Below are 72089 nucleotides of genomic sequence, written 5' to 3'. Positions count from 1 at the left end.
GTCTTTCCTGACTGTCAAGTATAGCAATAGGTTCCTCAACATAGTTCAACTTACTATCCAGCTCAATATCATCAAGTGGCATATGGGCCTCCTCATCGGCTAAACATTTCCTCAGATGGGACACGTGGAACGTAGGATGAATCCCCGAGAGCTCATCGGGCAGCTCCAGTCTATACGCTACCTCACCAACACGGGACAAAATACGGAACGGACCTATGAACCTCGGACTAAGCTTCCCCCTCTTACGAAAACGAATAATACCCTTCCAAGGGGAAACGTTCAACATAACCCGATCCCCAGCCTCAAACACAATAGGCCTTCGCCTCTTATCCGCATAAGACTTTTGACGATCCTGAGCGGCCTTCATAAAAGCCCTTATCTTATCGAGCTTCTCGGTCGTAGCCTCGACCACCTCCAAACTACCCAACTGCTTCTGACCAACGGAACCCCAACAGACTGGAGTCCTACACCTCCTCCCATACAGCATCTCAAACGGTGGCATCCCAATCGGGTCGTGATAACTATTGTTATACGAGAACTCTACCAACGGTAAGTGACGATCTCAACTGCCACCAAAATCGATTACACAGGCCCGCAACATATCCTCAAGAGTCTGAATGGTCCTCTCGGACTGACCATCCATCTGTGGGTGATAGGCAGTACTGATGTGGAGTTTGGTACCCATCTCCTCGTGAAACTTTTTCCAAAACCTGGAGGTAAAACGCGTATCCCTATCCGAAACAATAGATACCAGCACCCCGTGCCTAGAAACGATCTCACGAATAAACACATCGGCTAGCTGTTCAGAATTAAAGGTCTCTCGAATCGGCAAGAAATGAGCACTCTTGGTCAATCTATCCACGATTACCCAAATGGTGTCATAATTACCCCTAGGGGTACGAGGCAGTTTAGTCACAAAATCCATCGTAAGATGTTCCCATTTCCACTCAGGTATTTCCAACGGCTGAAGTTTCCCAAACGGCTTCTGATGCTCGGCCTTAACTTGTAGACACGTCAAACACTTACTCACATACTGAGCCACCTCAAACTTCATCACAAGCCACCAATAATTCTTCTTCAGGTCTTGGTACATCTTGGTCGCGCCCGGATGAATGGAATAGCGCGACTTGTGCGCTTCATCTAAAATTTTATCTCTGAATCCCCCATACCTCGGTACCCATAAACACCCATCCTTTTACTTTACCCCATCGCCGACGTCTTCCAACAACTTTTCCTGACCCCAAATACGTTCTGACATAATCCATTCCACCTGTAACGCTTCATTCTGGACGTTGGCTATTTGTTTCAAAATGTCGGGTTTGAGAATAAGCTGATAGGATTTCACACGAATAGGTTTTGGTCTCTCCTTCCGGCTTAACGCGTCGGCTACCACATTAGCCTTACCCGGATGGTACATAATCTCTAGATCGTAGTCCTTAATCAACTCCAACCATCGACGCTGTAGCATATTCAGTTCCTTTTGCTCGAAGAAATACTTTAAGCTCTTATGATCAGTATAAATAACGCAAGGAACACCGTATAAATAATGTCTCCACAACTTAAGCACAAACACCACCGCCCGCCATCTCCAAATCGTGGGTAGGATAATTCGCCTCATGAGGCTTCAACTGCCGTGAGGCATAAGCGATGACTCGACCTCGCTGCATCAAAACACACCCAAGCCCCTGATAAGAGGCATCAAAATAAACCACCAAATCATCGGTGCCATCAGGTAGAGCTAAAAACAAGGCATGCGTCAACCTGTTCTTCAACTCGAGAAACGCCTCCTCCGGCTCAGTACCCCAAACAAACTTGTCAGAAGTTGAGTCCGATCAACTCGAGAAACGCCTCTTCAACTCGAGAAACGCCTCCTCTTGCTCAGTACGCCTCCTCCTGTTCTTCAACTCGAGAAACGCCTCCTCCTGCTCAGAAGTTGAGTCCGATCGGCTGCCCTAGGGTTAGGAGTTAGGGTTTTTTTTTAATATTATGATAAAATAAATTACACTCTAGTCCCTCCAGTATGAAGTGTGTAGCAACTTGGGTGGAAAGTTACATAATTTTAATGTACCGGGATGACCTAAAGGCTCCCGAGAAACGTCGGTTAAATCCCGAGAATAATATATACTTTACAAGCTTTACTCTTGGAACCGGAATTAACGGGCGTTACAACTTTATGTTGACAAACTATGTATTTTCCCGCATGGTGCAGGTAGCTATATTGGATGAAGAATCAAGGGATTAAAGAGTAGTTGGACCTTAGGATGCATGATGAACTTTATTTTTATTATATTTAGTTGTAATTTCTTTTGAAACAATATTTGTGCTTTACGTGTTTGAATAATATGAATTTAATAATTTAGATATTGACACGTGGATTCATTTTAGTGTCTTTTGAGCTATGATACAATTATGTCGCGCCCCGGCATATTCCGCCGTAGGTTGGGGTGTGAAAGATTGGTATCAGAGCCAAAGGCTATAAGATAGGTGGTTAGACGTAACGACCTAGTAGCATGTTTAGGGTCCCTATACGTGTTTCTATACGCGCACCCTATTTGTTTAAATTTTTGTACATAGCTTAATTTATTTAAATTGTTTATCATATACAATTGTACACGAAAGCACACACTTATTCCGAGGCTATGCCTCAAAATCATTTTTCAAAATTTTAGGACGATTTTTAAATCGGGAAATTCCTTAAGAATTCCCACCTTTTACCTCCCCTCTCCTTGAGGATGATTCGTGTAACGATACGTAGTAACTGTAAGGGGGACACACCTGTACACCGATCCCTTGACACCAAGGCTTGCGAGCCTAAGGAAGTGCAATGCGTATACATCTCGATCAACCGTGAGACCTGGTTGCCTTCCTGTAGGGTGAGGTGTGAGTGTGAAACTTGTTAGGCCAAAGCGTATCACACCAAACGTTCACGAATCTACTACCCTCATTGTATCAATCGTGGTCGTGTGACGATCACATCCTTAATTTATAACCGAATTCACGGTGATATGTGGCTAAACTCGGTTTTCCGTATTGTGTTTTAGTTGAATAGGTGGGTGAAGTACATAAACACGGGGTGGTTCCCGAAGTACTTCAACCATCTTTCTCAACACCCTTCACAACTCAATTTTAATCAATTTTATTGGTTTTCGATATTTTCATTTCGTTGGAAGGAACCATGGTGGTTCATGAAATCCTAACCAACAAATGAAACCCCATGTTTCAATTTTAAGTTATGTTATAACTATTTATTTATTTACTTACGTATTTATTTTATTTATTATCCATCATTACGTCAACACTTATAAAATCACGTCTCATAAACGACTCCATTCTCAACCTCAACCACAAAACTCAACCTCAAATTGTTAAATAGAATTCACAAGTATCGATTTACACAAACTCAACCCCAAATTGTTAAATAGAATTCACAAGTATCAACTTATACAAATTCATACATTTACAACATTTACCCCAGTCTCATAAATTTTACACATTTGATCCTTGCAGTATGTCTTCCCGTCTCATCAACCTTACCCGCCGCAACTCTGACCGTCGCATGTCATCTCTCATTATGAAGGGAATTGTGGAAGCCCTCCCTATGGTCATCTCTCAACTCCAAGACGTGAATGCCGCAACTATTCCCGCAAACCCTAATATTTTCACTATCAAGAAATTCACCAATGCTAACCCAACCGATTACTTTGGGACTGAGGGTGCTACAACCCTTCTCCAATGGTTCGAGCACATGGAAAGCGTGTTCCTCCACTCTACATGTCCGGATGACAAGAAGACCATGTATGCATCAAGTGTTTTCAAATCTAGTGCCCTTACTTGGTGGACTAGCAAAAAGAGAGACCTTGGGGTTGAGGCTGCCATGGCCTTGCCATGGGATGACCTCAAGAAGCTCATCTTAGACCAATTCAGCCCGAAATATGAACTCCGGAACTTAGAAGAAGAATTCTGGAATTTGAAGCAAGAGGGAGGTGATAATACCGCTTACAATAACCGATTCCACGAATTGAGCGTCCTTATCCCGCATATGGTTACTCCTTTGGAGCATGCCATTGATAAGTACATCTCGGGTTTGCCGATGCAAATCCAAGATTCTGTCCTTAGTCGTGACCCGAAGGAACTTCGTGATGCCATTGCTCTAGCCGGTACCCTCACGGAAAACAATGTTAAGGCTGGGACCTTGACGCGGAAAGGCTCCAAGAAGCCCAATGATAAGCCCGCACCAAGCCCACTAAAGAGTCCAAGCCCGAATCCTCCAAACACAACCACAACTCCTCTCATTACCGCAATAACAAACGAAAGCCCAATTCCCAAAACTATGTCATAGCCCAACCACAAGCCCAACAAGCCCCTCCAACCAAGAAACCATACACCGGCCCACACCCGTATTGCAACACTTGTCAACGTCACCATCCGGCTCAATCCACTTCCCGAGTGTGCACCAATTGCCACCGATTCGGCCACCTCACCCAATACTGCCGAGAAGCACCCCAAGTGCAAGCCTCTCCACCGCGGTTCGCACCGTTAAACCAACCCAACCGAGCCATCCCTCGTGCTCCAATCATTAACACCGTTAGGGCCTGCTATAACTGCGGTGATCCAAACCACCTCCGTAACGAGTGTCCTCGACTCGCTCAAGCCCATCAAGCCTATGTTGCCCCACAACCCTACTACACCTCCCAAGCCTACCAAGTTCAAACTTACCAACCTCAATTACCCCAACTCATGCCTCCTCCAAACCCTCAAGCTCAACCCATGCTCATGCAAGCCTACCAAGCTCCAAACCCTCAAGCTTTAACGTCTCAAACTTAAGAACCTCAAGGAACCCAAGGGCGAGCTTTCACCATCAATGCTAATCAAGCCCGAAACTCGAACGATGTGGTGAACGGTACGTTTTTAGTTAACAAGCATCATGCATCGGTATTATTTGATTCGGGAGCCGATAGGAGTTTCATTTTCGTTGATTTTGAGTACATACTTGATGTGCCCCGTAGTAAATTGTCTAAACCATTCACGCTAGAGATAGTTAACGGTAGTTCGATCGTTATTGACTCTGTCGTCCGTAATTGCACGCTCACCCTTAATGGGCAAAAGTTCTCCATTGATCTTATTCCGATGCAAATGGGTAGCTTCGACGTCATCATTGGTATGGATTGGCTTTCTCTTCACCGTGCCGAAATTCTATGTTTCGAGAAGATTATTCGTATCCCTATCGAAGGTGGCGTGATTCTAAACGTCGCCGGAGAAAGACCATTATCAAAGCTAAACCTCATGTCGTGCCTTGAAGCCCAACGTTATTTGCACAAGAAGTATGTCGCTTTCTTAGCCCATGTCACCACAAAGGCCCACGAAGAAAGACAACTTTCCGACATCCCGATTGTTCGCGAATTACCCGAAGTATTTCCTGAAGACGTTTCTGGACTCCCTCCCATACGTCAAGTGAGTTCCGTATTGATCTTGTACCCGGAGCAAACCCCGTAGCCAAAGAACCATACCGTCTTGCACCTTCCGAGATGCAAGAACTCTCAAACCAAATCCAAGAACTCATGGACAAAGGTTTCATTCGCCCGAGTTCGTCTCCACGGGGCGCACCCGTTTTGTTTGTCAAGAAGAAGGATGGTACTCTTCGTATGTGTATCGATTACCGAGAGCTCAATAAGCTTACTATCAAGAATCTTTATCCCCTTCCGCGCATCGATGACCTATTTGATCAACTTCAAGGATCCGCTTGTTTCTCCAAAATTGATCTCCGTTCGGGTTATCACCAACTTCGTGTCCACGAGGATGACATACCCAAGACCGCTTTCCGTACTCGTTATGGGCACTTTGAATTCCGAGTTATGCCTTTTGGGTTGACTAATGCTCCCGTCGTTTTCATGAATCTTATGAATCGCGTTTGTAAACCCTACCTCGACAAGTTCGTGATTGTTTTTATTGACAAAATCTTGATATATTTTAAATCCGAAGACGAGCACAAAGATCATTTGCGCGCCATTCTTGATTTGTTGCGAAAAGAACAACTTTATGCTAAATTCTCCAAATGCGGAATTTTGGCTAAAGCAAGTTCAATTCTTGGGCCACATCGTCAACGACAAGGGTATTCACGTTGACCCTGCTAAAATCGAGGCCGTTAAAAATTGGAAAACCTCGTCCTCTCCAACGGAGGTTCGCTCATTTCTTGGTTTAGCGGGATATTACCGTTGTTTCATCCGCAACTTTTCGAAGATTGTTTCACCCCTTACCGCACTAACCCACAAAGGGAAAGTATATGAATGGGGTCCCGAACAAGAAAAAGCGTTTCCAACCCTAAAGGACATGCTTTGCAATTCTCCTATCCTTGCTCTTCCCGAGGGCAACGATGATTTTGTTGTGTTTTGCGACGCTTCTATTCAAGGTCTCGGTTGGGTTCTTATGCAACGAGAAAAGGTCATTGCTTACGCCTCGCATCAACTCAAGGTTCATGAGAAAAATTACACGACGCACGATCTCGAACTTGATGCGGTCGTGTTTGCCTTAAAAATTTGGAGACACTATCTTTATGGCACGAAATGTGTGTTCTACACCGATCATAAAAGTTTGTAACACATATTCGATCAAAAGGATCTCAACATGAGACAAAGACAACGGGCCGAATTGTTAAGCAATTACGATTGCGAGATTCGCTACCTCCCCGGGAAAGCAAATGTCGTGGCCGATGCACTTAGTCGTAAGAGTCACATTAAATCCGTTTTGTTCAATTGTGTCACCATGCAATCCGACCTTCAATACCGCATCTTCGACGCCCAACACGTCTCCGTCACCGAATGAAGCTTATACGACGAGATGCCATGTGGTGCCGAACTCCAACTTGAAACCAAAAGCAACGGTTTGCTTTATTATTTGAACCGTTTATGGGTTACCGATCGTGACGGTATTCGCATGTTCATCCTTGATGAAGCTCATAAGTCACGATACTCGATTCATCCCGGTGCAGATAAGATGTATGCCGATCTTCGTCCCATGTTTTGGTGGCCGGGAATGAAGAAAGATATCGCGGTATATTTATCTAAATGCCTCACTTGTTCTAAGGTCAAGGCCAAGCATCAAAAGCCGTTTGGTTTGCTCGAGCAACCGCCGATCCCCGTTTGGAAATGGGAGGACATACCTATGGATTTTGTCACCAAACTCCCCACTACTCAAAGCCGCAATGATAGTATTTGGGTAATTATTGATCGGTTGACCAAGTTGGCTCATTTCATACCCATTCGAGAAAAGTTCTCCGTGAGTCAACTAGCACAACTCTATGTCAAGAATATCATTTGTCACCATGGAACACCATTGACCATTATCTCCGATCATGATGGTCAGTTTACCTCTCATTTTTGGAATTCGTTGCAAACCACCTTGGGCACCCGTATTGATCTAAGCACCGCTTATCACCCACAAACCGATGGTCAATCCGAGCGAACGATCCAAACGCTCGAAGATATGCTCCGCTCTTGTGTGCTAGATTTTGGTGGAAATTGGGATACTCACTTACCACTTGTTGAGTTTTCCAATAATAATAGTTTCCACACTAGTATTGGCATGGCACCCTTTGAAGCTCTCTATGGTCGAAAATGTCGCCCCCCGATTTGTTGGAGCAAGATTGGTGAATCGCAAATCACCGGTCATGAGCTTGTTCAAGAAACTTCCGACCGGATTGCTCTTATTCTTCAAATCTTCTTGCCGCTCGTAGCCGTCAAAAGAGCTACGCCGATAAGCGCCGTAAACCGCTCAAGTTCAATGTTGGTGATCGAGTTCTCCTTAAAGTATCTCCTTGGAAGGGAGTAGTTCGATTTGGTAAAAGAAACAAGTTATCTCCTCGTTTCGTTGGGCCGTTTGAAATTGTTGAAAAAGTTGGTAGAGTTGCGTATCGTCTCGATCTTCCCGAAGAGCTCTCCAATGTTCATCCGACTTTTCAAGATTCCAATCTTAAGAAGTGTTTAGCCGAGGGGAATCTCCACATACCCCTCGACGAAGAACAAGTTGATGAACTATGCGCGCGATCGAGAAACCCGTTGAAATCATGGATCGTATGGAGAAAGAAACAAAGCGTAGCCGCATTCCGCTTATCAAAGTTCGTTGGGAATCCAAACGTGGTCCCGAGTTCACTTGGGAACGGGAAGACCAAATGGAAGGCAAGTACCCGCACCTCTTCATTACAGCTTAATCTCTAATTTCGGGACGGAATTTTCAAAAGTAGGGAATGCTGTAACATTTCGGTTTTCTGTTTTCTTGCTTTTGTAAACGTTACCCGACCCGGTTCATTTTCGGGTGATTTTATCAATAAAATATCCCTTTTAGTTAATTTTCTTCTTTTTCTTTTTTTATATTTATTATTAAACTATCTAGAAAATGCAAAATTTGCCCTTAAACTTATTTCTAACCAACTTTGCATCTACAACCATAGCTCAAGGACTAAAATGCAAATACTATCTTTTTCCCTCCCTTCTTCCTTTCCTCACGCCGTATACCCCCCCCCCCCACCTTTCTTGAACCTTAATTTTCGGTAATAATAATCAAAATTGATCTTGCCAAATCAATGGATACCAACAACGCGTCACACCGACACTCTATATTAGGTAAATGATTAACTATTGACAGACCTAGGCTTTAAAACGCTATATAAACATGGCTATAATTCAATTAACCTCGCACACTCATTCACCTTAATCCCTCGAACACAAACCCTAACTTAATTGCAGTTTATAAAGCCGCCATGCACGAGTTTGATCTCCAACCGGGCCGCAAGGAATAATTCCACTTTCACCCTTAATCCGTCTTCAATCCTGGTAATTGAAACATGCTTGTTGTTCATTTTTAACCTAGAAACAAAAGCCCTAAATAAATTTTAACATTCCTGGATCGATTAGCGTACTTTAAATCCTAGGGTTTTATGGGTTGGGGATGAACATTAATCTGCTTATTTAATTGACTGGTTTTGATGTCTTAACAAGATTACACACCTGCCTGGATGGCAGGTGCGAATGCTAAAACCTCGGAACCGGCCTGGAGGCGCGGGTTCGAGTCCCTCCAGGCCCGGTTTTGCAATTTTTTTTCTATTTCATTTTTTAAACCTTTTATATTAATATATTATCCAATAAATCTTAATTTTATTAAAACCGAACTCCAAACTATTATTTTTCCGGACCTTTAAACTTTTTCGACAACACTATATACAAATACACACGTATATATACATATATACATACATATATATATATATGCATTGTTATATATTTATAAAATAGTTCGTTCTATTTTAAGGTGAAATGAACTATCTTAAGGGGTTCAAAATAATGTCCCTTTTAACATTTTCTTCGTTATTATATATATATATATATATATATATATATATATATATACATATACATATGATCAATAACTAATATTTAGTGAATATATATTGATAGATATTATATAAAATATAATTAGTATTGTTTATTTATTGATAATGATTGTTGATTTATAAATACATAGATAGATTTTATACACAATGTTCCTTCATCAATATAAACATATAGATACAATATGTAGCGTTTACTTACTCTATTTATCTAATAATATTAATGACAACAACAACGATTATAATAATATTATTAAATAATAAATAACAAATATAACAATGAATTTCAACCGATTAATAACCTTAATTCGTTAATCTCAACTTTGCTTAAAACCCCATCAAACCTTAATTACGTTATAAGTCTTGATAATGTTGATTTATATTTAAAAACTAGGAATCTTTGTCGGCAAATCTCGAGGAGCTTAACCATTTTCACTTTACTTGTTTATTGTCGTTTCATCTTCACTATTCTACTTGCTAAAAGGTAAGTAATTCACATCCTCCTTTTTACCGTTTTATATTTTGGGGGCGTTATGCGTTAAATCAATTTTCACTACAATTCCACTATTTGCGATTATGATATTGCTCAATTAGTTATACGTGCAAATGTGATTATGTGTTTAATTTATGTTTTGGTGGTTGGTATCTCATCCTCATCCTCATCTTCATTATTATGATCATACGCCGTCAGAGTAGCTCACTATCAATGGCATTCGAGTGAAAAGACAACTTTTATATTATTGTTATATTGTTGTTATGCTAGTTGTAGTATTTAATATTATCGCAAGGAATTGTCATTTTTATATTATATGTATTCAAAAACCGTGATTACTTGCTCAACTTTATGTTGACAAACTATGTATTTTCCTGCATGGCGCAGGTAGGTATATTGGATGAAGAATCAAGGGATTAAAGAGTAGTTGGACCTTAAGATGCATGATGAATAATGATGAACTTTATTTTTATTATTTTTAGTTGTAATTTCTTTTGAAACAATGTTTGTGCTTTACGTGTTTGAATAATATGAATTTAATAATTTAGATATTGACACGTGGATTCATTTTAGTGTCTTTTGAGCTATGATACAATTATGTCGCGCCCCGGCATATTCCGCCGTAGGTTAGGGTGTGACATTGTAGCCCAAGTAATGTGCTCGACTTGGTCCCCAAGTTACCGATCCATTATTGGCTTGATGGACCGACCCATACCAAATTACGGCTAAAAATTACAAACCACGAAACTGGAAAACCCGAATTAAACTTCACACCCTTCTTCCAATTGCTATTATCAGACCGCCTGACCTATCGCTGCTCTTAGACGTTGCCTTTTATAACCTTTAAAATTAACTTTAACCAAACCTTCCTTGTTCGATCGACTTGAGTATTGCGACTCTTTTAGTAGGCTCGTTCGTTTGTTCCTACTTTCTTCAGACTGAATACCCGATTCCTTGCTTGATCTACCTCACCACTGATCACAATTAACTCAATTATCGATTTCTTGAACTTGATTCTAATACCAATTCAAATTCCGAACGATAAACAAACACAAAGTACATGACTAACTCTCATTTAAATTAATAAAAAATATAACTCAAAAAACTGATTACAACTCTCAACCCCTAACTCGGTGTGACTTTTGATGAACTCTAACTTGGTTGCTAAAGCAATCAATACCAAGTGTCACACCCTGACCAAAAACAGCGGAACATGATAGGCCGTGGCATGATTGTTTCAATGCACATGGAATTATTAAAGTCAATATTTAAGTAACTCATTCATTTCATTTAACATCAAATACAACACAACTTGTTCATTACAAAAAAAAAACAAAGTACATGGAAATACATAGTTCCTTTCACTAATAATCTAACAGTCCAAAATAAAAATAACGTCTTTAAAAATCTTCAATCAACCAATAATCAAACCTATAATGTTGCATAAAATATATTTTGTTAACACGCAAGTTAGTGAGAAATTCCATGATTTTTTATATATAATATGGGGCAAAAATCCACAACTCTTATGTGAAACCGTAAATAATAACGACAATTGCATTATATAAATCATAAATAAATGAGGCTCTATTCTAATCGATAAAAAATACCAAATTACAATGAGGGGCGTATGATCATACTTATTGAGGATAAGGATGAGACCAACCAACAAAAGCAATAAACATTTAGCGATTAATCATATGGGGCATATAACACACAATCAGGCAATTATTCTAAGTAACACATAAACTAGAGTTTACGTTTTGAGGAATAAAGTCTTAAATCATTTTTTTGAGTAAGTATGCAAGCTAACCCCAAAATATAAAAGAGAAAACGAGGATGAAATTACTCGCTTGGACAAAGTGATGTCGATGAAGAAAACATAGAATAAAATCTCCAAGAAAGCGAGCCCAACAGTTTAACGTGTATGTCATTGATTGAAAGACCTTGAGTTAATATTGAGTCTTGAAGATGTAATATAAATGGTATAAAAGTTCATAAAAACAAGGCTTGATTTTTCGGGAGTTTAAGTTGTATTTTACAAAAGTGCGATTAAATAAAGTAAGGATAAGATAAAAATGAGTTTTACATGAAACCGAGTCTTTGATGTTTAGTTTTACTCAACCTTTGTTCAGCTTTACATAGGAGAGTTGGTTTAGTGCTAGTGTGCACGATCTCGCTAATGTAAGCATTAAGATCCGACTTTTAAAGATTTTGTTCGTTTTAGTCGGTTTAGGACTTGATAAAGTGCCAAATCCAAATCCAACATACCAAAATGTTTAAATATATGAATGATTTAAATAAATCAGTAGCTTAAAAAAGTTTGAGAATTTTTATTAATTAAAGTCTCAAACTCGGGTTTAAGCGAGTGTAAGTCGGCCCGATCTTAGTATAAAACCAAGTTTAGTTCTGACATACCATAATCTTAGAAATATAAATAATATAAAGTGAAACATAAGTTAAAAAGGTTAGGAAAGATTTTTGGTGGTTTGAACGGTGAATAGCTCGTTAAAACGAGTAGTTCGACTTTTACTCCGGTTTTTACCCGAAAATTGGTGTAAGCCAAGATATGTTCCAACACTTCCAAAATCTTAAGTAATTTAAGTAAAATAAAGTAAAACATAACTAAAAAGATAGGTTGAACTTTTGGTGGTTTGAACATTGACTATCTCGTTAATACGAGTTTTCGGCTTTACTTGGTTTTTACCCGAAACCTGGGTTCAAGCCAAGATATGTTCTACACTTCCATATCAACCATATAATAACTAGAATATAAAGAAAAGCTCATATCTAAAGTGTTTCATACAATATGGTTGTTCAAAAGTTAAAAAAAGTGCGTAAACGAGTGTTCGGTTTTGGTTCAGTCCTTGACTCGGTATGAGACCGAGGATGGTTACCACATGTCCAAAACCATAGAACTAAAATAAAGTAAAAGTTCCAAATCTAAACTCAAATAAGAAAATTAAGCGAGCAAACTTTCCGAAAACGACCAGACGTGCCTAAAATGCAGAAATATGTGTTTGAAGGTCCAAAATCCTTAATAAAGATGAAAATGGTCTTCTTAAGATAAAATAACTTAGAACAAATGAAAATATAAAAAACATATACCCGTAATGGATTAAATGCAAGATTCGGTTCCGTTGACTTTTAAAGTCAAGCTTAAGCAAAAGTAACTAGAACAATTTGTAAGATAAAACAATTTGGGAAAAGAAAGTGAAATGAGCAGGTGAAATGGCTGAGATTGAGTGGGTACTTGTGGGGAAGTATTAGGGTTTGAGGAAAAGGATAATGCGTTTGTTAGGTGGATAAACCGATACACTTTGATGCTTTTGTTTAAACAATTTTTGATTTAAATAAATTATGACCAGTGATAAAAACATGTTTGGAGGGTTCTAAAATAATATGGGTGGAGTCTTGGTTGGCTTGAATGGTTAAAACACGAGTTTGGGCCTTAAACGATCAAAAACGAACCAAAAAAATAATTCCGGCGACCTGATGGGTGGGTCGAGAAACGAGTAGGACTAAGACCAGCCCTACGTGCGACACCGGGTGGAGTCTTGGTTGGTTTGAATGGTTAAAACACGAGTTCGGACCTTAAACGATCGAAAACAAACCAAAAAAATTATTCTGGTGACCTGATGGGTGGGCCGAGATACGAGTAGGACTAAGACCAGCCCTACGCGCAACGCCGAGTGGGGGGTTTTTTGGCAGTTTTAGTCCCCGTAGTTTGTTTTAGATCGTTTTGAGCATACAGTAAGTGTTTAAAACCTACGATAAGTATGAAACATGATTACAACATAAAATTCATTATTTTACTAATATCCAAAGATTCAAAAACCAAAACAGGTCAGGTTTATAATACAAAAACAAATACAAAGCGAACCGAAAGTGACAAATGTCACACCAGGTTTTAATTAGACACAAACACCAACTTGACACGTTAATTTGGCTAACACCCACCCACGTACGTTTATTATTGAGAAACTTGATAAAGACTCAATTACAACCTGTATACCCCAAAACATGGGTATTTATAAAGGGAAAGTGAATACGGTGCTGTAGAAGTATATTTCAAATGGAAATTAAAGCTAAAACTTGAATTATCAAATAATTAAAATATTGAATTTGAGAACTCACATGTAATGCATTTTCTTCTTCGATTTTTTATATATTGATTTGGGGAATTTCAGTTTTTTTCTTTCTTTCTGCATTTGCATTTTGATTTGGAAAATTAAGAATCAGATGCTAAATTCAAGGAGAATTATCAATAATAAAGAATAAAATTAGGCTTTAATTGGATTTAATAAATTGTTAATTTGATTTATGATAAATGAATAATACTTTATGTATTTCAATAAAAAGAATTATGATTAATCCATTATGATGAACGATTATCAATAGTAGGGATTTAACCAAGGATTCAGATTTAGTGAAGACAAAATAGGTAACATAAGATTGAATTTTTTTTTAATTAGATTTAGCCAAACTACGTAGTTTTGATGGTTTTGTGTGTAAGCTTGGGTGCATAAAAGCACCGTATTCACTTTTCCATTTATAATCTAACATATCACGTTTAGACACAACTAAGATTACTAAATAATATGACATAATAATTATACTAATAATTAAATCTAATCACATTTAATTGTTTATAATTGTCTACCCTATATTTAAATCTTTCCTTGCCTTGCACGTCAAGAAAGACCATAACCAAAATTCCAAACAATTGCATCTCATGTTGACAAGCACTAACTTGATTGCCCCTATTTATAATGTTAATTATAACTTAGTTAACAAGAAATCTAATAGCCCTAACTTGGTCATCAAGCAATCCATTAATAACTTCTTTTAATTAATGGATTGGGTCATAATATTATCGGACCAAATAATAATTGAGCCAACAATACCTAGCACCTAGCTAGTAGTTTATTGAAAGTTGCCGTTAAAAAAGAAAGAAAAAGACAAAATGGCAGCTCCAAAAGTCAACAGTCAATACGAAGGCAACTTCTTAGAGCATTCCCATCTCATCCCCTAAATCTTTTGTGAGTGGAGTTTGTAAATTATAGGGTGGGGTTTTGAGTGGTTGTGAATGTAAATTATAGGGTGGAGAGAGAAAATATTATGATTTTTTGTAAATTTGAGGAAAATGTAGTGATTTTTTGTAAACTATAGGGTGGAGAGAGAAAATTATAATGATAAAAGTATAAAATAATATTAATTAAACATTAGAGAGAAATGTAGTGTTTTTTTAGTGTAATTATAGAGACGAGACGGGGATACGGATAGGTTGGGAATTTAGAAATGCAAAATACAGAGTTGATTAGTAATTAATTAGTCTTCAGTTACCAGCTTCATCTCTTCTGTCTGTCCATGAGATCTTTCAAATTTGTTCGTTGACTTTTGCTTTTTATGATAAACACTCTATCCATTGAACCTTCTCAATCCAACAACAACCATGAGTGGTGTAGATCTTGCTGTTTCCGTAATCGCAAAGCTGCTCGAATACACAGCCCGCCCAGTTATCCAGCCAGTTAATTACATCCTCCATCATGATACCAACATTAACACCTTAACAACTCAACTCTCGTCTCTAGAAAACACTCAATCTGGAGTCCAACAACAAGTAGATGCAGCCAATCGGAATGGCGAAACCATTCTTCCTAGTGTACAAGCTTGGCTTACTAAAGCAAACAATTTAACAACCGAATCCGAAAACTTTTTAACTAATGAAGCTGGTAAAAGTAACACTTGTGTTAGTGGATCATGTCCTAACTTGAAGTTGATTTACAAAAGTAGCAGACAAGCCAAGAAGATTACAATGGAGGTTGATGAGCTCGTACAGGGCGGAAAGTTTGATCGTGTTTCGCACCCTGCGCGGTTACCTCCCTTATGGTCTAGTGGTAGTGTTACTGAGCTGGATGGTTTTGAGTCAAGAAAGACGCAATTAAGATTGATGATGGAGGCATTGGAAGATGATGGTGTTAATATTATTGGTGTGTATGGTATGGGTGGAATAGGGAAGACTACTTTTGTGGAGGAAGTTGCGAAACAAGCGTATGCGCATCAACTTTTTGATGAAATGGTGATGGTGGTGGTTTCGCATAAACCGAATTTGAGGAAGCTTCAAGGTGATCTTGCGGAGATGTTGGAGCTGAATTTGAAGGAGGAGGGTGAGCTTTTGAGGACGGTTCGGTTACGTGAGAGGCTGAATCAAGTAAAGAGGATTTTGATCATAATGGATGATCTATGGACGCCACTTGATTTGGCAACAATTGGGATCCCGCAAGGTAATATTAATAAAGGCTGCAAGATTATCTTGACATCAAGAAGTTTAGATGTATGTAATGCTATGAACACTCAAAGAAATTTTCATATGGATGTGTTGTCTCCAGTGGAATCTTGGAATTTGTTCAAGAAAATGGCTGGTGATTCAGTTGAATCTTCGGATCTTAACCCGATCGCTGTTAAAGTTGCTAAAATATGTTCAGGATTGCCTCTTGCAATTGTGACAGTAGCAAGTGCTTTACGACATAAGGGTAAACATGCTTGGCGTGATGCACTTTGTCAGTTAAGGAGTTCTACAGTTAATGATGTCAAAGGAGTGTATGCAAATGTATTTGCTACATTAGAGTTAAGTTTCAACTTTCTAAAAGATGAAGAAACAAAAGCTTGTTTCTTGCTTTGTAGCTTGTTCAAAGAAGACCTTGATATTCCAGTTGAATATTTGGTGAGATACGGAATAGGTTTAAGGTTATTCCAAGATGTTTATACATTAGAAGAAGCAAGAGACAGAGTGCATACAATAGTTGAGAATCTCAAAGCTTGTTGTTTATTATTAGATAGTGATGTGGAAGACTGTTTTCAGATGCATGATGTTACTCGTGACTTTCTACTCTCTGTAGCTTGCAGGGGTGTTTACAAGTTTTTGGAAAAGATGATTCCTGAATATCTAGATTCATCTAGTGAAAACAAGCTAGGTAATTATTATGCAATCTCGATGGTTTTGAATAATCTTGAAGAGTTTCCCATTGGTATAGATTACCCAAAGCTTCAGTTGTGGCGGCTAGAAGGTTCTATGGAGTTGGTGCAATTTTCAGGTAATAAAAATTACTTTGATGGGATGAAAGATGTCAAAGTTGTACTCATGCACCATGTATCTATCCCATCTATACCACCATCATTTCTTACTTTAAGAAAACTCATAACTTTGTGCCTTGAACATTGCAAGTTAGGAGATTTGTCACTTATCAAAGAGCTAAAACGCCTAGAAATTCTTAGCTTTATGCATTCAGATATTGAAAAATTACCAAAGGAAATTAGAGAACTCTCACGCTTACGGCTTTTAGATTTATCAGATTGTAAAAGTCTGAGAGTGATTCCATTTGGTGTTTTCTCCAATTTGTATAACTTGGAATGCTTGTACATGATGAATAGTTTTCGCCAATGGGGATTTCACGGTCAAAATAGCCAAAATCAAGCAACACTAGATGAACTGAAGAACTTATCTCACTTGACTACCTTAGAGACACATATCCCAGATGTCAATCTTTTCCCCAAAGATTTACTATTTGGAAACTTGGTGAGATATAAAGTCTTTATAGGGATGAATGTGAGCCAGATGATCAGTTACTCATACTCCAAAACCTTAATACTCACACTTCATCAAGGTCTTAGTTTACACGATGGGATTTATAAGCTGTTAAAATCGGCTCAACATTTAATCTTGGATTACTCAATTGAAAATGATTTAGAAGATTTAAACAGCATTGTGCATGACTTGAGGAAAGGTTTCAAACACTTAAGATGTTTAGAGGTCTATGGTTATACCGGGGTTGAATCTTTAATTGACACCAAAATATTTCCTGTTTTGGAGAACTTGAAGGTTGTTTCTGCTGCTGATCTTAGAATGATATGTTATGACAATCTCCCAGATCAATCGTTTTGTGAGCTTCGTGAATTAATGCTGAGTATTTTACCGGAATTAACTTGCTTGTGGGTTGATCCTATGGGAAATGTATGCTTACATAATCTAAGAACTCTATTTGTATCCGATTGTCACAAACTTAAAGGCCTTATTTCACAAACCACAGCCCGAGATCTTTCTGAGCTTCAAAACTATATGTGTCATCATGTGAAGATCTTAAAGTAATATTATTTAAAGATGCGGGTGATTCATCTAGTCGAATTGTATTGTCAAAGTTAAAGTCGATAAAGCTTGAGTTCTTACCAAGTGTTTGGAGCTTCTGCCCTGAAGCGGATGCTAATTTGGTACAAGAACCCCTTTTTAATTCAAAGGTAACAACTTTCTTTCTGACTTATGTTGCTGATACAGGTGGATTTTTATCCGTTTATTTATAAACGAGTGGATTTTGGTTGTTTTTTTGTTTTTTTTTTTAATCTCAAACAGGTCAAATTAACAATTAATAACATTATAGTATAATCTACAAGGGAAACAAGCCAAACAGGCTTAAAGTTGTTTAAATTCTATTTTAAACCGTAAAACTATAAATCTTCTTTTTTACGTGACGGTGCCAATATTGCAGGTTGACTTTCCTTCTCTGGAAGAGTTGACTCTTCGTGAACTACATTCTGTCAATGACATTTGGGGCCATCGATTTTCGACTGCAAACTTCCACAGCCTGAGGATCCTAATTATATTTGGCTGTGACAATCTAGTACTAGTGTTTCCATCATATGTCCAAAAAATGTTGCAAAGTCTTGAAATACTCTCCATAGAATGGTGCGATTCTGTAGAAGAGGTGTGCGAACTTAACAAACACGATATTCACAACGAAAATGATACAAGTTTAGCAACTTTACCTTGTGTTAGAGACCTCATTTTGGGGAAGTTACCACTACTAAAACATCTATGGTGGAACATGAATATTAATGCGTATTCAAGCTTACAAAACTTAAATTCTCTGCATATATATGAATGTGATGGTCTGATCTATCTTTTCTCAGTTTGTGCATTAAAGAGCCTTGTCCAACTTCAACAATTGAGGGTACGCTCGTGTAAGATGGTGAAAACAATATTTGTTAATGAAGGGGAAGATGATATTATTGTTCTGCCTGAATTATGTCACATTAGTCTTGAAGATCTTCCAGAATTTTCAAGTTTTTGCAAAGGGAGTGCTAGTTTGCAGTTTCCATTATTGGATATGATTGAAATCAAAGGTTGCCCTGAAATGAAAACATTTGTTGATTCTGATAATTTGCATCATGAAGATAATCTCTTCAATGAAAAGGTATGTTTCAAGCTTAAAATCCATGGTTGGTGCCACAAAGAATTTTTTTTGAATATTTTATTTGAGTTTTTTATGTTTTCAAATATGTTTTTTTTATGGTTTTCATTTTGTTTAAATATATTCATGTTAACAATTTGTTTTTTGGGTTTAGTTCCGGTACCGTGAGCCTAACCGATACCGATCGAATTCGCGTCTACTAGCCGCTACAATGCCCAAGACTTTAACAATGTCCGGGTTTTACCGATTTTGTTTTTGGTTTTTGGACTATTTTATTTGATTCTTTTTTTTATTTTCAAATATGTTTTTTTTTGTCTAAATATGTTCATTTACGAAATTTTTTTTGTTTTAGTTCCGGTACGATAACGAACCTGACCGATACCAACCGAATTCACATCGAATAGTCGCCGCAAATGCTTGGGTTTTACCAACGCCTGACTTATACTAATTTTTGTAGGGTTTTTTTTTTGTATTAAATATGTTCATTTTACGAATTTATTATTTTTACCGATTTTTGTTTTAAATATATTTTTTTTGCTATTTTATTTCAAATAAATGATAATTTTGGCTCTAGTGCTGGTACCGTAACAAACCTAACCGATACTCACCGAATTCATATTGCTTTGATCATAAGTTGTACATGTGCCGATACTGTTTTGGGCATTAACATATTTATTTTTTTGATTTAGGGCCGGTGTCGTAACAAACTTAATCGATACCAACGAAATTCCCGTTGCGGCGTCGATGGGCTTGTTACCTAGTTTTATTAATATTCAATGAACACATGTAATTAATTATACACTCTCTAACATCAAGTGATGGACTTGTAGGTTTCATTGCCTAACTTGCAAGCATTATACCTGAATGGCCTGAGCAGCATGATTGGCATATGGCACAACAGACTTCCAGAAAAGAGTTTTAGTAAACTTCAAGTATTGAAAGTCATCAGCTGTGATCAACTATTAAGTCTTGGACCAATCAACATGCTTCCAAGATTGCAAACATTGGAAGAAATTCATATTATTAATTGTGCTTCACTTGAACAACTCTTCACCATTAAACGCTCGCAAACTCACCAAATCTTGCTTCTGTTTCACTAACCAAATTGGTCGATTTAGTTTTTAGAAAATCTACCAATTTTGAGACAAATATGGTGGGATAGAAGTAAGTCTCCAAACGAAACGAGTAGGTTTCAGAGACTTGCTTCTATTGAAGTTACACGTTGTGACTTCATTGATTGCATCTTCCCGGTGTGGGTAGCTAGAGGTGTGCCTCGACTCCAGAAACTGAAAGTTGAATTGTGTAAGTCGGTGAAAACGATTGTTGAATATGATGGAGGAACATCAGAACCAAATGACATTATTCTCCCTCAGATATGTAGTATTGAACTTGATAATCTACCAAATTTGGTCCGCTTTTGTACTAGGATGTCTATTTTAAGGTGGCCCTCTTTGAAAGAACTAAGAATCATGAATTGTTCTAAAATGGAGGCATTCGTTTCATCTGCAAACTCTGCTAAAGTGTTCTTTGTTGAAAAGGTAAGATATATCTTCCGAGTCACAACGTTTTTGTTGACTCTGAACCAACCTATTCATATATAAATTGCTATTTGTTACAGGTTGTTTTTCCAAGCTTGGAGAAACTGAGGATTGACCACCTTGAGTGTGTGAATACTTTATGGCATACAGACACTGTGGCTGAATCATTCGGTCAACTTAGTATCCTAGAAGTTAAAAACTGCAACAATTTAGTCAAACTCATACCCTCAAGTATAATCCCAAGGCTGCAGAATCTGGAAGAAATATATGTAAGTCAGTGTGGTTTGCTCGAGAATATTCTAGAACAAATAGAAGAGGATTCTCTTGGAAAATTTGTGTTTCCTAAGGTTCACACTGTCAGACTAATAAAGCTACCAAAACTTAAATATTTTTACTCTGGGAATCACAGTTTTGAATGGCCAAATCTGGGAAGGTTAGTTATAGAAGAGTGTTCAACCATGAAAATGTTCTGTTCGGTGGGCCAGATTGTTCCTAAGCTAAATGCGGTTGAGGTAGGCTATGGTGTACAAGTTTGGAATGGCGATTTAGACCGCACTATTCGATGTTTATTCTCGAGCTGACAGATGGGAATATATTGGTTAGGGTTTATTGTTATATCGTAACCATAGTTAGAAGATATGATTTTATTAGGCTATCTTTGCAATCATCCTTATAGTATATGCTTATGCAAACACTGAAAGCCTTGCCATCAAACACACAAAATTGTTTGGTTCAAGATTAATGTTGATAAATTCAAATAATGTATATTTTCAATTCGATCAGATAAGCCGGGTGTTGTATGACCCACAACGAGCACATTTATGATACAATGAGTGGAACGGTGCAGTTCCTTTCTTCTCACAGTCATTGCAAAAGATGTCCTGAAAACAACAATCATATTTGAAATGAATATTCATCCGACAACCAACAATATATATATATATATGCATAATGTAGTATACAATTTTATAGCAGTGTTTGTGTGTGTACTAAGTCTACAGTGAACGAATTTTAAGACATTTTTTTATGTTCTAGCACTAAGTAGAAGACAATGCCCACCGTCCGTCCCGCGGAACAAGAGGAGGGTACTTATATTTCTGATCATCGGACGATCGGAGCAATTTCTTGACAGCGGCAGTTTCCCGGAGAAGATAACTTAATTGATCTATTGGGCCTTCTAAATGCAAATATAATAAATTAATAAGTATTTGTATTTTTTCTAGTGAAAGAAAGTCCGACAAAGTACAAAGGATTTATGCTCTTTAATTTTGTTCCTTATTTGAATGTTTAATCTTTTAATTTGTATATGATTAATTTCGTTTATTTACTTGCGTATGCATATTCTAAGAAAAAAGTCAATAACAAGTTAACAACATGCTATTCATTAGACTGTTTAAATAATAATAATAATAATAATAATAATAATAATAATAATAATAATTCAAGTATTAGACAAAAAATTTTAAAAATCTCATTCTCATTTTAATAGGGTGATAAAATAGTTTAAGTATGAAATAAAAAGCCATGGGTTTAAACTCTATAAAGTGTAAAAATTTAGTTATGAACACAAAATTAAATTTCTACTGAGATCCCAATAAAAAGACGTTGGCGCAACTAATTCTCCATATCATGTAATAATTAGACCTTTTATTTCATTTAAAATTACAAATAAAAGCCTATAGTTTGTTGAATTTTAATCGACCTTAAAGTTAAACATTTTATATTATGCATTAACCATAACCAACTAAGTTGACTAGATAGGTAGCGTGTTTCGTTGCTCGGTTAACCAGTTGAGTTTTTTTTTTCTTTTTTTTTTTTGGTTTGGTTTTACAAATGCTAGCTTTTTGTAACTTTTGTGAATTATTATGTTTAATAAACTATTTCTTGTTAACAAGTAACATAAATTCAATAAATGCCATGCGCTTTTATTCGCAAGTAAATAAGTATTTTAACCAACGCATTTTTGGCCCGACCTATTTTGACCCTACAAAATTGTGCCCCCCGTCATAAAGACTTCTGAATCCGCCACTGGCCCAAATACTCCTCTGGAATTTCCTCTTCAGCTAGCATTGTATCCAGCATCACAAAGTATACCTATGAATTTTCTTCTTCTATAAATTCAAAAATAGATATATGAAACTGTGTGCTACTAACAAACTCACTTGCATATCCCCCATTGACTTGCTGCGTATCGCCATATCGGGCAATTATAGTCGTGACAATGTATGGGAAGCAACACGGATCTAATCCAGTCTAGATCGGATCAAAGACTCAATATATATATGATTGAAGAAAAACATAAAAACAAAGATATAAAGTGAATGCCTGAAAACATGAGGAATGCATTATATGACCAGACGGTAAGACTTTCAGACGAGTCGTGGACGTGAAGACGCACTCCTGGCACACCAGGCAATTATCTTCAAGACACCCCTTAACGCAGGTATGCACCGAAAGTGACATTGACAAGCATGCATTGCATTCCATACAACGGAAATAGACTCAATAGTCAATCCCCAAACCTTGTCCCACTCTGCACAGGTTACAGTATGGGCAGTGGTAGATTTTCCTGGTGACACAGTTCTCAACGATATAACAAATTAAAATAGATAAGAAGCATTTAGTAATTTAATCACCTTTCATTAGCAAACAGTTTGCAGATAGGACAGTAGTATCTGGCCATGGATTGACCGTTACAAGAAACAGTTGAGCATGCTGGACCGACAGGTTGTATTATCAAGCATTTCATGCACATCATCATCGTAGTGGACTTCCTGCAACTTAAGTGTTTATGAAAAAAATATTTCATTTTTATGTTTATAGAGAAAAAAGATAGATTCTACCTGTACCTGTTCATTACGTGATCGGTTGCATAATCATGGCAAAGCCTGCAAGTGTAGAGTTTGTTGCAACATGAAGCAACAAGTTTGCAGTTCCTCTTGTAGTGTTGGCATCCAAACACTAATTTGTGAGAGTCGCGGTAGGATGGATTATGATCATCTAGCACGCTGAGAAAAGAAAAAACACAATTCACAAATTAGTACTATTGAAAAACAAATAAAAATATATAAAAATGCGATATCAACCCCATCATCAGGTTTTGTATTGTGAGACTATGAGTAGATGATGATGGTGGATTGGTGGGCGGAGACAGGTCGCGGTTCCTATATATCCAAGCAACGCGTGATGGTTCGATGATCTATGTGTGAGTTAGCTCCCAGTTTTTAAAATGCACAAAGCTTCCACGTTTGACAATGAGGCTTTAAGCATGCATCTAATTAGCCACTCTTGCCTCCTAATGCCGCCTTTTATATCTTTTATTGTTAAATAAACACCATTCCAAAAAAATAATAATAATAATAAACAAAGAGGCGTTAAGCATGCCTCCTCACAAAATAATAAGAATAATAGTAACTGGGTAATGAAACTCGTTGCGTCGCAACGACAGAGCAATCGACACGAATTTGGTCGGCAGGGTTAAGTTCATTATGCCACCGGCACTCAATTCAAAAAATAATTCTATAAACGCCCAAAACGGTTTAGGCACACGTACAACTAATGATCAATGTGACACGAATTCACCCTGTACCGACATATAGGTCCTAAGGATTTAAATATCTCAGTCAGCCAAGTCAAAAGAAAAAGGCCCTTAGGCCCGCCGAAAGAAAAAGGCCCTAACAAGTAACAATTGCTAATTTAGGGATAAACAAATGTTATATGATAATAAAGCAATTAAACGTGTTATCCATGTGAATGGATGAAAACATTTCCATGTTAATGGATGAAAGATTTTCAATCAAATTAATTACCTTTGTCCCCTAAATAGTAATTATAAAGTGTATATATATCCACTACATGTAACAATGAAAGATTTTCAACCAAACATCTCCTATTATTTTGTTTTTTGTCATCTTCAAGTTCAAAGAATACATTGATAATCTTGTATAATTTAGTGGTAATATTATAACACGTTATCAGCATGAATCGCTTGTGACTTAATCAAGAAGATCAACCAAGTAAGAAGACCTCAATCATAAACAAGGTAAACATATCATTAATAATGATTAAAAAGATAACTATAATGATAAAACAAAACAAATATAAAAGACATCTTATTATAAACTTTTACTAATTATGGGACTAATAACTCTCTAAATTTTACTTACTATCACTATAACTTTTATTATGCTCACTAAATTTTATTAATGTACTAATGATTCTTTATGTATCATAAAAAAGTTCATTATTATTATCCTAATATTTATCTAATTTGTTTTTAGTAATAAAATGACGAATATTGCAAAGTTTGAATTTTTTATTCTCAAAAGTTCTGGAGATAATCGAAGTTGGTGAAATGCTTCAGTTGGAGTATCTTAATGATAATCCAAGTGTTTTATGAAAAGAATTAAAAAGCAGATTTGATCACCAAAGGGATTCATTACTCCCTCCTGCTAGAGCTGAATAGAATAATCTAAGGTTCCAAGATTTAAAAAAAGTGAATGATTAAATATCTGCTCTATTAAATATGTTTAAGGTTCCAAGATTTTAAAAAAGTGAATGATTAAATATGTTGATGAAATGCTTCAGTTGGAATATCTTAATGATAATCCAAGTATTTTATGGAAAGAATTAAAAAGCAGATTTGATAATCAAAGGGATTCATTACTCCCTGCTAGAGCTGAATAGAATAATCTAAGGTTCCAAGATTTTAAAAAAGTGAATGATTACATATCTGCTCTATTAAATATGTTCAAGGCTTGAATTTTGTGGACAAATTATGTCTGAGGGAGATAAGTTAGAAAAAACTTACTCTATTTTTCATGCATCAAATATAATTTTGCAACAACAATTACGGTTGCAAAATTTCCAAACATACTCTGATATGAATAAAAATCTCATCATAGCAGAGAAAAATAATGAGCTATTAATGAAAAACCATCAAGCTCGTCCCACAGGATCATTAGCCATACCAGAAGCAAATATTGCTTAAAATAATGATCATAAGAATTCTGGACGTAAATGGGAACAAGGCCGTGGACGAGGCCATGGGCGTGCCCGAAACTATTTCAATAAAACCCATTTTAGTGGTCGCAACCACTCACTTAAATGGAATAATAATCGTGGATGTGGACACGGTCGTGGTTGTGGTCGTAGCCAAAGAGCTAATAATTACCACGCTAACCAGCAAAACAAATTTAAAAATGATGCTGGTACGTCCCAGAATGATGGAGACTCATGTTTTAGGATGTGGAAGTACTAATCATTGGACAAAGACTAGTCGAACACCTTCACATCTATGTGAATTATATCAAGCATCTCTTAGAGAAAAGGAAAAGGAAGTGAATCATATCGACAAAATTGATGATATAAAATTGATGACATCGATATTGAGTTGAATGCCTCAGATTTTATCAATGAATTAGAACCCTGAAAGTGATATTATTAAATCATAATGATAATTATATATTTCTTTTCACGTTTATGTCTTAACTATGCTTAATTACTTTTCATTTCATCCAAAAATAAAAATTTCTTGTAATAAATTTAGGAATATATAATATATGCACTTACTATTTCGAATTATATGTCCGAGATATAATCAAACAGGATTAAAGATAATTAGTTGCTAACTGTCAAACATAAGGTGAATACGCTCAACCATTTTCTGCACGACTACGCTGTACGCTTAAACTATTAAACGAGTCAACGCTTTACACAGGAAAGAAAATTCCCCAAAACTCTAAAGAATAAAGTAATCGCCGGCTCTTAGGCCGTAATACATGTTTTTTCTGGATCCTTACATATGTGGCCTGACAGTGGGCAAACCGCGCCATACTTGGTCATGTCCTTGCTCAGCAAGAGCCGGTCAACAGATTCATTTGGGAATGACTCTTTTTATATGTTTCGTTGGTAACAGCCAGGGACGTTGTTTGCTGAGTTGTTTCAAGTTGAACTTACTTCTATGAAGAATTTTGAAATTATCCGCAATGCAATGGTTTTTGTTACCTAGTTTTATTGATATTCAATGAACATATGTAATCCTACACTCTTTAACATCTCCCTTAAACACTCACAAGCTCACCAAATGGCATTATTCTCCCTCAGATATGTAGTATTGAGCATGATAATCTACCAAATTTGGTCCAATTTTGTACTAGGATGTCTAATTTAAGGTGGCCCTATTTTAAAGAAATAAGAATCGTGAATTGTTCTAAAATGGAGTCATTTGTTTCATTTGCAGACTCCGCTAAAGTGTTCTTCGTTGAAAAGGTAATATACATCTTCCGAATCACAACGTTTTTTGTTGACTATGAAGCGACCTATTCTAATTAAATCGCTATATCTTTACAGTTTGTTTTCCAAGCTTGGAGAGATTGACAACCTTGAGTGTGTGAATACTCTATGGCATACAAAAACTGTGGCTGAATCATTCAGCCAACTTAGAGCAACCCCAATAGGGGGTTTTAAAGAGTTTTTACATCCTATGTGGATGTTCTAATCCATCACACCATTGGAGATACAATTTTTTTGGAATTTCATGGATGCAATATTCTTATACAAGAATCTTGTAAAAACTTGTTCATGCAGAAAAAGGGAATGTTGGTGGACCAAGGGTTGGGTCTTATTTTAAAAAAGCTTATTCTTTCTTTTAAAAATATTTTTTCTTTATTTAAAAAATATTTAAATTTTAAAATTTTCCTTAAAACAAATAACATATAAATGTTATTCAATATAGTTTATAAAAATAAAAGGACTAAATGACAAAACTAGTCCTTTATGTTTGCACATATTTTTAATCGTAGTCCTTTAGCAAACTTAATGATAGAAATCATCTCTTATGTTTAAAAACTATATCACGTTATGTATTTTGACGCCAACCTAGTTAACTTTTCTAGTTAAACATAGTCATGTGCAAGTCACGTAGTTTTATAAATTTATATATTTATTTTATAATTAAAACAATAGATATATAAAGAAAATAGAAACCTCTCTCTTAATTTATCTGTCTCTCTAAACTCTGTACAAAGAACCTAATTTATGTCAATCTTTACCCTTTCGTCGCTTTTGTTTTGAAATCCGGTGGCGGCAGCGTATGTGTGGTAGCGGATTGGAGACAAACCGAAAACGCCCTTACATCTATAATTTTTTCACATCTATACTTATCAGATTTGATGGTTTGATTTGGATTTTATCATATCTAAATTCCAGTAAGTTGAGAACAAATTTGATGTTTTGATTTTGGGATTTTTTAGATACTCTAATTTTTCATCTCTAATTTGTTAATGGAGAAAATATTGAGCTTTTTATGTTGAATTTTGTGACGGCGGTCGCCTGCTCCGATAACGATGGTGGTTACCGGAGGCGTTGGTGGCAGATATTTTGGTTGGGGCTCTAGTGGTGTTTATACAGTAGTATGGCGGAGGTGTGGTGGTGGTGATGGTGTAGAGAGAGAGAGAGTGATTAAGAGATGGGGTTTGATTGTATAATTTTAAACTGGTTTATAGATTGCAGTATGTTGGTGGTGATAAGAGGTGGCCATGTTTGGTGTGGGTAGTGCAGGTGGTGGCGATGGAGGTGGTGGCCGGAGGACCGGTTGTTGTGAAAGAAGAAAGACGTGTAGGTGTAATGGAGATGAGGATGAAAATTGGTGGGTTGAAGAAGAAAGAAAGAGAGGAGAGAGAGAGGTTTTATTTTAAATATATTTATGATTTTATTTTAACTATTGAATAAATAAGTTTATAAATTTACAAAATTACCCTTTAAGTGCAAGAAAATGACCAGAGTTAAAAGAGAAAACTTAGATGGGTTATGCTCAAAGGATAAAACGTGATAGATTTTTCAAATAGAAAGGATGTTTTATGTCATTAAGTTTGCTAAATAACGTCTATTGAAAAAACGTACATACATAAATGACTAGTTTTGCTATTCTATGAAATAAAAGATTGTTAACTAAAATAAATGTAAAATGTCACACCCTATCCTACGACAGAATGTTGGGGTGAGAACCGTTGGCTCACAACTCACAAGGTACTATCATACAATTTAAATATGACAATATCTAATTTATTTATTAAATTCAAAATTCAATCAAATACACCATGTTCAAGCAAATTATAAAACAAACCCAAAATAACCAACTATCTCAAAAAAATAATAAATCCAAACACAATAGTCTTTTTATTAAATTAACTTAGGGTATCTCTAAATGATTCTTCATCTTAGCTTCAAATCACATGACCTTCATATACGTACAAAATAATATAGGTTGTCAACACGAGGTTGAGTGAGAAAGTCACCAGTTTTGATACAATAATAATATATGAATAAATGAGCAAAGCTGATGTTGTGAGCATAAATCAATCAAACCATGAGTAAATAGTCGGTGTCAATTGACCATTGCCAAGTCAAACGGGCTTTGGCTACTATGACAGTCGTACGATCATACTATCATGTGATTATGATGGACCTCTTTGAATGCGATTAAATAAAACAACTAAGTAAATAGCAATTAGTCATTTAATCGATCTACACACAATATTCACAGTTTGCTAGTTTCATAATAGATAATATATATAATATGAGTAGGTATGCATAAGTCCCCAAAAAAACAGTAAAATATGAGGGGAACGAGTTCTCACCTTATTAATTAGGCGAGGTTTAGTGAATAATAAGAATAAAATGAGAAACCGGACTTTTAACCTGCTGAATGAGTTAACCCAAATGAATCTGAAACTTGGAGACAATAAACTATAATTAAAACCGAGAACAACGCAATTGGAATCAGGTTAATTGGATATGTAAAACTATAGTTATGAGATTCTTAAGATTTAAACGAGGTGATACTATTCAGAATTCGAACTTCGAGTCGGGATTCGGGTTCTAACCAGTACACTCAAAATTTTATGTAGAAAAAAAAAAGTCTTCTGGACCGAAAGCTAGTTCCGACCAGAAGATAAAGAAATTGATAAGTCAATGGATTTTACTAAAATACCCTTAAACAGGTTGAGATCAAATTAACCACCGAGACTCTCTCAATATGCAAAAAGATTGAGGGCTTTTGTTCTATAGATATAAATCTACAATATTAAAGAAGACAAATTATCTTGAAGATGAAGAGAAGGATAAAAAATCAAGAGGTCAAAAATAAATGCTTAAGTTTTAAAAAGTCAGCCGATAAACAATCTTGCTAGAACTTGAGAAACTCCAACCAAAAACACAAGAGGGCCGATTATTATAGAGTGTAGGGGGGTTGCATGCGTGAAGTGAAGGTCTTGATGGCCTCGTTTATATACAAAACGTAATATAATGCTAAATTTGGACAAAAGCCCGTTTAAGCAAGAGATCTCGTTTAATGACGAAATCGAACGAAATAAAAGCCAAAATTCGTTCTTGGAGAAGGGGTAAACGAATGTGGACGTATACCATGGCTAGAGGGGTTTTCTTGGGGCTAAAAACACAGGAATTGGTTCGAATATAACCGATTTTGCATTAAAACCGAACTTTCCCAAAAATCTGATCTGCATGTCACTTGGTAGCGCTACGCGACCAAGTAAGGCCACTTGGTCGTGTGTGGCGTCGTGTGGGATGGATCTGCAGCTTTCATTTTGGTCAGTTTTCCTAGAACGTCCTTTTTTACTCTTTTTAAAAGTGTTAAGCGATAAATGACAAGTTTGAGTAGCATATAGGGTATGAATTGAATATACACCTTCAAATACTTATAAATGCGTAAGTTTATTAATAAACCAAAATCCAAATTACATTCCCGAAACAGGTAAATAAATACGAATACGAAAGATCCGAAATGTTACATAATAGGTGATGATATGACAATGTTTTTGGGTGTTTTGAGTTTCCTTATTGGAAAGGTTTTGAAGATTTTTGAAGAATGAGTGTTTTTCTTAGTATCCTAGAAGTTTAAAATTGCACAATTTAGTTAAACTTATACCCTCGAGTATGCTCCAAAGGCTGCATAATCTGGAAGAGTTAAATTTAAGTCAATGTCGTTTGCTCGAGAAGGTTCTAGAAAAGATAAAAGAAGATTATCTTGAAAAACTCGTGTTTCCTAATCTTCGCACTGTCAGGCTAATAAAACTACCAAAACTTGCATGTTTTCACTCTGGGAATCACAGTTTTGAATGGCCAAATCTTAAAAGATTAGTTATAGAAGAGTGTTCAACCATGAAAATTTTCTGTCAGTGGGCGAGGTTGTTCCTAAGCTAAATGCGGTTGAGGTAGGCTATGGTTTGCAAGTGTGGAATGGCGATTTAGACCGTACTATTCAACGTTTATTACCGACTTATTGATGCACTACAAGTAAAATGTTTCCATAATCCTGCATATGTGCTTGGATATATTCACATGTAAGAATCATACTAACAGATCTGGGGGTAAGTTACCTTTGTACCCACTTTTTAACAATTAAACATCAAACCTATAAATTTGTATGGATATACCCGTGTGTGTGTGAAAACGTTAAACACACCCTATTCGAATTTGAAGATGAAAAAAACATTATGTACAGTGAAAACGTTATACTTGGTTGACTACACTAAAGCTAAACGTGTCATTACAAATTCCCTAAAGCATCGTTGTATGCGTCTACTTCAAAGGCTTTAAAAAGGAAAAAATATAGCAATATCATGAATTAAAGAAAAAGCAAATATTCTTAATTTTATAGTATAATTTTCTTAATAATAATATATGTTAGAATAATATATGTTTTATTTATGTTGCACAAACAGGTCAATAATATATAAGAAACAATGATAACTATGAGGTAGTGGTTGGGAAAGAGAATGGAATCACCACTAAGAGTAGTCACATCTTATTTTTCATCTCTATTTATGTGTTTTAACTAAACATCAGTTTTCTCGAAATTTTATTTATATCTAAAAACATCTCACGTCTCTTTCTTTATTTCTATTTACAATAACCCATAAATATTTATTTTACTATATTTTCTCTTTGATATGCACACATATAATTATATAGAATGGTGAATACTGAAAAATAGCACTTTATTAGTGAAGAGTTACTATTACTCTTGACATCATGATAAATATATGTGTTCCTCTTGTATTTTTATATAGTATTTTATTAGTTTTTAATTGGTTTTCATTTAGAATTTGTATACTACTAACCTTTTAATGTTTGGTAGATTTTGGTCATTAAAAATGGTTGAAAAGAAGAAGAAATGAGAAGGAAACGGGCTAAAATGAAGAATCAGTCAAACCAGGAAGAGAACCAGCCCAACCGGCATGAAGAATCAGACCCTTTCCTCCCCACCCTGCACGGCCACCCAAGAGGAGTCTCTTCGCGCGGGGCGGAGCTCTTATTTTCTCCTCACGCTGCGCGGCCAAGTCCAATTCCTTGTCGCGTGGCGCGAAGAGGCTTAATTTCAAGAATATTTCGGGTTTAGGTCCTTTAAACACGATATAAACGTCATTAACCTTAACCTGGAGTAGATGAGATGAACCGGAGCTATTAAGGTCGCAAATTCAAGTGAGGATTAAAGTTTTTGAAGCGTTTGAAGGCCTAGAGTCATACGGTGAAGAGCTACCAACACAAGATCGAAGACTACGGGCTTTGTCATCCTAATCTATCATATTTATCTAATTTTCACCATGAATTCTATGTTTCGTGTTTTGTTTGATATTAAGATGCTAGGCTAATCTTATTAGACTGTCTAGGCTTTATGATGAACCATCATTGATGTTTGATTTTTATTGGAATTTGCTTTTCATTATGGGTTTTATGAATCAGTAAATAGTTTGATATTATTTATTCAATGCATATGTGTGCTTGGTTTTATTTGATGAGTTTTATTGTTTCACAGTTTCTTTGGTGATTATCTCATACAATACGATTCTATTAGGTCATTTACTGTGTGTTATTGACTAGTTTGTGGTTGATATGCATAAAAACCATAGAAACAATATTATTAGTCAAATAAATAGAAGTGTGCTGCTAATCTAAAAAGCTGTAAGGTGATAGATTATTTGATAGTTCTTTGGTGATTAGGATTGCTAGATTTAGTTCTTCGTAAGGAGTCCGTCTAGATTTGATTTTTCAGCTTTGTCTATTGAGTTGAATGAATTTATTAAACTATCTTTGAGTTCCATGCTGTAAGGTAGGGTTTGGTTTAAAGCTACTCGTTAATATTTAATTGGATAACCATAAGAAAGTCTATTATTAAAACTAATGTTTTTAATAACTTAACAGGAATCCATAAGTGTCTTCCTGAGAAGGGTCAAGGGTCCTGTTTGGGTTTTCTTTAAGTGATTATTTTATGATCCCCGTTCCATAAGAAAGCATTTTTCTGATTAATTGATAACTGAAACTTTGGGAATTCTAGCCTAGGTGGTTTTTCCATCATCATCTGAATTAAGCCCAAGTACTAAGTCGAATCATCTTTAGTTTTATTAATTAGTTTTAATTAATTTAAAATTAGTATGGGGGTCGCGAAGCTGTTGTTTGGCTTAAGAACGTGCCAACCTTTGTACGTGGAGGAAGCTGTTTCTATTTTTGATAATGGCCTTCGAGGGGCGATTGAGGACATCTTGGTTTGTCGGGGGGCGTTCTTCGGGGATTTCCAATGGAGGTTGGCATCTCTTCCGACCCGTTTTGGGGAGTTGGATTTATGTTCGGCCAGGGATGTATCTACATATGCTTTTGTGGCTTCGAGAGACAATCATGGAGTTTGCAGGACCACATTCTTCGGGGATGTGGTATTGATGGGTTGGACACTGATTACGGGTGTGCGATGGATCGTTTACGTACTTCACTTCCCGATTTTGATCTTAGCGGGTTCTCTAATAAGGACACCGCCCCCCCTAAAGCCCAACATGCTTTGGCGAGTGCCTTATTTAGTGGAATCGTCCAGAGTTTAGAAGCGAAGTTTGATCTATCTTCTCGCCAAAAAGCGGTGTTTGAATGCCTTCGAGCTCCTCGGGCCCAGGATTTTCTAACGGTCATCCCTGTTGAAGGATTAGGCCAACACATGTCAGGGTTGGAGTACCGGGCTATCCTTAAGTACCGGTTAATGATCCCTATGTTTCCGATTGATGAGCCTTGCCCAGTTTGCCGCAAAGTCTGTTTGGATTCCTTTGGAGACCATGCGGTGCATTGCAAATAATTACCCGGTTTTAAATATAGGCATGATTTGGTTAGGGATGTCCTGTGCGATATTCTTAAACGGGCAGGGATTTCTGCAAAAAAGGAGGCCCCAGTTAACTTTCTTACAGATCCGCTCGAAGCGAGGTCCACGTTACGACCAGCTGATATTCTTGTGTTTGGGTGGGCAGGGGGAAACACGCTTGTGTGGACCTTACAGGAGTGTCTCCTATTGTCGGGCTCAGGGACCGCGGATTTGTTGTGGGTCAGGCTGCGTTGAAGGCCGAATCGGGCAAAGTTGCCAAACACGAGAAAGCCTGTTTAGAAAATCAACATGTGTTTCTCCCTTTTGCTTTTGATACATTTGGGTTTCTGGCCCCGGAGGCCGTGAATTTTCTAAACAGGGTTCACCGTGTCGTTCATGGTACTTTGTCGTCTCCTACGACCCAACGCTTTGTTTTTAGTAGTATTGGTTTTGCTATTCAAAAGGGGGTGCGGCACAGCTTGTTGCTCGTTTGCCTGCCACTTTATTGTAATCGTTTTGATTTTAATGATAAATGAGCGTGTTAAATTAGTATTTAGTAGACCCCCCTCAAAATAATTATAAAATACATGGTCGTGTAAGTAGTTTAGTCTAATTTAGCTAGTTTACGTAATTAAAAGAGTCTTGTGGGTTGGATATTTGGACTTACTTAGCTGTACTAGAGTCGGCAGGTACACTTACCAGTTAATAGTTTTAGTTAAGTTAAGAGTCTAGAATTATTACTTAGTGTCTGAATAAGCATATTTTAGTTAATAAATTATATAACTACTTTTAGCACATAAACTCTCTATTTTATATTTTAGAGCATGAAGAATGAGACCTGAATGCCAAAATAAGTTAAAAAAAAAAGAAAAAACTATGTTTTCCTTCATATTTTTAAGATGAAGAATAATATAAAGTATGAGATGTGATGTTTATACGGATTTCCTTTACCTATGTAAGCACACACATTTTCCAGAGCACATCCTCTTTTTTCATTCAATTCTATCTATACTACCTTATTTCCAATATGGCCGGCAATGTAATACTACTATATCAAATCTTTAATTTATGGATGACAATTTCTGACATGACCCTTAACGCTACACAAATACACAATACGATACGAAACAAATATTAATGTGTTTGGCATTGAGTTTAACATGTTTTGTGTCTTAAACAGATCGAAATGTTTAAGACCTATTTAAATACGTGTGTCTTTATAGATTAAAACACCAGTTAACCTGTTAATAACCTATTTTTATTTTTTTTAACAAAAAATATATGTACAGTTATTAACTTGTTAGTAACCTTTTAATAACCTTTTATATTGTTATAATGAATATTATATACGACTTGATTTTTATTCAAGTGTGTTTTGTATAATAAAGACATTTATGGATTTTTGTTTCAAGTTTGTTAAAGAATCTTATGGTATAAGACTTATTATGTGTTTATAATTTAATTAATATGATTCTTATGTTATAAGAATTTTGTGTTTATGATTTAATTAAAATAACTTTAGGGAGTTTTTATTCACTACATATGTATTAGTATCGTGTAACTTAACATGTTGTTTTGTGTTAACCTGGTTCTAAACATGTTTGGGTTCATGTTTGGAAAAAATGACACAATTAGTTATGGTGTCTTATTCGTGTCTAACACTGAAGGTAATCGTGCCCTGTTATATCTGTTATATTTCTATTTTCACAATTTTGCTAATGACTTCAATTAATTAAGACAATGAGGGGGAGGGGGGTGTTCTTGGGTTAGGGTTAAAGTCTCACTTGAGACAAAATGAAATTATGGGGGCTTAAGTTGGACCAGGAGGTTTTCTCACCTATTGATAGATTTATTCCTAAGGATGAAAAGGAGATTATCTGGTGGATCCAAATGATGGTTCAAAAAAAATAATAAAATAATAATACCTAACCACCGCATTATAAACGTGTAATATACGCTATTGTTGTTTTCATGGGTAGTTGCAAAAATAATATATATAATTGGCTTTTTATAACACGAGGTATTATATTTTAATAAATATCAATAGGTATTAAATTTTAACAAAATATCGTGCTGCTTTCATATTTTTGTTTGTTAATATAAGGGATCACAAAAAATAAGGAGCATCACATAATAATCTTTATAAACAGTAACATAAAAGAAAGGAATCACAAAAAATAGGGGACATAACAAAATAATTTTTATAAAAGATGATATAAAAAGAAGAGATCACAAAAAAAGGGTGTATGACATAATATTTTTTAGGAAAAATAACATAAAAATAGAGAATCGTATTAAGGACATGACACAATAATTTTTTTAAAAAAATGACATAAAAATAATGGATTACATAATATTTTTAAACATTTTTTAAATAAATCGGATTACCGCTAAAATGAGAAGCCACAAGTAGATTGTAAGGTCAAACTAGTCGCGACAAGTTAACTGAAAATAAACTACTCGTATATACCGGATGAACTAGTCGTTGACCAAGATCTACTCATAATAACTAATTGGGCTTTCAGACTAACCAGTCCAGTTAGTTTCTTTTAAAACTAACCGATTCGATGTATTTGGTAAATAAAAACAACTCGTCTTGGTTAGTTTAGTAAACTACTCGTGTCTCGAAAAGTTATAATCTACTCGCCGCGACTAAACGTTTATGCAATACTCGCGGACGCTGATTACGAGGCATGCAACTTCTTTAGTCTTGGCGACTAAAATCAGTGAACGTGCTCGTCATGGTTAGTTTATGGCCACGTGGCATGCTTTAATTGGCTTTGCAAACTACTCGTGTGTTAACATAATCTACTCGTCACGACTAGTTTATAATACATAAAACTAGTTTGAATTCGATACCTAAAACTTAAGATCTTACCACTCTAATAAAAGGCTACTTCATTGTGTCACTTGTCAAGCTCTCATCACTCCTCACTTTTTTTAACCCATATTCAATAAATGGTTTTTATTTCGGGTCAACCCTACTAAATAATAGTTTCCGGATCATTTTATTATTCTGTCCATTTCTTTTCATAACACACACCCAACCCTAATTCCCATTGCCGTTCATCCCCACGGCCGTCTCTAATAAAAAACTACATAATCTTGTTACTTGTCAGTCTCATAGCCATCCTCACACTTTTTTCAACCCATTTCAATATGTAGTCCTTATTCTTTAAGTCATTTCAATATATGAATTCAATATTTTTATTAAATATAAATTATAACCGATTCATTCATTAGCAGATGATCTCAAATGAGATAATATTAATTAATTAATTAAAATGTGTGATATTTTATGTGCACGGATATTTTTTTGTTGCTTTCATGGATACAATATCATTTATTAGGGTTGGAATGAACTTTAAGAACCTTATTTGTCACACAGAAGAGTTATAAGCAGACCTATTTGTTACTTTATCAAGAGTTACAAGCAGACATGGACTAAAGATTTTGATTTTTGATAGACAACGTATACCGACCAATACAATCACAAATGTAGTATACAATGAAGGTTTTACTTATTTGCAACATATTTGTGTAATCTTTGTTATGTAATTTCTGTTATTTTAATGTAAATTATAATTTTATTAACATTATATGATCATTTTTGTTGATTATATTTCATTTAATGGTTAAAGCTAAAAATTTTTATCAATTAACCGTGTAATATACGGGCCTCAAACTAGTTTGCTTTTATAAATCCCTATTTTAGAATTTTTCCCTTTAAAAAACAACAATACAACGTTGTAATACAGATATCTTGTCGCGATGATAAAGTATGAATAGACTTTCAAGGCCTTGCTTTTTATTTTTGATGAATAGACTTTTGACAGCCTTACTTTTTGTTTTTATTGTAACATTATGGATTATTTTTATTTTTTTAGACCATGTGTTATGGCAAACGAGCGACCGGCTTCAGCGAGTGGTGCGAGCCACGTTAAGAAAACCTGTTTTAGCTTGAGCCGGTTCTAGATCATAATGACATCGTGATTGTTCATGCTTGAAGATATGATTAGGATGTATGATTTACTTTAGTGTGTGTTTGTGTGTGTATTCTGAGAGGATTTGGGCAGAGTAACAGGGTAACACGATTATCAGAATACTTGTTATTACGTAAAAGATAATTACATGTATATATAGGGGGATGACCACATTTGTTAAGTTAACACTTAACGAATGTGTCATTTATTACATTAAAGCTAAACGAATGAGACATTTATTCGTTATACATTAAAACATACGAAAGGCTCCACATTCGTTAATCTTGGTTAACAAATGAGCTTACAATTATACGAATGTGATACATTCGTTACGGGGTAACGAATGTATCTTACATTAGAGCGAATGGGCTTATTTTACCAAAATTCCCTTATAATAATAAACTAATATAATAATAAGATAAAGACCGAGACGCTCGTTTGATGTATCAACACACGTCGGCCACGAATACACAACACCCTCGCCGCAAGCAGCTGCGGCGACCCGGGTGAGTTTGCTCGCTTAGGCTAAAGAAAGAAAATTGATGGGTTGGCTCGCGAATGGATGAATTCAGCGAGCGCGAATGACAACGTGGTGAATTGTAACACCCTAGCTTAAGCGGAAACGCCTGAGTGTGACGTGCATATTGCTCAAAACACATGTGACACTATTAAATGACAATATTATCATTAATTTATTCAAACTTCAAGTACACAAGTTCAAAATAAAGAAATTACATTTAATAAAAGAAAATTTAAAACATCTTGTCCAATTATTGTTGTGACCTAAGTTTAGTGTCTTTTTCATAACATCACCCTCTAATAATTATACTTGTAGCATATATATATATACACATATATATATATATATATATAGAGAGAGATGAAGTATAAAATGAAAACCCATTTGAGTTGTAAAAACTCGTGAAAACCCAATGTAACATCGTTTTTTTTTACACATGTAATATATGTTGTTACATTTAATACAAAACATCGAAAAATCAAAAAAAAAGTTGTTTTACTATTTTTTAACATTTTTTTACTAATTTTTATATATGTTTTCAAGAGAGAGAAAAAGTTATATTTATGTTTACATTTTTTATTAACTTTAATTGTGAACCACAAGATTCAAACTTTAATTAAAAACATGTGATTGAGAATGGGTTTCTATAGTTTTACAACTCAAGTGGATTTTTATTTTAACCTAACCCTATATATATATATATATATATAAAGTCAACTAAATGAATAGTTTGTGAGTTCACACAAGTTTTTGTTATACATAATAGAAAACCATACAAATCCATGAACATGTGTAGTAATCGCGCAACTAAGGTCCTTTCCAGTTGGTCACGTGGCAACCAACGTACTCAGATAATCAAGCAAGTAAGGTCTTTTCTAATTGGTAACAACTAATGTACTCGGATAATGTGGCCATTTTCCACTCATAACAAAATGGTCCTGAGTGCAAGGGGCGTTTGATCATAATTATTGAGAATACCACGTACAAGCAAGTTTTTAGCAAATAATCATGTAAACACACAAGTCCATGATGTAAATTGTAGTTTGAAGCAATAAGGCTAAGTAAAGTTGAAGGTTTTCTAGGATATATATGCTACCCCAAAATGTTTAAAAGAGTAAAAAGGGAGTGTGAGAAACTCACCTTTGAAATTGAAGATTAAACGATAAATAAAATCCGAAAGCGCGTCCAATGAATCAAAACGATTGAACCTTACGAACTATAAATAAATGAAAATTACAAAAGTTAAATACTAACTAACGGAATTATTAATATTAAATAATTTAATTCTTAAGAATATGCATTATTTTATTATATTTTATTATTTTCTAGCATTTCGTTATTATAATATTATTTGATTAATAACTTTACACTAATATGAGAATTATGTTATTTACGAAGCAGGGATTTTAATAGTAATTTTATCTCGAAAAACAATTATGTTAACGAATTAAAGTTAACGAAATGGGATTATAAAATAATATTAACGGGTTTAACGAATAAGAAAGTTAGTTTTTAGGTGAAAAATGATAATATATAATTTATAATTAATTTTATTTAGTTTAAAATAATTTTATTTAATTTGATAATTTTTTATTAATTTATTTGGTTAAATGATAAAAGAAATAGGGTTTTATTTTAAATAAAACAAACAAAAAGTGTTGACCCAGGTTCGAAGCCGAGTGTTATGATCTACACCTTAATGTCTTAACCACTGGACCAACATGTGTAGTTGTTACCATTACATAAACGATTATATATATATATACACTCACTCAGTTCATCATTATCATTATAAAACCATAGGTTTCAATTTGATTAATCCGTTTTGTGTTTGGTCTAATTAGTTTAGGGGTTTTGTTAATCGGCTAAAAATGATTAAAAACCATATAACAATTACCTGAAATGTTGACGGATTGATAGAGAATGATGGTGGCTGGAAAACGATCTTGGACAACCAATTATTGATTATGGAGAGTGTTTAGTTTAATTCGAGGTTGCAGGCAGTTTTAGTTGATGATTTGCGTCCTGTTTATAGACTCAACTGGAGCGTATTGTGTTTAATGGTCATTAATGGCATTTTAAATAAATTCCGGCGGGTATTAATACACCCAAATTCGTTGTTAATTGTGAGTTAATATCATTTATTATTGTTTGTCGTTATGGTCTATGGTAATTACGAGCTTTAATTGAATTATTTTGCGATATTGAAGGGTTTAAACGGTTGCCGGAAGTTATGCGGCTTCGCCGGAATAATTGCCGGCCGGAAAAACGAGAGAACGGGGAAGGGACTGGCTGGGATTGATATTTATTATATTATAATATATTAATTTAAATATATTACACGCTAGCCCCTCAACTTTCAATTTAGTTTAAAATAGAATTAAAATACAATTATGCTTTAAACCTTGAACTTTGAAATGTTATAAAATGAAAAAAAAATACAGAACTTGGATAATTTTCGTATTATACCCGTATGGTTTGGAAATTGATTAAACTTAACAAAACTTTAAATCTCGGAGTTCAACACGAATAGAAAATGAACGATCAATAAACTTAATTAATCGGGAATATTATATTATTGATGAATGATAAACAAAATAAATCGAAATGATACAACTGGTCAGTTTAACAAATACAAATACAAATATAAATGACGAATGTCACAGCATTCCCTACTTTTGAGAATTTCGTCCCGAAATTAAGTAGAAAATCCGTATAAAAAAGATGAGGATACTTAGTTCGCATTTGGTCTTCCCGCTCCCAAGTGAATTCAGCGCCACGCTTGGATTCCCAACGAACCTTTACCAAAGGTATACGGATACGCTTGGTTTCCTTGTCTTTGCGATCCATGATTTTCACTGGTTTCTCAACAAAGTGCATTGTTTCATCAATGCGCACCTCATCGAGTGGTATATGGAGACTTCCCTCAGCTAGACATTTCTTTAGATTAGAAACATTAAACGTCGGATGAATGGTCGAAAGTTCTTGCTGAATCTCGAGAGTATATGCCACACCGCCGACACGTTCGAAAATCTTGAAAGGTCTAAAAATTGAGGAGATAGTTTGTCTTTCTTGCCGAAATGAACCACACCTATCCAAAGGGATACCTTGAGAAGAATACAGTCACCGACGTTAAATTCGAGAGGTCGTCGTTGATTATCAACGTAAATCTTTTGACAGCTACGAGCGGCCAAGAGATTTTGTCTAATTTGAGCTATTCAATCGGTAATCTCTTAAACAAGTTCCGGGCCAGTGATTTGAGTTTCACTAATTTCACTCCAACAGATAGGGCACTTACGGTCATAAAGTGCTTCGAATGGAGCCATACCGATACTCGAATGAAAACTGTTATTGTATGAAACTAAATCAGGTGAAGATGAGAATTCAGTTTCCACCAAAATACATGGCATATGACCTGAGCATGTCTTCGAGCGTTTGAATCGTTCTCTCGGATTGTCCATCGGGTTGAGGATGATAGGTTGTGCTAAGATCCAATCGAGTTCCTAACGCGGTTTGAATTGATGCTCCGAAATGTGAAGTAAAACGGCTATCACAATCGGAAATGATATGCAATGTTACCCCATGACGGCAAACGATACGCTGAACATAAATCTGGGCGAGCTGATCAATCAAGAACTTTTCATTGATCGGAATGAAATGAGTGGATTAGTCAACCGGTCAAATATAAACCAAATACCGTTGTGGCGGCTTAGAGTAGTCGGAGCTTGAACACAAAATCCATGGTTACATTGTAACATCTCGGAAAATCCGATATTTATTTTGGGCTAAAAATGTCACCTTTGAAAGATGAAGGATTAAAAATATTCACAAGACAAGTAATGGGAAAAAGAGATAAGAAAAAACATAATAATACATCTCATTTTTAAGGAAATAAGAAAATTCCATCCCACATGGAAAGATGAAAGAAAATTGAAGCATTCCGCATGGGTATAAATAGGAAAGATAACTTTCATCCCACATGGAAAGAAGGAAGAAAATTGAATCTCTTTATAAGGAAGAGAGTTTCCATAGTAATATTCTTATGTGGCTAACCAATCTCCTAGTCTTAACGGACGGTGCGAATCACCGCACGCGCACGCACACGGACTCGGACTCAGACACGAACTCGGGCGATGGGCGTAATGTAGCGTTTGATGGCGCACTTCGCACGCTCGCATCGCCGCGAGCCACATAAGGGCCACTTTAGTATTTTTGGAAACAAGGACTAAAAGTAAAATTATGAATTTAGATCCTTCGCACTACGCGAACGGATCAGGTATAAGGTCTTCGCGCTACGCAAAAGACAAAATACATAAACCGACATTGAACATCTTCGCGCTACGCGAAGAACTCGTCCACCTTTACTGCGCGCTACGAGAAGGAGCAATAATGGATGTGTGACACGTGTGGACAAGTAGGAAGATATCTGATGACTCAGCAAAATTAGGACGGTTCGCGCGACGCGAACGGCAGAACCTTTTGTCCTTCGCGCTATGTGAAGGAACCTTAAATCAGCTATAAATAGAAAGGGTTACGGCATGTTATTACTCACACCAAACACACTACTTTCATACGACTTGCCTCGGGAAGCGTGCCAGTTCTTGTAATATGTGCCAAGCCTCAATGTTCTGACGGTTTATGCCTCAATGCGCGATAGAGAATAGAGGTGCTGCTCATAACAAACTTAGGCGTATAAACTCCAAATACCCGTGTAAAGTAGGGGTTCTGCTTAAGTCATCATTTCATTATTATATTATATGGCTTAGACCATAGTCGGGGGTATAGCCCAAACCTTGATCATATTTAAGCAATAATATAACTTTTCATAGAAGTTATGATCAAACTAATGTTTCATCATGCTTAAGAAACGTAAGCATTCACATACAAAGGAGATAGTCAAAATAATATTTCTTTATGATTAAGAAATATAATATTCACATACAGAGGTTATAGTTGAATATTGTTTCTTCAACATTTAGAAACACCGTATCTTACATACATAAGGATATGTTCAAAATGTAGTTTCTTTACAATTAAGAATCATAAAGCTTCATACACAAGAGAAATAGTCAAACTAATGTTTCTTTATGACTAAGAAACATTAGATTTTGCATACAATGGTTATAATCAAATTGAAATTTCTTCATGAAGAAGAAACTCAATATATAATTGATAAACAAGTAGAAAGATCACATGTATAAATATTTTATTCAAACAATGATCGATCAAGGTTTAAAGCTATCAAAACTAGACTAAAGGTCTATAGCTGGATCAAGAAATGATCCTGGTATTTATATATGTGCCTATTTTATTATAGGTTAATCATCAGTCATTCATAAAGGTTTTCAAATGAGATCACCAAATATTCAGACAGACAATCATAGGTGAATACGTTAAACCTTTACAAAGAGTCAAAACAGATTTATATAAGATAAACGGATTGTTTGTATTAAAGAGTTGGTCAAATGTTTACATGAGATTACGTGATCTCCAAAACATTATAATACAAATTAGAAAATAAAGAAACTCAGATCGATTACACATGTGTCTGGATCCAAACATAATTGTTTAACCTAACATTCGAAGGCTACGTGGCCGCGAGTTAAACGGTCATAACTAGTTCTCCGATATGGGCTACGTGGCTCGGAGAAATTGTGTGTGTGTGTGTGTAAGAAAATGTTACAAATACTGGAAATAGAAATATTTCTCCTAAGCAATGTCAAAAAAACTATATTTGTATTATAATTGTTGTCTAAATACTTTTAGAGTCAACAATACACCAGCGTATCGCTGACGTGTTTTTCCCCACATTTCAGGAAATAGTTTTAACACAAGTAGCAAGGAATTAGTGTAACTCAAGGAGCTAGATTCTCGCTACAAGAAGATGGCTCAGTTTTTAATTATTTAAATATGGTAAACGGTTTAAATATGAATTTCAAATTGTACACTCGGGTAATTATTATCCGAAAAAGTTTTCAAAATAAATTAATATTTTATTTTAAATAAAGTCTTCCGCTAAAATAAACCCATAAATTTGATATATTTACAAAGCAGGTACCAACTGAGAGTCACACTTCTAGGCCCTAAGACGGAGTGTGACAGGTTGGTATCAGAGTCATCGGTCTTAGCGAATTAGGTATTTAATTATACCTAGGTTTGATCATAAGATAAAAATCAGTCTTATTATAGAATCATCGGTTTCAGCAAATTAGGTATTAATATGTTAGTACCTAAGCTTTAAGCATTTCTTGGCAACGTGACACAATATGATTGGATGAATTCGCATGCCGACTTCAACAACAACACATGGTCTTAGTTGGCAACTTATGAATGATTTTTACCATTTTTAGTTAAACACTTTTAGATAAAATGTAAATAAATGGTACGACCCATTTACCTTTTCCTTTACAAAATTACCTTATGGTTAACATGGCATAGATAATTAGATATCCACAATAGCAAACTGACACATTAATGTTACCATTAGAAGTTAGGATTGAAGAAAAGATTGAAAAAGAATGGATTATTTAGTAGATCGTGTATGAAATCACTTTCCTAGATTAACAATTCGACCCTAATTGCCTGGGTTACACGAATTTTTACAAGGCTTCTCCCCCAAATCCCTTACCTAAACCAGAATAACAAAGCATTGAGTTGATCATTTCCTTCAAAACTCTATTTTTACGTTTGGCAATACCGTTTTGTTGAGGTTGATCGATGTCAAAAGGTCAATCAAAAACATTTATAAATTACCTTTACTAGCTAGGACAAGTAAGGTGTCGAATCTACAGGGAATCAGTGGAAAGTGTTAATTAAGTTTAATGCATTTTAATTAATTATACTAGGGTGGACAAATGATGTCAAGCCCTTTGAATATTGATTTGGTTGTAAAGCAATTTGAGAAAACAGTGACAACGCTTCAGGTTCGGGATATGCAATAAACTGATTGACGTTAATTTATACCAATTAGAAAATCGCATAGACATGATTCTTTTATTAGAATAGATAAATGATTACTAGACACAATAGTTTGGTTATGATAATTCATAGAACTTAATCCGAAGAATTGACACAACTGAACAAGGTCTACCTAATTACCAGTTCATTAATACGAAGCTAAGCATCTATCAATGACTAATGACAAGCGGTTCAATGACGATAAGAACTTAACCCTAAATGTTGATGAACACAAAGCAAATAATTGATGATAAACGAAAGTCCCAGAAAAACAGTTGTTTAATCGATTCCAATAAACATATAGATTCAACCAACCAAAAGATTAATCAAAACTAAATCCCAATACATGTAATGTTCATAAAAATAATTAGTTCATATGTAAACCCTACACCAGAAGTGATCACAAGTGGTTTAGCCTTACCTCTGCATCATGATTAGCTCGATTATGGATTGGAAGGATGAAACCATGGAAGAATTGGTGATTAGAAGGTGTTAAAATGATGAATCCAAGCCCCAAAATAGTCTAAGGTGGCTAGAGTATTAAGAATAATCGTTCTAGGGCTTTACCTGGCTTAAATACGGAAGAAAAAAAACCAAAAAACTGACTTTCCCTGTCAGGCCAAACCGTAGCCTACGGTGGCCCACCGTAGCTTACGATGGGACCATAGGCTATGATAGTGAACTTCTGCCTTATGGTAGTTTTTATTCCATTTTCATACGCGTCTCGTCGAGAAACCCAAAATTCATATATTATTGGTCCCGTAACTCATTTTCTAGCCCCGGATAGGCCCGCTTTACTTTAAGTGCACACGAATCACTTCCTAACTCCCCCGATTGCTTCCTTTTTACCCGTAACTCAATTCCTTGCCATCCTAAATGCTCCAAATTAGTACTTTTATGCTCCGAGTACCTGTAAACATAAAGCCAGTCAAAGTACCCATGTTCAATACATATAAACAAGTAAAACACACGATATAAAACACTTAAAGCACGTTCTTTCCCCCCACACATCAGAGGTGTGGATGGAGCACTTGTTTCATGAATAATACCAACTGATTGAAAATATTGACGATCCATATACTCACCTCCTCGGTGGTTCTTAGACATTTTATTGACCTAACTAGTTGCAATTCAACCTTGGTTTTATAAATTCTAAATTTATCCAAAGATTCATCTTTGGAATTTAGAAGATACACATAAAAAAACCAAGTAGCACATCTATAAAAGTAACAAGCTAATTTTTATTACCCGAGTCACATAAATCACTATGTACAAGTTCTAGTATCTCAGATTTCCTTGTAACTTTTGGAAAAGGTTTTCTTGTAATTTTTGTGAGCGTACACGTCTTACAAATTTCTGTATTTAAATCAAATGTTGAAGTCAAACCATCTCTAGACATATAATAGATTTTCCAATAATTTACATGACCTAAACGAGCATGCCATAACATAGAGTAATTATTAACTTGTAGTGTGTTAGATGTTATAAAAATAGAATTCTCTACTCAAACATTTTTATGATCAATATTTAATTTAAACAATCGATTTCTATTACAATAATAACCAAAACCAATGAACATACCACATTAAGATAACACATACTTATTGGATTCATACACTTTCTTGTATCCATCAAAATTTAAACAAGTGTCACTAACTAGATTCTTATGAAGGTTAGGTACATACACAACATCTATTAATTTAATAGTTTTTCCAAAAGTAAAAGACATACTAACAACACCAACACCACATATAGGCTGACTTGAATGACCTCCCATCTTGACAAAGGATCCATCATCTATCAGTGTAAATTTCTCGAACCAACACCTATCTTTACAATAGTGACTTGTTACACCCGAGTCAACCCACCAATCATTGTCATCATCCTGTACAAAAAAGGATTGAGGAATTAGTGAACAATAATTCTTGACCGAATTATTAAGATTAGTAATTTACTGACCTTCATTTTTTGAAGCCGGGTCTTTGACCCGTTCCCAACCCCACTAGTTCCAGCACCATTGTTGTAAATTTTGACTCGACAATCACATTTCAGATGTCCCGGTTTGTGACATCTCCAACAAACCAAATCCTTATGTTTCTTATTCGGTTTATTGTGAGAAATAAACTTGCATTTGATCCCTTTTCCTTTGTCTTTGCAAGTCTTTTTATCTTCAATCATGCGAACAGAAGGCTGTCTAGATTGTTCAAAGGGATGTCCAAATTTCACATATTCAATTTTCCCTTTACTGTTGTCATTTTCTTGTAATCGAAGAGATTCTTCAATACACAAATGACTTCCCAATTTAACCATAGACATCTCCTCTTTTTGATGTTTTAAAGTATGTTTGTAATCTTTCCATGAAGAAGGAAATTTATCAATTACACTATATACAGCAATGGACTTGTCCATATTCATATTATGTTGTGTAAATTGACCAAGGTATGACAAAACCATAATATAAGCAAAAATAAAAAATGGAGAAAATAAAATAAGTGAATTCCATCCCACATTAGTGGAGAAAGAAAATGGAATGCTTCCACCTTTGTGTAAATAAGAAAGTGAGTTCTTTTCCCACATTGCTAGATTACAAAACTTGTAAGCTCTTTATAAGTAAAAGAGCTCATACGATAATATTCTTATATGACAAATCACACCCAGTGGTCCTAGTGAAGGGTGCGAAGCACCTGACGCGCACGCGCACCGGAACGGGCACGGGCTTGGGCAAAGTGCGATGGGCCCAATATGGTGCTCGGGCAAAGTGCGATGGGCTCAATGTGCCGCTTTGATGACGCACTTTTCACTTCACACGTTGTGACATTCATGACAAAATCAGGTACACCTTAGTATTTACATACCGAATAAACGATTAACCGTTTATTGCGTATCGAACAAACGAAAAGCCAAACAAGTCTGGTTATGACTCGAATATCCCGAGGGGACCATCTATAAGTGATATACGTATATTATAAACTAACATATTGATATTACGGCCTTAGTACAATAGCAAACCAGTTAAACGAAAAGATACTCGTTTAACTACCCGTTATGACTTTAAATGTGGAAGTTAATTCCAAAACAAGCATTGTATCATCCGTTAAGCCGAAAAAGACTTACAAAACATTTATTTGAGATGTTTTAAGCGATCAATGAAAAAAATTTGGATTTTTACAACCAAATGGTATGTTTTTCTAAATTTACAAAAATTTGGCCGAAAAGCACTCGTTTTCGCTGTTTGTCGTACCCGATATATTTTTCTTGCCAAAACAGAACCCGAAATAAACTTAGACTTGGGACATCATGTTTAGTCACACAAAACAAGGCAAATGGGCCCAAGGGGGCCCTACACCTGGCGGCCGCCACTATTGCCCCCCCCCCCCCCCGCTCTTTTAACATTCCGTCATATTTAAGCAACTTAGTAGATACTTTTACCATCATTTTCATACAAAATCTAGAAAACAGCTTCCGGACTCTTTCACACACACAAACCCTAAGGTAAAACACCATCTTTTGATCATATAACCTTGATTTAAACATGTTTAATTACATAGAAATATACATTAATTACAAAAAAAAATCAATCCTAAACATGAAAAAATCCTAAAAATTGTCCAAAAATATGTTTTGATCCTAAACATGGTTAGAAATCATAATCAAACACTTTTTTGGCCATAAACACGGATTAGGAGGTTTAAATCGCGTTTTTACGGTAAAAAAAACTTGTTTTAAAACCCTAACCGAAACCCTATGTTTCAAGGCTGGATGATTGATGATACATGCTTGGTTTTGTGATATAGGACCTGTAGTTACTATATCTAGAAGACCAAGAACCCGGACAAGTGAGAAAAAGGTAGAAACGATCAAAAACCGCAAAGGTATTACCAAAACACTCGTTTAGGGGCTGTTTAGGATTAGATTGTGACATGCATATTTTTAGCTTGTGAAACTTTGAAGGGACATCAGGGATCATATGATCAAATCTCTGTCCAAATTTGGTAATATTTCGATAAACCGAGAATATTTGGCGAATTTATTACCGTTTATTAGCTTTTATTTGGGAAAAATGCTTAAACTGCTTGAAACATTATGAAATTTTTGTGGAGAACTCAAATAATGCACCAAATAATCACATACAAATTTTGGGGTCAATTGGGGGTTCGCGTTATTTTGAATTTTAACTGTCGTTTTTCGCTCAAAAGGTAATTTGGAAAAAGTGTTAATTTCTAGAAATTTTACAGGGTAATTTGGAAGTCATTTGGATCACTCAAAAAATTTAACGGAATTTTTGGAAGTCGTTTGGTATAAACAGACGAATTACCGGTTAAAAATAGCATAGAAAATGAACTTTTAGAAATTAATAAATCAGTAAATATTTCCATAAATATTTTTATAAAAATTTAAATATATTAGTTAGTAAGTGTATAAATTTTCGTGATTAACCTATAAAAAATAATTAGTTATGCTAATTTGAAAATAAAACAAATTAAATTTTGATAAAAACCGGCAGTTTTGTAATTAACGAACCTGCTAGGATATCAGAACATTAAGAGTGATCAAATATCATAATTTTGAATTAATTGAATAAAACTGAACATTTTGTGAGAAATCTAGACAATTCGGATAAATTGCGCGCATATTCTCCAAACCAGACTAAATAAACGGACAAGAGTCCTGCAGCGACTCCAGACATCTATACTATGATCTTTCTTTAATCAATTTAATCATTTGATCATACCAGTTTTCTAAGCGCGTAAACGATCAATTTGGCCCAGCACACGAAACAGTGAAACCTATCCCACGCGCGTGCTTGCTTTGAACCTGGCAGCACGTAGATTTTCAGAAGAAACTGCCCAAGCTGAATCAAGGAGCAGTTGCAAGACAAAACCAAGCATCGACTTCCAGTGCGCCTAGAGGACGCGCTTTTGTAATTGAGTCAGGAGAAGCACCACAAGACCCGAACGTAGTAACAAGTACATTCGTAGTTTCTGGTCAGTAAGTTTCAGTATTATTTGATATGGGTGCCGATAGAAGTTTTGTTTTCACTAACTTTTTATCCCAGAGAAATATGCCAGTTAGTGAACTAATAGATCCTTATGTTATAGAACTCGCTAACTGTAAAGCTATATCTGTTAACCAATAATCCGAAACTGTTCTGTTATCCTAAACGACTAACCATTTCTTATTGACCTACTCTTGGTAGGATTAGGAAGCTTCGATATAATTGTCGGTATGGATTGGTTAGCTAAGGTGGTTGAAATTACCCTTTCGGACGATGAAGCGATTATGGTACAGGGAGAGAAGTCTGGTATAATATTACCCCTCGTGTCTCATCTTAAAGTGTTAAAGTGTTTACGCCAAGGGTGTATGGCATTTCTGGCAAATGTAACCATTAAGAACCCCGATGAAAAACGTCTAAAAGATATTCCTGTAGTACGCGAATACCCCGATGTCTTTCTCAACGAACTACCCAGATTACCACAGATCCGACAAGTTGAATTCCGTATTGGCCTAATCCCAGGAGCAGCCCCCATTGCTAAGGCACCTTATCGACTTGCACCCCCTCTGAAATGCAAGAATTAACTAGTTTGTTAAGAGTTATTAGATAAGGATTTCAAACGTCCTTGTTATTCTCCTTAGGGAGCATCGGTGTTATTTGTAAAGAAGAAGGATGGAAGCTTTAGGATGTGTATTGATTAGCGGGAACTAAACAAGGTAACCATCAAAAACAGATATCCTCTCCCACGAATAGACGATTTGACCAACTCATGGGAGCGAATTACTTCTCAAAAATAGACCTCAGATCTGGTTACCACCAAGTTAAAATCCAAGAAGAAGATGTTTCTAAAACGGCATTTCGAACCCGGTATGGTCACTATGAATTCTTAGTTATGTCTTTTGGGTTAACTAATGCACCCGAAGTTTTCATGGATCTCATGTACCGAGTTTGTAAGCCGTATCTTGACAAATTCATTAGTGTTTACTGATGACATTTTGATATATTTGAAAACCAAGGAGGAACACAAGCAACATTTACGAACAGTCTTGGAGTTGTTGAGAAAGGAGAAATTGTATGTTAAATTGTCCAAGTGTGAATTTTGGCTACAAGAAGTACAATTCTTAAGGCACGTTGTTAACCGACAAGGATTTCATGTAGACCCGAGCAAAATAGAAGCCATTAAAAATTGGCAAGCACCAAAGTAACCAAAAGAGATTCACCAATTTATGGGATTAGCTGGATATTACCGGCGTTTTATTGAAAAATTTTCCAGTATAGCCCAAACTTTAATCCTCTTAACCCAGAAAGACCGAATTTATGATTGGGGAGAAGAACCAGAAATGGCTTTTCAATTGCTAAAACAAAACTGTGTCAAGCTCCAATACTAAGTCTCCCAGAAGGGACTGATGACCTTGTAGTTTATTGTGATGCATCCCAAAAAGGTTTAGGATGCGTACTTATGCAAAGAAATAAGATTATAGCATACGCTTCCAGATAGTTAAAAGTGCACGAGAAAAATTATACCACCCATGAATTGGAATTGGGAGCGGTTATTTATGCACTTAAGATCTGGAGGCACTACTTGCATGGCACCCAATGCACAATTTACATAGATCACAAGAGTCTACAACATAGTTTTGACCAAAAAGACTTGAACATGAGACAAAGAAGATGGGTGGAGTTGTTGAATGACTATGATTGTGAAATTCAATACCATCCAGGCAAGGCTAATATAGTAGGAGATGCCTTGAGTAGAAAAAACAGAATTACACCACTGAAGGTACGAGAACTTGGAATGATTTTCCAAACTAGCTTACCAAACAAATCCGTATTGCCCAAAACGAAGCCTGAGAGAAGAACACTTGGAAAACGAAGACTTACACGGGAACACGCAAAACTTTGAAAAGAAAACCTATGAAATTCTATACTTCAAAAAGAGAGTTTGGATTCCAACTCTTCATAATCTACGTGACTTGATCATGGATGAAGCGCATAAATACAAATATTCTATTCATCCAGATACTGATAAGATGTATAAGGGTTTGAAAGAATTTTATTAGTGGCCCGGTATGAAGAAAGATATAGCCACATATGTCGGTGAATGTCTGACTTGTGCTAGAGTTAAGGATGAACATCAAAAAACCTTCAGGAATGTTACAAAAACCCAAAATACCTCAATGGAGGTGGGAAAAAATTACCATGGATTTTGTAACACACCTTTCTAAATCATCCTGAGGAAACGATGCAATATGGGTGATAGTTAACCGATTGACCAAATCCGCACACTTCCTTACGATTTGTAACAATTTCACAACCGAAAAACTCGCCCACATTTGCATTAACGAAATCGTATCTCGACATGGCATGCCTATTTTAATCATTTCTGATCGAGATAGTTATTTCATTTCTCGTTTTTGGCAAGCTATGCAAGAAGCCCTGGGAAGCCGAATCGATTTAAGCACAGCCTACCATCCCCAAACTGACGGTCAATCTGAGCGAACTATCCAGACACTAGAAGATTTGCTTTGCGCTTGTATACTAGACTTTGGTGGGAATTCGGACCAGCATCTCCCACTGGTTGAATTTCTGTATAATAATAGCTATCATAGTAGCATACAAGCGGCACCATATACGAAAAATTGCATTACTGATGAGGTAGAGATAGTATCACTGGAAGATTTACACATAAATGAAAAATTAAACTTTGTAAAGGAACCCGTGGAAATAATAGAGGGGAAAATCAAACAATTAAGACATAACAAAATCTCATTAGTCAAAGTTCGGTGGAATTCACAACGAGGACACGAATACACGTAGGAAGAAAGAGACGAATTTAAAAAGAAATATCCGCACCTTTTGCCTAATAAGGTGTAGCTGAAAAGCGAATTTTGGGGAAGAAATTTTCTAACTTGGGGAGAATATGGCATTCGTGACAAAATCAGGTACACCTTAGTATTTACATAGCGAATAAACGATTAACCGTTTATTGCATATTGAACAAACGAACAAGCAAACGAGGCTGGTTATCACTCGAATATCCCAAGATCTATAAGTGATATACGTATATTATAAGCTAAGATATTGATATTATGGCCTTAGTACAATAGCAAACCAGTTAAACGAAAAAATACTCGTTTAACTACCCGCTATGACTTTAAACGCGAAAGTTAATTCCAAAAAACATTGTATCATCCGTTAAGCCAAAAAAAACTTATAAAACATTTATTTGAGATGTTTTAAGCTATCCGGGAAAATATTTTGGATTTCTACAACCAAATTGTATGTTTTTCTAAATTTACAAAAATTTGGCCGAAAAACACTCGTTTTCGCGCTGTTTATCCTACCCGATATATTTTTCTTGCCAAAACCTGAACCCAAAATAAACTTAGACTCGATATTTCACTTTTAGGTATGCAAAACGAGGGAAATGGGCTAAAATGGGGCCCAAGGGGGGGCCCTACACATAGCGGTCGCCACTATTGAACCCCGTCCCCTTTTTAACATTCCTTCCTATTTAAGCAAGTTAGTAGATACTTTTACCATCATTTTCATATAAAATCTGGAGACAACTTCTAGACTCTTTCACACACATAAACCCTGAGGTAAAACACCATCTTTCGATCATATAACCTTGATTTAAACATGTTTAATTACATAAAAACATACTTTGATTACAAAAAAATCAATCCTAACCATGTAAAAACCCTAAAACTTGTCCAAAAGCATTTTTTGATCCTAAACATGGTTAGAAATCATAAGCAAGCACTTTTTTAGCCATAAACATAGATTAGGAGGTTTAAATCGCGTTTTTACGGTTCAAAAACTCGGTTTGAAACCTTAACCGAAACCCTATGTTCAAGATTGGATTATTGATGATACATGCTTGGTTTTGTGATATAGGACCTGTATTTACTCTAGCTAGTAGACCAAGAACCCGGACAAGTGAGAAAAAGGGTAGAAACGATCAAAATCCGCAAAGGTATTACTGAAACACTCGTTTAGGGGATGTTTAGGATTAGATTGTAGCGTGCTTATTTTTAGCTTGTGAAACTTTTCAAGGAAATCAGGGACCATATGAATGAGTCCCTATCCAAATTTGGTAATTTTTCGATAAACCGAGAATATTTGGCGAATTTATTACCGTTTATTTGAGAAAAATACTTAAACTGCTTAAAAAATTATGAAATTGTGGAGAACTCAGGTAATGTACCAAAAAAATTATCACACATAAATTTTGGGATCAATTGGAGAACCCTAGCTATCGTTTCTGGATTCGCGTTATTTCGAGTTTTAACTGTTGTTTTTGGCTCAATAAGGTAATTTGGAAAAAGTGTTAAGTTCTAAAAATAAAGCATGGTAATTTTGAAGTCATTTGGATCACTCAGAAAATTTATTGGAATTTTCGGAAGTCGTTTGGTATAAACGGACGAATTACCGGTTAAAAGTAGCATATAAAATGAATTTTTAGAAATTAATAAATTAGTAAATATTTCCAGAAATATTTTTCTAAAAATCTAAATATATTAATTAGTAAGTGTATAAATTTTTGTAATTAAACGATAAAAGGATAATTATTTGTGCTAATTTGAAAGTTAAACAAATTCAATTATGATAAAACTGTCAGTTTTGAAATTAACGAACCTGCTAGGATATCAAAACATCAAGAGTGGTTAAATATCATAATTTTGAGTTAATTGAATAAAACGAACATTTTGTGAGAAATCCTGACAATTCCGGTGAATTGTGCGCACTTTCTCCAAACCAGACTGAATAAACGGAAATAAGCCCTGTAGCGTATCCAGACATCTAAACTATGATCTTTCTTTATAAATTTAATCATTTTATCACCCGACATGTTTACCCGATTTTATATGATCATACCTGTTTTTTAAACGTGTAAAAGATTAACTTGGCCCAGCACGTGAAACGGTGAAATTGAGACAAGTTAGGATTATAAACAATAGACATTAAACAACATCACAATCTAAGCCTATTGACATGTTCTGAAAGTGACAGCTATACCCAGATTAGATATACAACCCAGTTTAGTATGGAGACTATAATAATAATAAAATATTAATATTAATATTATAATACCGATTATAGGAATCAAGTGATATCAGGTGAAACGAACCACGAGCTGATACTGTACTGAGTACCTACTAAACAGTGAGTTTCATTACCCCTCTTTCTAAATTGTTTTAAGAACTTTTGGGGTGAAAAGCATGTTGTTTATATCTATAAGTCTGAAACATGTGATGATTTGAATTATATAAGTGCTAGCACATGAAAGTCCCCACAATCACAGTGATTAATTTCGAGCTGGTAGCTTGTGAATAGTACTATTGGTTTGATAAACTCAAACGGAATCGGCATAGATGCCGTGACAGACTTTACACCATTTGCACATGTCCATAATCATACAAACACGCTATGTAGTGTTAGACATGGCTACTTGGGGCATGTTGTGGATGAAAAGGGGGCCACAGTGGTAAATATTACGTGGGAAATGGAGGCACGTAGCCCAAACCAATAGTCCAGGCTTCACTGTAGCTTAGCATAATTACATCACAGGCATACATACATGAATACATAAACGTTCTTACATACATACATGCGTATATACAAACTATGATTGTTGTACGCAAACTGATTTATTGAAACTCGTGAAACTCACCAACTATTTGTAGTTGACCTGTTTTAACATGCTTTTCAAGCATACCAAAATTGGAATTTGATTGATGATGTGCTACCTGTTCTGGAATGTGATCGATGTTGTGTGAATAAAAACAAGTGTATTAGTAAGAAGTAAATAATTTAGCAGACGGGTTTTGATTGTATCACTTAGTTTGTAAACCAAATAAGAACAATGTAATATTATGTAAATTAGTTTGTAATGCTTCTTTATAAACAATGTGGTTGATACCAGAGGTATCTGTTACATTCCCGTTTTATGCTTCCGCGTTTGCTAGTAGGGGTGTGACACACGCTCGCATCGCCGCGAGCTGCTTGAGAGACGCCTTAAACTACTTCCTTCGCTACGCGAAGAAGTGAAGTCAAGTCTCTTCGCGCTAGGCAAAGCATTATTAGTTATCCGAAAAAATCTTTTGCCTTTCGCGCTACGCGAAGAACTCTTCATGCAACGCGACGTGATAGTCACGCAAAAGTGCCACGTGGCATAGCTAGGGCTGACTCGACAACCCTATGATCACTTCACGCTACACGAACCACTTGTTTGTGTTTTCTTCGCGCTACGCGAACTAACCCAGTTTCAGCTATAAATAGGTTTGAAATCCAGACTTCATTATTCGTTCATTCACACGATTCTCTCACGTTTTCTCTTATATAGGAGTATTAGTTAAATACCCGAGTGGTTTTAACGATACCCTCTCCAATCGAAAGAAACATTTATACGCGAATCCAAAGGCTCTGCCTGAACCATGTAAGACATTGTGACATCGTGTAAGTTTCTAGTCTTGTGATTACCGTTATGATTATGGGGTTTATATCTAGATATACTATATTGTGTTTAACCTAGGTGATTAATACCAGGAAGCGCTCGTTAATTGTAAACTTTCAAAGTGAGACATTCGAGTTTTTGTACAAATCACATTTGCGTGAGACAACTGGTTTTCCAATACTGTCATGATGATTTTTAAACTTATAAAACTCATGACAGATAGTCCAAATGTATTCAAATATATTTTCAAAGGATTTTAATTACAATATAGTGATTAAGTCTCTACAGACTTACGGGATGGTTACTACTGGTATTGTGAGGTTTTGTATACAAGGTTTGCCTACTGAGCTATTACAAATTACTTATTGGATAAGTGTTAGCCAATAAGTAATATGACCACAGTCACAGATACGGTCGAGTGACAAGTACCTTTCGGCAATTTGTAAGCAAGCAGATGTAAAAACATCTTAATGTTGTAACTGTAAATTGTGTTATTTATAAATAAATGTAATCACCGGTATTTACTACTGATCAAATGTTTTTTAAATATATTTCAGGTGACTTGTTAGAGATAAAGGAATAATGTTTGCCGGCTTCTAGCTTAAATAAACGGCTTGTCACAAGAATAAAGAAATGTGTTTTTTAAATTAGGGTTTATCTCTATAAAACTTATGTTTGTATAAAAATGGATTTTATTCCCAGTTTATGAAATAATAATCATGGTGTTTTTATAAACTCTGATCATTTTTCCTAACTACGGTCCTGATGAAATATTTCGCTGCAAATTATTTTAATAAACACCAATGCTACCACTCGATGTTCGTGGCTCCCCTCCTGGGGTATAGGGGTTGGGGGCTGTGACACAAAGATACGAACAAGTTCCTTATACTGTTCCATTACGGATCGAGAATCTACCATCTTATAATTATTGAAATCACTTACCAAGAACGTTTTAGAGGATGCGTCTTCTGCAATATACTTGCATTCAAGATCATTCAACAGTTCTGTTGCACTTCCCACATGTTGATAAATATCGAACAGTGAGTCCGACATACCGTTCAGAATATGACTCCGACATATAGGGTCGTCATTTTCCCACTTGTTCTGCTTCCTGATTTGTTCCAGCATGGAATTTTCATCAACTTTAGGAATAGGAGTAGACAACACATACACCACCTTCAACGTCGTTAACAGAAAATGCATCTTTTTCTGCCAACGACAGAAATCACTGCCGTCAAACTTGTTCAATTTGTTGAAGTTGGATGTCATATCTTTCACATATTTACCCATGAATATGAAATTGTTAATCAAGATTGTTAGAAATTAGGATTGAAAAAGAACAAAGACTAGATTATTTAGTAGATTGTGTATGAAATCACTTTCCTTGATTAACAATTCGACCCTATTGCCTGGGTTACACGAATTTTAATCTTGGGAGAATCTACTAAAAAACTATGATTGAAGGCAATCGATCAGAGGCCCAAAATTTGAATATGTATATCTTTGTTTGTTTTATGAGAGAGTGCCAACATATAACCAAAACCATAACCGCAAAATTGCCGTTTCCAAATGGTTTTCTTTGCTTTTGATAACTACTTGAAGTAGTCATGCTTACCCAAATGATTTTGAATTTCAAAAACTAAAAACACGTACATGTCTCCTAAGGGATCCATAGGATGTATAATATCAACATGGTTTTATTAGATTAATATTAAATTAATATATAGATATCTATATTACGTTAATTCAAAAATCATACATATTAATATGAAATTAATATATTCTAAAACGTTGAAACATGTTAGTGATAGAATTTAAATTAGTAATACATACAAGTGTGTACTTCGCACATACCCACTTGCATCAGATCATAAATTAAATTCTTATTAGCACTCATGTTTATTCTAGTTACATAAAATAGTAAGTGACGCGAAAATCACTAACAGTCACATCAAATTCTAAACTGTTTTAAAAACCTCTTACTTTATTCTAATAGAGGTGGGAAAAGAAACCCGGTTCTAGACATGATCAATAACTAAAAAGTGTTTATAGAGTGATTCAACATAATAGTTTCAAAGAACGTTATAGAATGATTTGTGATGACTGTCATTTTAGTTGTGGAAAAACCTAGTTAAAATAAATAGCTAAAGTAAGATATCGTATCCACGAGAAGCATGTGGTCAGTATTACATATTTTGTTTGATTACTTATTCTAATATGTTATTCGTAATTACTAATTAATCTAACTTACGTGGATAAACGATGTCAAGCGATCATTGAAAATGGTCTGATTGTAAAAACAATATAAAGAACGAGCAACTTTTGATTGTAAAACAATTTGGGAAACACGCAAATAATCACTGCATGTTCAAGTTCATACAAATAATCAGTTCAACTAATTTATTCTCAGGCAATAAATCACATAGGCATGATTTTGTTCAGAATTTTCATCTGATGTTGGGTATAATTCATGTATTTAATTAGTTTATTTTATTACTATTTTTTTTGAGTCTTTAGTTAGAATTGTGGTACTTGAAGTATTTTTGTATTTTAGATCATTGAGTGTTCATGATGCTTGTCGCGAGCATACTTTGGAGTCTCGGGGTGGAGCGGTGTCGATAAAAGCTGAATCAGATAACAAAAAGAAGACAAAAATATGGTAATCAGCCACACGCGTGTCACCAGCCAAAGAAGACCACCCCTCGTGGCGCGCGAGGGAGCTACTTATCAAAAACACGGGACCCAACTGTTTTGTTCATCGCGGCACACAACGTTTTTAGAAGACTGTCGTGAGGGACTTAAAAATGGCAAAGAAAAGCCCTAGTCGATTATATCAGTCGGTTTCAGGTTCCATTCGACCTAACTTCGTTTCTAGCAGCTATAAGGCGAAAAAAATAAAATAGGTGAACAAAATTAGTTCAAAAGGTTAAATAAAGTTAAAACAAAAAAGTTAAATGGGTGAAAGATTAATTAATCGGATTGTAGATAAATCTAATGTGGCGTCTACAAGATAGGGGTGAGGAAGGAGAGAGAGAGAGAGAATAGGATGTTCACGGTCTAGATTTGACGGTTTTTTATGTTAAACAGTGAGTCAAACCGTTAATAATGGGTTTTTATCATCGAAAAGCGAACTAAACCGAACCATTACTAATTGTTTAGATCCGGTTTGATTTCACAATTTAAGACTATTGAGCTTTTATCTACCTATACTAATAAACAAAAATAATGATGATGTATCATAACCACATTCAATCTTAACTTTAATTTCTCTCCTATTTCCTATCTTTACTCTCCTTAATCCATGCTATTTATAGGTCACGGGTACAATTGATATGAACCATTAGTTGTAAATCATACGGAAAAAAAAGTATTTAATGTAATTTAAGTCACACTAACTTTTACTATCCCATTACATCTCATTTTATTATTAAATATATAAAGTTTGACATGATTTAAAAAAAACATATAAACCGTTGAATATCTATAATAAGTTTAAAATCAAACATTGAATTATTAAATTAGTTAAGTAATGATTTACGAATTAATGTCGTATAATAATTATTGACCTATGTTTATAATAGATATTTATTATGTGTGTAATTCAAATTATGTTGAATAAATACAATATTTATAATCTTACAATTTGTAAAATATTATTTAACTTACATTCGTATTGATCATATAAAACATCTTTAATATGTTTAGGTAATCAACAATATTCGATGTTATGCCACCTTAAAACATTGTTTTAATCTTAGGAAAATATAAAATTTATATGTATAGCATTTGAAGAGTGTGTGATAATATTAAAATTAATCTATAAATTCAAAAAAAAATCCCTAAATTACATATGATTAAATGTCACACCCCAACCTAAGGCGGAAATGCCGGGGCGTGATCCGATTGATCACAGCTCGAAGATACTATCATAAATAAAATGCGACAATATCTAATTAATTATTTTAATTCAAATGTACACACAATAATCAAATACAACAAAACAATTCAATTAAATAAATACAATCAATTAAATTTAAGTTTGTCTTCAATATAACCTATGGTCTTGACTACATATCCATACTTCAATCTAAGCAACCTGCATATGTGTAGAAAATGGAGTTTGTCAACAACACATGTTGAGTGAGATGATCACCAATTTTGAAACATTACATAATAGCATATATATATATAGTTGATAAATGATAAATGTGCAAACCAACCATGTGATAATAATAAATCGAATCATAACAAACATGCATATAACCAAATCGTGTGTGCCAATGAAATCGTTGCCAAGCGAATCGGGCATTGATTACAATGACTAAGGTTGTCGTTTTACCTTTGCCAAGCGAATCGGGCTCCGGTTACTAAGACGGTCGTATGATCATACTAATGAGAACCCTATACAAAAGTGGATATGTTGGACCTCTCCGAATCGTTATCAAGTAAACAATTAAACATGTAGCAACTAGCAAACAACATTCAACTGATATTCACACAATGATTATATTTGCGATTTTGTGTGTATATATAGATAGATAGAAAATATGAATAAGTGCGCATATGTCCACAAAACGTTTGAAAACAGTAGATAAAAAGGGGAATGATCAAACTCACCTTAGACGGAAGGCAAGTGATTAATAAATTCGACAAACGAACTAATGATTTAAGCGAGTCGTCCAATACACGTCCAACGAGATTAATGATCAGAATCTAAAACTTTGTTATATGAAACTATAAAATAAAAACGAACTTAATTCCGCTGGAATCAATCCAAACGGATGAGTAGAACTCTAGTTATGTTGATTTTAATGTTTAAACGAGTCGAGTCTAACCAGAATCCGAACTTCGAGTCGGAAGTTGGGTTTTGGTCAGAACCTTCAAAATTTAATTACGAGAAGAAAAGTCTTCTGGACCGAACATTGAATCCGACCAGAAGTATGAGAAAACAAGAAGTCAAAGTTGTTGACTGTTTTACCCTTTATCGGGTTTTAAAGCAATTGACCAGTCAATACCCTTCAATCTCAGAAATTGATTGAAGGTTATTGACTAGGGAATATGTATGAACAATTTTACAGTTTACAACTTACCTGGAAAGTGAAAGGATCAAGAGATATAACGAGTCAAAGATCAATGTATAAGCAAAGTCAAACGTCAAGGCTTGTGTCTTTAACGAATATGCAAAAACCGAAGGGTTTGAGAATGAGCAGAGGTAGGTGACGGCTGGAGGAGATGTAGTAGGATTAGGTTAAGGTTTACATCAGGGAATTATGATGTGTTTATATAAGAATAGCTAAAACGAACAAAATATGGGCTTTTTGGCCCGTTTAGGCAAGTATATGCGATTTAAGGAAAGAATCTTCAATTTATTCACAAAGATCTGATCTTGGACAAGGGAAAACGAATTAGAAATTGTATTTTAGTTGTATGATGTTTACTTGGACCTTAATTCACTCTAACATGCCTAAAATAAACGATTTTATACCTTAAACGAACTAGAAAACAAACTAAGGCTTAAACAATCTGTGCAGGTACCCCGTCACGCCGCACGGCCACCTAGGGTGGTCCCATCGCGCAGCGCCCCGGGCCACAATGGGGAAAGTTTCATTTTTTGCATTTTTAGTCCATATAGTTTGATATTTGGTCCATTATTGAAATTTTTATGTTTTAAATAAGGATTTAGACATTATATAAAGTATGAGGGGTATAAATTGAACATTAGAAACTTAAATATATTATTTTTGTTTAATAATGAAAATCTAAATTATTCCCGGTCGGTTTAAACGTAAACGAAAAATCCGAATGTGTAAGACTTCAAGCTCGTCAAGCTCTCTAATCTTTTTTTAACAAATTTTGGTAATCTAACACTTGTTTTTTATTTTAACATTCTAAGAATTCAAGTTTTTTGATCTCCGTTATACAAAAACTGTTAATAATATTAGTAAATTGCATGTTCATGTTTAGATCCAAAAATAAAGGTTTAAAACACTAACAGTCTTGATCTAGTAACTAGATAATCTTCAAACAGAATTATAGGGATTGTCCTTTATGTTTGCACTCAATTTTATTGGTTGTCCTTTATCTTCGAACTTGACTTATTTTATACTTTACATTTCCAAATGCTACACCGTTTGTCCTTTGGCCATAACCCAGTTAAATTTTCTTATTAAATATGTTCATATGAAATGCACATGAGGGTAGTTCAGTCTTTTCCCCTAACCACTTCATCTTCCCCAAATAATAACCCTATATCTAAAAAACCCTGCTCTCTCCCTCTACTCTAAGGGTGTAACTATTTTCTACATGTACTACACAGAATGCACAAGGTTAAGAGATTTTAGGGGTAGTATTATCCTTTTGTCATCATTAGTTACGTAAACCATTCTTTAAAAATAGTTACAACCTTAGTCCCTCTGGTTTAGTCCTTTTTGTTAATTTAATGAATATTTACACATTAATACTTTATTTCAACCAACTACCCCTACAATGTTTAAACAACTATAATTTTTTCATACGTTAATATTTTCTAAAAATAATAAATCATAAAAGCGAGCATTTCATTCTCTTTAATTTGAGTATAACATTGTTATAGTTTTTAATTTTTAGAAAATTAACGTGTGTTTGTAATCGGGTTGCGCTCGTATTAGTATTGGTAGCGCGTCTAATGTGATTGACTCGGCTCACCTTGATCATTAACAGCCTTTAACTGTCATTCCCCACTGCATCGTGCGGGCAAACTACTAGTAGCATGTAATATCCAACTTTTTTAATCTAAATACATGGATTTATTATGTAGTTTTGTTATATTGAAAACTAAATTTGTATTTAACGTATCTATTTTTAGGTTTCGTGAACACAAGTTTGTGTGCAAATCAGTTTCCGATAAAAGTTATATTGAAATTTAGATAAAAAATAATAATAATTTTGTGCATCTTACTAATATATTAAAGCAAGATGATTCTCTCCACATGTCCTTATTCTAGTCTATCCACATAGAATTCCATGTAATCACATTTCCATATCAATAATTTCCGCATATTCACAATTATTTTTAATCCACTAATTTAAAATTAGCATTCCAATTAAATTCAATTAATTCTACAATTAAATCTATTTATTCAAATTAATGCAATTATTTCCATGATTAAGTCTAGGCCTGTAAACAAACCGAACATTCGGTGAACTATTCGTGAACCGTTCGGCGGGAATTTCGTTTATGTTCGTTTATTTAATAAACGAACGAACATGAACAAAAATTTCTGTTCATTTAATTAAACGAACGAACATGAACACATGTTCCGTTCGTTCATTTATGTTCATGAACGCTCGTTTATTTATGTCCATTTATGTCTGTTTATTTATGTTCATTTATCTAATAATAGAAAATAATTAAATATTATCTAGATAGGTCTTCTACTTAAAGGCTTTATATTTGTTAATTTGTGTTCATTTAAGTCCGTTTATATTTGTTTGTATTCATTTACATTTGTTCATATATGATCGTTTAGATAAAAAAAACGAACACAAATGCCCATTTTTAAATAAACGAACATGACCATAAATATTTGTTCGATTAAGTGTCCGTGTTCTTTTAAAATTAAATGAACGAACAAGAACATGCCCTTATTCATGTTCATTCGATTCATTTACAGGCTTTCACTATTCACATTGATGAATACACCAGTCTCAATCTCTAGGCCCTGCCAATTTTATTTGTGTTTGTTTGTGTTCGTGAACCGTTCATGAATTAATTTCCTTAATGAACGAACACGAACACAAAATCTCGTTAGGTAAGTGTTCATGAACCGTTCGTGAATACATTATTTTCTTAACGAACGAATATGAACAAGGCCTTGTTCGTGTTCGTTCGGTTCGTTTACAGCCCTAATTAAGTCTATTTATTCCAATTAATAACCACCTTGTCAAATGTATGTATTTCTTTTTAAGTTTATGTTTCATTTAAATCTATTTATTCAAATTAATGCAATTAACTCCATGATTTAGTCTATTTATTCCAATTAATAACCACCTTGTCAATGATTTAATTTACTCTTGATGAAAGAAGAAGAGTTGGGTGAATGGTGATCAAACCGAATGTTCTTTAAGTTTTATTTATTTATTAAGAAATGACATGAAAAATGCTATAAAAATATAGATATCTCTGAAAATTATATATAAAAAACACTCTAAAAGAAAAAAGGGAAAAAAACGTTCTTTAGAACAATTAGGAACATTTAAAAATAAATAAATAAATAAAGTTGTTTACAAAGAGATTTTCGAAAACTTAATGTGATACGGTTCAAAGCTGGTATGTATTTGTAAACTTAGTTTTCAATTAATATTACAAAATCTTTTACTAATATGTGTTTTTTATTTTTATTTTTTTTCAAGTCTAATGGTTCATTTATGTTATATTATTTCTTATTCATTGCATTGTTTATTTATAAAGTAATTTTCTTTTATGTTATAGACATAGTTTAACATCTTTTGTAACATCTGAGGGTAAAAAAATTATATCAAATATTTGTGTTAACTGAATGCGTAGTTTATATTTTATATTGTTTGTTGTTATATGTTCCACCCGTGTGTAACACGAGTTATTATCCTAGTTTAAAATTAAAAAAGAATAGATATTGCATATTATTAGAGAAAATTGAATAATACAATTTTTATTAACTTAAATGATATTTCAAATAACAGGCAAACAAACAACAAGTTGTGTCAGCGTCTTTTCTTAAATAGCAAAACTACACCTTTTAGATACGTTTTGCTCATGCCAAGCAACTATCTTCAAAACAAGACCCCCAAGTAATTGCACCCTTTCAACCTTATAAAAAAGTTTTCCTAATTATGTTAACATGTTTCATGCATTTTATCAATAACTTATACACTACGCATAATTCTCATGTATAAGACGACAAACATATATTAAACACTTCCATGCATAATAACCCATTACAAAACCCGGAAATTGATTGTTTTACCCGTATGAGATGAACCTTAGTCCCTCTAAGGGTATAACTATCCAGCAATAGAATCGAGAATCCGCCGGAGCTGTTCACCAATTCCAGCCTCGAAGCCATCAATGACCACCGAATTATCAAGCCTAATTCTCTGTGTACAAATCGGTTTCTAAAGGGCCGCCAAAAAGATTAGGTTTATTTAGGTATGGGTTTAGGGGTTAAACAATTTAGGGTTTTTTCAGTTTGAGGTTTATTTCTCATATTTAAGGATAAATCGGTTTTTGGATTCATCAGATCGAACGGTGCCAGTGTATAGTTGACCATGGAAGGCCGCAATGGGTTTTCAGATGTGGTGATGGTGTATTAGTGAGGCATGTAATATATAATTCAACTTGTTTTCAAGTCCCAACCAAAATCCCTAAGATCTCAAACTCAGATTTTGTTTGAATTGAACAAATTTTTTAAATGAAATTTTGGGAAAGATGATGATTTGCATGAGTGGATTAAGAAATTAGTTTATGAATTGCAACTACTCGTACGTTGGTGGTTTTAGTTGGTGGTGGCTCTAGAGGTCAGATTAGAGATGAGCTCGGGATGGTACCGGTACCGATCCCGGAAATCCCGATCCCGAAATTCGGAAATAGTTGGTACCGCTACCGGTACGGAAATGTTTGGTTCGGTACCGGTACGATACCTGTATTTCGTGAAAAATTCGAGAAATACTGGTACCATACCGATACCAAAAACTCAAAACTTGGTATCGATTTGGTAGCGAATTCGGTACCGGTACCAATCGGTACCCGTACCGAAAACGCTCATCCCTAAGTCGGATGGCGGCTGGTGGTGGTGCGGGTGGCTAGTGGTGATTGTGGAGGATGAATTGCAAGGTAAGAGATAGAGAGAGAACGTGCAAGAATATGACTTAATTTAACAAGAAAAACTAACTGGGTTAGAGTTAAAGGACAAATGAGGTAGCATTTACAAACATAAAGTACAAAATAAGTCAATTTAAAAGATAAAAGACAAACAATGAAATTGAGTACGTCTAATCTTCATCTTCAAATGAACTTAATGATACAAATGACCAACTAAATAATCTTCAAATGAATTTTCAGATATCTAGATGCTTTACAATTATACAACCAACCACCGTTTTGTTTTTAGCATATTTCTCATCAAAAACTAGGTGGTTAAAATCACGTGTTTGTGTGTATATATATGCATGCAAGGCTTGATATCTTTTCATCCATTGCACACTTAAGACATCCAACTTAAGAAGCATGGGTGTCGAGGCTAAAAAGTCCGATGTTGTTGCCATCAAAAGAGCACCAACCTCAAAACCTCCATTTACATTATCAGACATCAAAAATGCCATCCCACCTCATTGTTTCGAAAGATCTTTGATCCGTTCATTTTCCTATCTGGTGGCTGACCTTACGGCAGTCACCGTGTTCTACTACCTTGCCACCACTTACATCCCGCACCTCCCACATCCCATTCCCTATCTCGCATGGCCAGTATACTGGTTCGTGCAAGGTTGTGTGTTCATGGGCATTTGGCTTATTGCTCATGAGTGTGGTCACCATGCTTTTAGTGACCATACATTGCTAGAGGATATTATAGGGTTTGTGTTACACTCATGTCTTATGACCCCTTACTTTTCATGGAAAATAAGCCACCGTCGGCACCATGCTAACACTGGTTCACTTGATCGTGACGAGGTTTATGTCCCAAAGACGAGAACCACGCTTAATGCATCCGCTTTTTACTTCGACAACCCTATTGGTCGGACGCTAACCCTTATGGTAAAACTAACCCTTGGTTGGTATATTTACTTGTCAATAAATGCTGCTGGACGACCTTATAACACATTCGCTAGCCATTATTATCCGAAAAGTCCTATTTTCAACGACGCTGAGCGCATACTCATCGTCCTGTCTGATATCGGACTTATCGGATTTTCCTTTATGTTATACAAAGCCGTGATGATGTATGGGTTCACATGGGTTTTTAGTGTCTATATCGGTCCGTTGATGGTCATGAACGCGTTTCTTGTGACTATTACTTACCTCCATCATACTCATCCCTCTTTGCCTCACTTTGATGACTCTGAATGGAACTGGATGAAAGGTGCATTCGCAACCGTTGATAGGGATATGGAGTCTTAAACAAGGTGTTTCATAATATTACGGATACGCATGTGCTCCACCATTTATTCTCGTACATTCCTCATTATCATGCCATGGAAGCCACCAAAGCTATCAGGCCGATTCTTGGTGAGTTTTATCAAAAAGATAGCACTCCGTTTTTTATCGCGTTATGGAGAGAATCGAAGCAGTGTTTGTTTATTGAGCAGGATGAAAGTGACGAGAAGAACAAAGGTGTTTACTGGTACAGTAACAATTACTGAATCAGCCATATATATCTATCTTTCTATAAGAATGTATGCATTATATAATGAGTCGAAATGATGTGGTTCCATGTTGGAATTATAACTAAAAGCATGTGTCTATGGTCGTAAAACTAGGTCTTAATGTTCAATTGTGTCATGCAGTCATTATTCATAAAGGTTGTGTTAATCCTGAATTTATTTTGCTATATATTGTTTTCGTTCCAGTTCTTGTCACGTTTTTATGCTTATCCCTATTAAATAATTCTTTGTTTGAAGTTAATAAAGGGAAATTGTCAAAAATTGCATCTTTATCACCGTTTAAAACTCCATAATAGGCGTTAAAATAGTTCGGATCGGGTTTCGGGTTTAACAAAATTTTAAAAAAATTATCCACTTTTAAAAATATCATAACTTAAAAAAAACATATTCCAAGCCGTTATTAAACCATAATATACAGCCATATTCAACAATAGCATATATTATTTAACAAAACATAAAATTTATCATACAAGCATGCGTTAGACGAGATGAAGAGGTGTTGTAGTCTGTGGATCAATACTTATGTAGATTGAAGAAACATGCTCAATACATATTAGTTTAAATATTATACTATTTAATTTTTTGAATTGAAGATACATTCTCGACATGCTTTATGGTAATTAATACATTGGGATGTGATAGATTCAAATATTAATTGAAGTCTTGAGAACAACCGAACAAGAAAACATAATGTCATTGTGTTACGTCACCACTAATTACCATTTAAAAATTAGGGTTACATGCATCGATGTATTATACTTCGGGTTATTCGGGTCAACCCGAATTTGGGTATTTCAACTCAAATACCGACCCGAATATTTTATCTCGGGTTCGGGTTAGAAGTTTAATCGGTTAGGGTAAATTCAGATCGGGTTATTCAGGTGTTGGGTCGCTTTGGGTCGGGTTCGTTATTCATGTAAGGCTAAAAAACACACCCCTACATCCAAAGGTAAAGCAACACATATCTCCTATAGGTTCCAGGAGACCTCTTGTTCAGCCTAAAAATAAGGGCATCTGTAACATTAAACACGTGCCTTGGAGTTGGGCCCTGCCGTCACTATTCATTGTGTCAAATCCTTTATTTTGCTATATATTAACATGGGTTGATGATAGCTGTTTTCATGGTATATTGTTATATTCCAGTTCTTGTCACGTTGTTCTGTTTTTCGCTATTAAACAATTATTTGTTTGGTAAAGGGGAAATTTCAAAAGGAGCATCTGCACCACCGTTTAAAACTCTAAAATACGTGCAAAAATTCAAGATTTTAAAACTACACATCCAAAGCTAAAGTAACACATCTCCTTTATGTTTCAGTAGGCATCTTGTTCGGTCTAATTTTAGAGCATCTACAACGTTAAACCTCCGTCTCAGCATGCCACAACAGATTTTAAACTATTTTAGAAAAACCTATATTTTTTCATACCAAACCTCCACCTCACGTCCTCGCCAATCACATCATATACTTTTATATTTATTTAATATAAAATAAAATAGTTTTAAGAAATTTCTTTTTCTATAATTCATTTTTTTCCAATATATATATTTCTTTAAATTAGAAAACATATATAAGCACAAATAAAAAAAAATGATTTTAATAATAAAACAAATTTCATTAAATTTAAACACATAGAAGAGCATAAAACAAACCACATAAAGTTAAAGAAAAATACAGCAAATAATAAAGCGCATATTTAAATAAGATTGCGCCATTCAAACGAGCAATTTGAATCCGTTGATCACTTCTCCTCACCAGTGGCGAAGCTTGGGCTTCGCCATAATGGTGACCGAAGTCACAGACCCAAAAATTTTCGGGTCGGCGATTCAGTTCGTGTCGGTGATTCGGTTCGTATCGGTGGTTCAAGCCGTGTCGATGGTTCGGGTTAGTCGGATCAAACAATATGACATCTATATATCTAATTTTTTTTATTCATTCAAAACGATTGTTCTTACAATTAAAAAAACAAGACCTAAAATATCCATAAGATGATAATAATACGAGAGCCGAGAGGATGGTGAGTACCTTAGAATAAGATTTACTCGTTTGTTCATCATTATTTTTTTTAAAAAGAAAAAATTGTATCTTGCTTTTTCATGATTTACCTAATTAAGAAGAATCAATAGGGTAAGTTAAAGTAAAATTTTGCCATATAATACCAATTACAAGCTTAATTGACTAATTTCCCCAAATCTCTGATTCACAATTACAAACCCTAATTTTATAATCCTTGATTAAACAACACAAAGGTAGAGGAAATAGACTATTACCTTGCAGTGGTGGATGAGTGGGGATGTGTCACACCCCGCCTTCGGACCTAAGCGTGTGACTCACAGTTGGTACCACTTTTGTCAATTTATCAAAGTTTGCAAAGTTTGCAGCGGAAAAATGTTAATTTAATTTCATAATAAAGGGATTTAAACACCCTTGATTGTTTTACAAAATTTCTTGTTTAAGAACAAGTTTAATATATATATGCTTCTTTACAAAAGTTGTTGAGCCACCAGCTGTAAACTATGCCTAGTGTTCTCCTATCTCCACTGGCATATCCATCACTATTCCTTACTCCTGGTTACCTGAAAACAGTTTCAAAATACGTCAGCTATATGCTGGTGAATACGCTGACTCAATAAAACATTTTCACAATTCATAATGACACAGCACCAATAGTGTTCAACAACTCAGTGGGTCTCAATCCCATCTCATCGGAACTAAACATACGCACAAACCACATAATCGGACTTCACTCGCCCTAGAGACAGTCACTTGCCTCATGGTCAGTATGTCTGTAGTGTGCCCACTACAGTACATATATGTAAGGATCCAGACACATGTGTATTTTAGCCTGAGTGTTTAGTACTACCTTGTATCAAAACGTTTTAGAGGATTTGAACCAACCCTCATGCAAATATTTCCATAACTCTTTTAAATATGGATAATAGTCCATAGTTTCAAAGAGTAAATATCTTTTCTGTGACATTCGTCAATTTCGGGTCTTGTTTGTATTCGTTTTTGTATTTGTTTATTATGTAAACCGACCCGATTTGTAAACCGAAGCATATTTATAATCAAAATGATGGATTTATGTTACAATATTGTTTCACACTTGTTGGGTCTTAAAAACATCCTACCTTTATTTTTATTTTTATTTATTTTATTTTTTGTTTTGTGTTTTTGTCTTGATCCATTTTGCATGAAAACTCTTGTGTCTCACACCCATATTTGACTACCAACATTACCCTATATATACTTCACATTTCCTCTTCATTTTCCCTTGCTACAACTCCAAAAAAAAAAAAAAAACTCTCTCAAACATCAAAGATTCAAGGTTATCTTCTTAAGTGTTCTTGAAGGTTTTTAGTCTTTCATCTTAATTAGTTTATGTATCCTTATTAATACTTGTTTATGGTTGTGCAACATATATATAATATACACCCCTTGTTTACCTTTGGTAGTTACTTCTCCGATTCCGGTCGGTGAGGTTTCGGACCTCATAAGGCAAGGCTTCATGGAGGACTTCGTGTCCTTGATATATATACATCTATATAACTTGTTCATACATATTAATCTTGCTTATTTTAGTTTGTTGGTCATGTTTACAAGTTCCATGGTTATGGGTTTTTAAGAGTCTATGCTTCGGTTTAACCGTAAATAGCTCTAAACCGTAAACCGAACTTTGTTACTGGTTTTGTTAAATAATTGTTTAAACATACTTACTGTTAGATATAAGTTTCTAAAATCATTTTTACAAATTCTATGGTTATGGGTTTGTAGAATCTTACCTCGATCTTAACCCGAAACACGATCCGAACCGAAAACCGAACTTTTGTTAAAAGACTTTATTGTTAACTTTTGGTTGTAAAACTTAAAGTATTTTTTTTTATTTGTACATTATTATGCAAGTTCTTTAGTGTTTGGACATGTGGAAACCAAACCGATTCTTACTCGCTTAAGACACACAAGTGTGTTTTTTTTAGCCATCAAGACTTGTAT

At 35.0% G+C, this 72089-nt stretch overlaps 1 protein-coding gene, 1 long non-coding RNA gene and 2 pseudogenes across 2 annotated transcripts; 3 read left to right on the top strand and 1 right to left on the bottom strand.

Moving 5' to 3' along the window:
• The first annotated feature begins 15326 nt into the window (after nt 1-15326).
• On the top strand, nt 15327-18875 carry LOC143631760 (putative disease resistance protein At4g27220). The gene is made up of 3 exons (XM_077100412.1): nt 15327-17886; nt 18416-18765; nt 18851-18875. The coding sequence occupies exons 1-3, from the start codon at nt 15328-15330 to the stop codon at nt 18873-18875; spliced, it is 2934 nt and encodes a 977-aa protein (XP_076956527.1). The 5' UTR covers nt 15327.
• Nucleotides 18876-21405, top strand: LOC143631746 (uncharacterized). Its single transcript, XR_013153425.1, has 3 exons — nt 18876-19120; nt 19948-20655; nt 20736-21405. It is a non-coding gene; the product is annotated as an uncharacterized LOC143631746 (long non-coding RNA).
• Nucleotides 21406-21407: 2 nt separating this feature from the next.
• LOC143631759 (zinc finger protein BRUTUS-like At1g18910) lies at nt 21408-47662 on the bottom strand (annotated as a pseudogene).
• Nucleotides 47663-66949: 19287 nt separating this feature from the next.
• On the top strand, nt 66950-68129 carry LOC143631757 (delta(12)-fatty-acid desaturase FAD2-like; annotated as a pseudogene).
• The last annotated feature ends 3960 nt before the right edge of the window (nt 68130-72089 follow it).

This window comes from Bidens hawaiensis, unplaced genomic scaffold, assembly GCF_021521415.1.
Source record: "Bidens hawaiensis isolate Kalapana, Puna unplaced genomic scaffold, B.hawaiensis_p1.1 tig00006251_1, whole genome shotgun sequence".
Taxonomy (NCBI): Eukaryota; Viridiplantae; Streptophyta; class Magnoliopsida; order Asterales; family Asteraceae; genus Bidens; species Bidens hawaiensis.
The sequence above is the reverse complement of the archived record's forward strand: the minus strand, read 5'-3'. Positions and strand labels throughout refer to the sequence as shown.

Coding starts and splice junctions, on each gene's coding strand:
- LOC143631760 (XM_077100412.1), top strand. CDS start 15,328: ATGAGTGGTGTAGATCTTGCTGTTTCCGTAATCGCAAAGCTGCTCGAA. Junction 17,887..18,415: donor GGGTTGATCCTATGGGAAAT/GTATGCTTACAT, acceptor CCAATATTGCAG/GTTGACTTTCCTTCTCTGGA. Junction 18,766..18,850: donor TGGAACATGAATATTAATGC/GTATTCAAGCTT, acceptor TGTGCATTAAAG/AGCCTTGTCCAACTTCAACA.